Source organism: Pteronotus mesoamericanus, unplaced genomic scaffold, assembly GCF_021234165.1.
Source record: "Pteronotus mesoamericanus isolate MK-2021 breed Mesoamerican mustached bat unplaced genomic scaffold, CSHL_Meso_final scaffold_85, whole genome shotgun sequence".
Taxonomy (NCBI): Eukaryota; Metazoa; Chordata; class Mammalia; order Chiroptera; family Mormoopidae; genus Pteronotus; species Pteronotus mesoamericanus.
The window spans coordinates 41,391,134-41,463,222 of NW_026555329.1; the positions used below are offsets into that span (position 1 = coordinate 41,391,134).

Sequence of the window (72,089 nt, forward strand, 5' to 3'; positions counted from 1 at the left end):
CTGGCTTCAAGCCTGGCTACACATTACAATTACTGCAGGAGGCTGTTTAAAGTCTGATGCCTGACTTTGTGGAAGTCTGGGCTTCAGTGATTTTCAAAGGCTCCAAGAAGAGAGCCACTGATGCAATGGGTAAAACAGCAGAGTTTGTCAGATGGCCCTGGAGTCATGTGGACTCAACTCCTGGCACAACTCCGTGATTGGCCTTGGGCATATCTCTTGCCTCCCTGGTCTTCCCCTCAGTGAAAGGAGCGTGATCCCCGTACTGTGGTACAGTGAGAGCATTAGACACAGAGCATGCAGACTGCCGGGTGGAATTCCTGCTGCTCACTATGTGGCAGGCACTTGTTGTTACTCAAACAAAAAAAAGTAAACAAAAACAGCCTAAGAGAGCCTGACAGAGACCATGGTTTAAGCCAGGCTAGTTTTTATGGCTCTCGGAGTGTTGGGTTTCTAGCTATGTGGCTGAGTAGTGTCATGCTGGTATAGTATCCCTGGCTATCTTTTATTACTCAGAATTTCTAATTGGCAATTATATAGACCTTTGATTAACATAAAGGAAAAATTGAATATTACTTAACCGTAGCCTGCTTGATTGACAGTAAACCTTAAAAAAATCTATGAGTTTATGAAGAAAAGAATCCTGAAACAGTGGGGAGAATTCTTAATGGGAAAAAAGTTGAGAATAGTTTCCCTGAGGTTTGCCCTTTTTTATGATGGAGAAGTGTGTGGGGTACGCTAGCTCATAAAGACTAGAGACATGAGAGCTTTCCTGTGGAAATGTATAAATCTTTGCCCAGTTTCTTCATTGTGCACCTGTGGATGCAGCCTGTTTTCCTGATATTTCTTTTATCCAACCAAGTGGTATGTGCTTAAATGACAGGTGTCTGACTGGTGGGTGGGATATCAGAATATTAAAATCTTCCCAAGATTAAAAACTGTGTGCAGGTTTGTTAGAACACTCTAATTTTTCGAACAGGTAAGAGTAAGGAGAGGGAGGGTGGACAGGTGAAGAGGCAGTGCTTTTCATCAGCTCTTAGTCTAATAAGAAGGAAATTTTCCTATCTTACTTTAAACCTAAAGGAACCTGTTTCTACTTCAGTAGCAAGTAATGTAGAACTCAGGGGCAGAGCCTGTGGCCAGGCTGCTTGGGTTCAAATGCCAGCACTGCTTGTTATTAGCTAACTGTGCATATATTCTTTATCCCCTCTTGCCTCAGTTTCCCCATCTGTAGAACAGACATAATTGTACTAGTTTAATGGGGTTCTTGTGAGAAACAGGTTAATGCATACTTAGACCAGTACCAATAAGCACTGTGCAAGCATTTGTTATTTTTACTTTGTTAGGATGTTAATCATTGAATTTGTAAATTGTGCTAGAAATTTGAAATTATTTATAATTTGAACACTTTTTTCTAAATATGGGAAAATGTAGGCAATATGACATGGTCAAGAGCAAATGACACAGCCAGTTTGAGCCAGACCAAGTAACGGAGGCTCTAGGTATGGAGCATGAGATGAAAGTTCTGGTCAGTGTCCCTCCCACCTCACCACCACGTGGCAGTGCTGCTGTGATGGAAAAGTACTGGACCCAAAAGGAAGTACAGCTACCTCCTACCTCATAAATGCTCACGGACATACCAGAGGTTTCCACAAGGTGATTTCCCAGGACGTCTGGACCTGTTTAGTCTAAGGGAGAAGCTGGAATACCAGAGTGGTGCACGCAGTGGCACTGTCAAAGGCCTTGCGTTGCCTGAGAGTCTCAGTTCATTTCATTAACATTCTAAAGAGGAGCTGCAAATCTAGGACACACATAAAATAAGGCAGGATTTTCATACTGTTGATAATAAAGGGAGAAATTATGGTTGTGCCAGAGTATAGAGTTGAGGAGAAAACAGATATGCACCCATAAGTCCTTCAGAAAATTCTCACTGACTTTGGAGAAGAGGCGCTGCATGATTTTTTTCTTCCCTGCTAAAAAGTAGTGGAAGGGGAAGCCACATGATATTGGTAACAAAATACAGGTTCTGAGTTTAGAGAGACCTGGCTTCAAATTACTATTTCTTAAAAATGGCAACCATGAGGAGATAACATAATCTCTCTCATCTGTAAACTGTGGACTACACCTACCTCCAAGGGCTCAGAGAGGATGGATGGGACTGCTGGATGCTTAGCAGAAACTCACTGAGTCCCTATTCCAAGTACACCTAACCTGTCCACAGGGAAATATGATTAGAGATGATTGTCAGGGGGGGTGTGTGTGATCTATTGTTTCTAAAGTAGAGCCACTAACAGTAGTTGCTGAGGACTTGCACAAACCAAACATTATTTACTCACGTAATTCACACAACTCCAGGAGACCAGGCACTGTAACTTCATTTTATACATGAGAAAATTATGGCACATGGAGTTCAAATAGGTTCTCTGAGGTCACCCAGATACCAACAGTAGACCCAGGATACAAATCCAGGCCCTTCGGGTCAGAGGAGAGGGGCTCAGCCCTCACTACCCTGCCTCTCCAATGTCAGAGCAGTTCTCGTGGGTCATTGTGAGAATCAGGAAACCAGATGCATGTGAAACGCTGGCATAGATCTGAGCACACAGTGCCAATAATGGGAGATGTTACGCTGTCACCATTGGACTATCCCAAACCAAATGAGTATGAGTATGGTGACCTTTGAGAGGGAAGTAAGCTGGGCACCTTCACTGGGCTCTGGCCCCCTTGGAATCTGTGCCCCAAAGAAAGGATTGTAAGTACAGTCTCTGTAGTTACACAAAGAGATACAAAAAGAAAGAGACAGAAAGGTAGCACTGACCATGACGACAGTGCAGAATTTGAGAGCTCATTTGCCATGTTCCTCCATAGCTGGGACCTCAAATAGATGTATCAGATTAAAGTACATGGACAAAAGTAGATTTTTTATTTAAAAAAATTTATTGTGCCTATTATGAAAAACAAAACACAGAATACAAGTAGCCGAGATGGCAGCTTCCAAGTGCAAGACATGGAAGCTCTGAGGCGGTTGTCTGGATGAGGAGCACTGAGGAACGTGACTAGGAGCTGCATGCTGTCTGTACGCAGAAGGCGTGGTGATGTGGGTTGGCGAGAGGAGCTGATTGGGGTTATGGGAAGAGTGGTGACAAAGGGCACCCTTGGGCCCTGTGCCTGAGTAATGGCAGATTCTGTTATTGCTACAGAGAGAAGTTTCTTTTGCCCAGGGGTGTGAAAACCATTACACAATAATGACATAATAGAAAAATGCATGTGAACGGAAATAACCCAAACCCAGAAACAAAGTCCAGCTAGATTCTGAGCAGACACATCCAGGGAAAATAACTGGAGAAAAATTGATCCTTTTGTGCCGTCATCTGTTATGAACTCTTTCCATGGCCACAGATGGCTGTTCTCCTAAACAGACAGAAGGAAACGATGGCAAAGTAGACCAGGCTCTTGAGGAGGAGGAGGAGGTAGGTGTAGTAGGCGGAGGTATTGGTGAGCTGCAACTGCAATACATCTAGGAGAAGTCACTTAATTAGTTTCATCTGTTCTTTTGAAAGGATAGGAAATATTAATGGGAGGGGGTCATAATTATTTATGTTTATGATCTACATTGAAGTGACACTTCCACACCACCAACCCCAAGATAAACAAACATCTACCACCAGCAGCAGCAGCAGCAAGACAACTTAGAATGTAGCTTGCAGGTCAAGTCACTTAGAACACTCCAAAATATTAGAACTAACATTGTGTTTTAAACAAGAGGGTCTAATGAGAAGCAAGTGATTGTGGTAAATGACTTTTATCATGTCTTAATGCCATTCTGTCTCTAATTAATAATAAAAGTTAATATTCTTCTTTTACCACTAACCAAATCCCAAACACTCTGAGTGCTTTGTATTCGACACTTTTATATAATTTTTACAGTAACTTATGAGATTATTATTTTAGTTCCCATTTTACAAATAACATGAGGACAGGGAGAGAAGAGATTTGCCAGTTGTCATGCATTTAGTAAATCGCAGAAACCAAATTTCAGTCCCAGCAACATGACTTCCGAGAAAACATTTTTAATCACTCTGGAATTCTGTATCTCCAAGTGCAGTAAACAATACCCTGACATCAAAGGGTTAAGCATTAATAGAAAGTTGACCTGCTGATGTAGAAGCATCTGAGTCAGTGCGTGTGAATGCAATGTGATTCCTACTGAGGGTACAATCCTTGAAAATGTGGTATTCACAGCTGGTGGCTGCAGGTTTAAAAGAGGGCTTTATGTTAACTGGAAGAAAGTGGTTAATCCAAATTCTCTGAAACTTTAAGAGGTCATGGCTCTCTCACTTGTCTTTCCTGAATTTTCTTCATTGTGGCTCTGACACTATAATGTAATTGTACTTAATGTTCTTTAAGTTTTGCGAGAAATACGTGATGTCAAGGAACAATTGAAGGCAGTGATGGTGGGCCAGACTGCTGCTCAGTAAACCACAAGGCCAAGCCTTTTCCTGTGGAAATTTCCCTTTGACATGTTTTATCTCCATAGTGTCGGAACTCCAGAATGATTAGCCCTTCATGTGGAAAAGACCCTCAAGAGCCAATGTGCTCAGAAATCCTTTGGGTTGGTCAGGCAAGGTGTTAGCTGAGGTCCAGAGCCCCCTTGATACTGGGAATGGAGGGGAGCTCAGCAGGAGCAGAGCCAATGCTTCTAGGTGCTTCCTTTGTACATGTATAGGAAGGAAGGGCCAGGAACCTGTATTCTATGCCAGCTAAACAAGATACCCTATGCTGGACATTCCACATATGTGACCTTATCTCCTCAATAACTGGGTTAGGTCTAATTATTCCTGACTGGCAGGTGAGGAAAGTATTTCTCATGAAATGCAAGTACCAATATTCATGCCACTAATAATGAAAAGAACTGGGGTTGAAGTACCCATCTGTGGTACTGGGAAGCCAGAAACTGCCCCCACCCCCTGCTCCAGCCATGTATCCAGTGTGTGTAGAGTCTCGGCTTTGGGCTTTCTTGCTCAATGATTTGACTCTCAGAGGAAGAATAGAGAACTGAGTAAGTGTATGAAGTCTTGATTCTGATGGCCTGCGTTGAAACCCCAGATCTAGATGTTTGCCATGGTGTATGGGATTTCATTTTAGCTTATTGCTCTCATCTGTCAAATGGGAAAATATGTTGTATGCTCCGCAGGAGTATTATGAGAATTCAACATGTGAGTTCAGATTATTAACCACTAGCAAAGACTAAAGACAAAAATCTAGAAGCAACTTAATATCACTTCCCTACTCATTTGAAACAAAAGCCATACAAATGAATGAAGTCAGTATTGAAATAATCCTGAGCATATCATGGCACTATCTAATTTAGTCATCTTATACCAAAAGCCAGCATTTGCTATATTAAGATGACTGCTAAGAAAGGATGGACTGACTTAAAATATCACTTGATCTATTCTTCAATATCCAGCCATACTGATTATTCTGTCTTAAGCCAGACAAGTTCAAAGCTCATGTTGATCATTAGGAAATACTGTTATAGGATTACATAAAGACAAATATATGCAAAAACTTACCACTTTTATCTTTCAAGCAGTCTTCTATTGTAAGATTAATACCAGCAACTTCTAAAAGAAGTGAGAGTAACTATTAATGAGTTCTTTGTAACCATTATTTGACATTTGTGTCTGTGTGTGTGGATAGACAGACACATAGATTGATAACAGGTAGATAGAGAGAAAGAGAGAGAGAGAGAGAGAGAGAGAGAGAGAGAGAGAGAGAGAGAGAGAGGGAATCAGCCCACAGAGAGAAGAGAACCTTGAAAATATGAGCCCAACATCCAGGAATAGATACCCAGACTATGTAATTCAGTAGCTCTAATTTACATATTGTGTTTCTATACATGAACATGTTGAAATTCATGAAGGATAGATATATTTTTTAAATCATAACTGGAGGGTCCTACCCAAGACTCCCTGTTTTCCTCCTGCATTCGTCGCTCCTAGCACAGTACCCACGGCAAAGTAGCTCTTCAATATACATGACACTCGTTGATGGGAAAAAATAAACAGAAAAAGGAGCTGCTCTGCAGTCTTCAGCACACACTGCTGACATGAGCAGTTGCTACCAAAATAAATTTGTTTAATCATAGAATCCATTACAGAATCATACAGGTTTGAAGGAATCGGGTGTAGACAAATTTCCCATCTAAGCCATGCTTTTCCCATTCATTCATAAACCCTATGACTCCAGCTCACGTACATGATTTCCTGGAGTTGTGGTCTTTGTGGACATAACAACATATTAAAGAAACTAATGTCTATTGAGTGATTATTACTGTGTGGCATAGTGTATGTTAAATGCTTCAGATGCGTCATCTGATTTCATCTCCCAGTAACACTGAAGTGAGTTGTATTTTGGACTCCATGTTACAGGTGAGAAAGTGAGGTGCAGAGAGTACCAGTAACTTGCTGAGAGTCATACCAGTGAGCAACAGAGACAGCATTCAAAGGATCGCTGTGGGGGAGTAAATGGAAGGGAACAGGTGGAAGGTACTCTGTAAAAATAACCCATAGAATATTATTTTTTTAACATGACACATATTTATTCTGATATATTATAGTTCTGGAGGCCAGAAGTCCGAAATCAGTTTCACTGGGCTGGAGGCTCCAGAACAGAGTCTTTTTTTCTTACCTTTTTCAGTGACTAGAATTTTATCTTTTGCATCCGTTGGCTCATGGTGCTGCATTGTCACAGCTTCTGTCACATCTCCTAAAGAGAAACAACATCATTCCACCATAGTAGGCCCTGAGAACATCGCCTCTTCCCGATACCTTCATCATGCTTACCAAATGACCTTTACGTTACAGGAGCTCCGCATTTTAGTGCAATTCTTTCCAGAAAGAAAAGATAAACCAAGTCACGTTTATAGCTGCATTTATCTACAATGTTTTAAAAAGGCAAATATACATTCAAAGACAAAATTTCTTAAGGTTCATTGATGATCGGATGGAGGAAAACAGTGCAATGGTTGCTTTGGTTTATCCTTCTTCTGCTAGGATGTTCCTGACCATAAGGAGTGCAGTTTTATGCGCTCCATGAGATCTTTTTCTGGTGTGCACTAAAAATAAAGGTGTGAGGTATAGGCTTTGGGGTAAATCCCAAGACTGAAAATGTTAGTATAATTATGTTGAGATGTTGAAATATTCTCAAGGATTCTTATTACTGTGTCTTAAAAGTGTGTTTATTTTCCTTACAGTGACTTTATTTATTAAAAGATAAATAAAAATCGCTTATCACCATGTACTGAGGTAAAGGTGTCAACAATAAAGTAACAATTTTTCATAAAAAAATCTGTTTGTGTATCCTAATTTTTTCCTAATTTGATGGAAAAGTTGGACTAGATTAGTTTTTCCTCTCTTGAAATCACTCCTTTGTTTTCACGTTATATTTTTAGCTTTTAACAAAAATAAACAAAAAACAACAAACAAAAAACATCTAAGAAACAGCATTGGAAATTTGCCATACAATGACATTAACCAAATGCCCTCATTAGCTTTGTTGCCATGAGAAGCCCACAGGGTACATTTGTTACAGAAAATAAGTGACAAATAAACCATCTTGTACTAGACCTTTTCTCCTGTATGAGAGTCATCCCTGGTCTCTTGAAAAATGAAACCTAATAGAACGCTTAAGCCCAGTGATTATATTAAACTCGTGCTTTGTACATTTGCTTTCTTTCTGCTTTTTAGCTATAAAAACAGGAAAAAATTAGGGCTGTTTTGGCAACCTTACTTTAATTTTAGGAAATAATATAAACAAACATATGTATATTAATAAATACATCGATGTTATATTTACAAAAGCAAACATTTTCACTAACATTATTTTGTTTGTTCTTCATCATAGACATAGGAGAAAGCTAAGGCCAGGGTTCAAACCTGATTTGATCTTGGGGAAACCAGATCTGAGGAAAATAGTCTTACTCCAAAATTCAGACTGGTACACAGCAAAGGTCTTAGCACGTCTTGTTATAGGCTTGCTCCCCACTGTTTGAAAGGCTTTGTTTACCACCAGGTACAGTTCCAACTGATTCCTTCCTGTGGGCACTCTGGGGACTTTGGCCTGTTTATGTTGATACTCCGGACTTTAAGGTCTGAGTCTAGGGAGTTCCCAGACCTCTGCTGGGACTAGGGCACATTCAGGGCTCGGCCCTCACTCTCAAAACATGTACAAAATCTGAATCAAGGGCACTCCTTTGGGACATCATGCCTGAATCTCAAGTGGCCCTGAATGTTTAGGGAAAGAGGATATTCTCTTCACTGGGCGCATCCTCCTTGGGACGGCAAGTCATCCTGGTGTATTCATCCACGTCCTTCCAGGCCAGAAACATGCTACTGCTGCAGTACATGTGTGTTTCCAGTGGCAAAAAATATATGATCATTAAGTAGAATGAAAATGTGCTTATACACATCAGCCTCACCCAATCTTTAATTATAAAGTTTACCTACAGTGGCATATGAAATACAAACCTGAAAAACTAAGGACCATACAAAAACTGGAGGCCTAAATTATTCTTTTTTTGTTGAACCTTGATCCGACTCCCTCAGAAGGACACCACCTGTTGCCTCGCAACTCACTGATTACACTTTGAGTTTAGCAACACTGAAGTGACTGTGACTTTGCCTGATCAGTAGAAAATTCTTGAAAGATGTATAACTGTTTTTATTCTCTGGTCAAATAAGATCATCCAAAGTGGAATCTCTTTTTGAGCATTTATTGTGTGCTACGTTGCTAGGTGTTTTCATGTATGTTGTTTCATTTAAACCATACAGCAACCCTAAAACCATCATGTGACTTTAATATTTGGATGATAAAACTGAGGCTGAGAAGAGTAAAATTCTTTATTTCTTTATCTTTTAATGTTCCAAAGCCTACACTTTTTTTTAATTCTGTGGGAAAATAGCAGGACATTTATGCTACTATTAAATGTGGCAACATTTAAAGAAGATTTATATATATACCTTTTTATTAATACTTGACAGACACTTAAAGCATTCCCTTTGGGAAGAGAAGTGTTCTGGGAAGTTACATTTATATGCACATACCTTTATTTATTGAAGGAAAAAGAATCTCTTGATCAGCTCCTCTTCTATTATTCTCGTGTTTGACGATGCATTTGTGTTCTTTATCCATTGACTTCGCAGTCACGGTCAGCCAGCTGAATTTCATGTATGCGTCATTAGTCTTCATGGTATTTCCCTGCTGGGATGCCAGAATTGCATGGCCATCTTTTTCCTTCCAATAGACCCTAATGACATCAGGGAAAAATTTCTCAAGGAGACAAAGATATGTCCCAGCATTATGAAGGTTTATTTCAGCTGCTGAAGGAAGAAAAATTGTGGGCTTGGGGGCAATCTTTGATGCATCAAGGCTTCCGTCTGTGGGGAAAACAGAATAGTAATTAAGAATTAGAGAATAACTTTGTGTAGTTTGGAACAACCTGGTATATAGTAAAAGGAAGAAAAGCTGCCATTGAATTAGTGCATATAATGGCTTTTCATCCATGATATATTGTGATGTGTTTATTATTGTTCTTGTTTTCAGAAAGGAAAAGAGATTCAAGAGGTTACATAACTTGTCCAAGGTTGTAGCTATTAAATGGCACAACCTGAATGGAAACTTGGCCTTTGTTCCTTCTCCACAAGCTAAAATGGGGTATGACTTTTAACAGCTCTCACATTTGTGATCTTATTTGTTTGTTTTTAATCTCTTTCATCCTATCATAGGTGAAGTGTAGATGGCGGGGGTAGGGGGAAAAACCAGTAAGTACCTTAGACGACCTTCTTCAGATGAGAAAATTTAGTGGCTTATAAAATACTAAAACAAAACAAAAGAAAAAGAAGACATAGACAACAGTGTGACAATTGCCAGAGAAAAGGGAGTGGGAGGAGATAGAAGCGGGTAAGGAGAGGATGAACGGTGATGGGAGGAGCCTTGAGTTTGGGTGGTGAACATAGGATGCGATATGCAGAGGAAGTGTTATAGAATTGTACCCCTGAAACCTGTGTAATTTTATTAACCAATGTCACCCCAATGAGTTCAACAAAAATAAAAAAATAAAAAGTACTTTTTTCTCCCCATGAATATTGTAACTTAAACTCCCTTTGGCCACACACTCTCATGTTCTGTAACTCTGTGGAAACTAACTCTCCACATTTAACTGACTCTGGAAGGCAACAAATTACCTTTTTTAAATGTTTTCTAAACATACACAGTCACTTGTTTTGATAGGAACCTACTTCCACATGTACTTAATTTACCAAGGTATTCTTTTGGCTTCAAATATTACTTCAGTTTTCAAGTGATACAGTTCTGATAGTTGAATTCTAATTTTGTAGAACATCTTAATTCACATCTGAAACACTCCAGATTTTTTAGGGCACCTCCAAATTATTTATGATGCTTTGAATTTAGAAGCAAGAGGGCAGCATTCCCAGAGATTCTATTAAAATTTTTCTTGATTATTTTCAGAAACACATATTCATGTAGCAAGTAAATGCTCTTAACAGAATTTCATTTCACTTTAGAAAGGTTCACCTAAAACCCATTTTATTTTGGAAGTTCATTTGTAGTTTAAACATGAATATTATATTGTATTTTAAATATGTCATATTTTGGCCCTGAGTGTCTCCCTTAAGATTTCTATCTACCCTTTAAGGATGCTGAGCTATTTTAAAGCTCCATCATTTTCTTTGTTTTCATCTGCAGAATAAAATGTATGCATAACTGGAATCATGTTAAAAGCTATGGTATTAGAGTTTTTGCCAATGTAATGGCAAAATATGTAACAAAACATGATATATTTAAAAAGACATGTCACATGAATTCTGAAATGTTACATGATTATGCATTTATTAAAAAATCCAATGATTGAAATTTTAAATATTAACGCCCTTTCCTATTTGATTTTAAATTAAAATACAAATTTCTTGTCTATTCTTTTTGGGCTAGCTTGGAGTTAGTTTAGTAATTTAGTGGGCAATTTTATAAGCAAAAAATTTTATATCTCATTTAAGAATAAAGAAAAAAAATTCTTGAGTATTTCTGCCAGTGGAAGAAAGCTCCTGACTTTTATACTAAACCAAGAAGCAAACACTTTGAGGGTATTTTTTTTTTTGCATGTTGTCAACATAATTAAGTTATATTGTGATTATTTTAATTTTATACATCTTGCTTTTAGTGCCATAGTATTTTTTATTATCATAGTAAGACAATGTATATTTTGCTAATTGTATACTTTGCTTTTAATTTAAAAAGCATTTATATAAAGTAATATTATGGTAATTTTTCAATTGTACATTTACATAATATTAGTATCTAGCCAATATACTAAGGAATCTAAATTTTTTTAGAAACTTTTTTCATAACAATATTTCTGATTCATTATACTAAAGAAATCGAGAATCAAATAATAAACTTGAAATATTTATGTGGTAATGTACTATTTTTTCACCTGTCCCTTTTCTTGAACTAGATTCTTTAAGTGTCATTCTTTTCAAGATAAAATGAATTTTGAACTTCCATACCTTTCTCAATATAATAGTTAACTGAGTATTAAATAATGTACTTAATTATATATGGTTAGTGCCTACATATATTGGATAATTGTATTATATGTTATTTCTTTTAAACATTCTTTTTAAAACTTATTAACAGTGTTTTTTATGATCCAAATCTTTTTCATGATTCATATAATTGAAACCAGGTTAAAAAACCAATCAGCCTTCCAAAACACATATGTAAAGTTATTAGTATAATCAAATAATACATCTGAGTTAAATTGTTTGAGGTGTTTGTATTTACTCAGATGCAGCTGTATGAATCACATATAATTTTACCAAATTTTATATAAACCACAACTATGTTTTCAATAGGAAGTATGATATTTCAAAGCTACATATTGATATTGTGTTATCTATTTTTTTCTTGTCATTTTCCTTTTATCTAATAAGTAATTATAACTATTTTATTTTTATAGGTGAATTTCAAACTTATGACATTTCTAACTATATTTAATTTACTTTATATATGGACCATTTTCTGTATGAATTTAAGCTTTTTTACGAATATGAACATGAAGTTGAACCTTATTGACTATTAATTTTAGAGCCAATAAACATTGGTGTTAGAAATAATTTCAATTAAAATGAAGGATTAAGATTTAAAGCACACATGCCAGCAATAAAAATGATAAATGAACCCTTGTTAATTTCATTTTTCTTACCAGTGAGAGAAAAGTGGTGGTAAAACTAAACCAATACCTCCAGACTCATTTTTTAATGAGTAGTAGAGGTACAGATGAATTCTCTGGGGACTGTCTGCTCCTTCAATATTATTGGCAGCAAACAACTTTTCATACTGGATACAATTCTTCTTTACATTTGAATTGCGGGAACACCTATTCCGCATCTACTATATGTTAGACAATGTGCAAGTACTTCTTTCACACCATCTCACTCAATGCTCATACAACTCCTCTGGATGCATATTTAGCCCATTTTATGAATTAAGAGACTGAGGAAAGAGAATAGTTGCCCAAGACCCATACGCAGTAAGTGGTGGAACCAGAGCTCCATGTGATCCTGACTCCAAAACCCAGGCTTTTTCACAAGACGCTTACACCATCCGAAATGGAAATGCTTCAGCTCACAACGCTGACCTATAGTGATTACCTTTGTCCTAGGGCCAAACGCTTCCATGATGATTATATACATTGTACATGAGCATTGTGTACAAGTCCAGGTGTACACAAAAGCCGAAACCAGCTAAGTTAGCTGTACAATGTTGACCCTGCGTGTCTGTCAGGATTTGTTTTACAATCTTGCCTAATAGTTCTACATTTAATCCCCATCGCATTTCTGTTTTACCTAAATATTCTGTTATTCCAATTTAACTGTTTCTTGCCTTTCCTCTATTAGCTTAAAAAATTACATTCTTCTGATACCTACCTGTGATGACAAGTTTTGTTCCATCACCAAAGAGTTTTCTGCCATAGTTCCACAGTGATTCAACCAGCATCAAAAACTGTAGACTCATTTAGCTTCTCGGAGTTTTTCAAATTCTAGTGGAACTATGATGATCTGAAAATCAAGGGATCCGTGTTCTGCTTCTGGTTCATTTTGCTCATAACAAGTTCTGTGGCTGAGCCAATAAGGTAAGTTAGCTTTTCTGGTGCTTTAGTTGTCTGAAAACAATGATGTGAGTATAACAAATCAATTCAACATCACTACTAGTGAGACCAAAATGAAGCAAGATTTGAAAAGCAATTTGATTAAAGAGCTATGGAAATAAGAGATTATAATAATTATTAGCCATTTGACAGTATGACTTTCTGCTCCAACCTGACCTTTTAATCTCATGGGACCACACCTTGCCCTTACTAATAGGAATTCAGCACTTTGGGATTGTAGCTAAACCCCTGGCAATGCATTCCACTTTGCTCTAATATGTCTGGAATTCTCAAAGCCATCACCATGGGAAAGGTGACTTTCACACAGTTAATTAGCGCACCATCATTTGTCTTATCTATCTGCATTTCCAGTGTTCAGAAAATCAAAGGGAGCCTATAGCCATACCACAGGATCTTGCCTGATTTCCCAAGAAAGCCAAAGGGAACATTGGCTAAAGCCAAATGATATGCAGTCAGTATACACAGCTGCTTCCCTTGTGTTGTCCAAAACAAATAGCTCTTTCCCCAATCAACAAACAGCACAATCTATTTGCATTCCAAGCTTTCACCAGAAATTTCAGCCTCAAACTGACCTCTTTCCAGCTCACACTGAAAGTTCAGCTTGAAACTCCTGGCAATGGGCCTTCCAGCCACAATGACAAGAGAAATGGCGGGATGACTGTCCTCAAATCCCCTTATTGCCACGTTAGATGCTAAAGCAGTACCTGCCTGACCATATCTGCTGAGGGTCACCTCCATGAACGACATCAAATGCTATATGCTTGTGGCATTGATGCAGTGGTAGTGTAAGATGAGTTTGATTAAAGACCATTTCTTCACTTTTCTCCTAAAGGTTTCATGCATTGAAATTGTTCTCTAACTTTGTAGCAGGAAAAACATGTTTAAAAATTTGGAGTGCTTCATTTTACTAATTAATAAAAAGTATGTACTCCACTACAGTTTTTCCTACAAATTTTTCTTTTTTTCTAAATTCACTTTTCAAAAATTGAGATATAACTGACATAACTCTCCTTCCTTTATTTTACCCCCTGTTTTTTGCTGGATAATTACGGGCCTCTTTTCTTCTGCTTTCTGTAGTGCTTTTGATCTTTTTTCTTATTTCATGATCTGACTGCAACTTTGATTTAGGTCCTCTCAACTAAATTTGGAAATAGGCAGTTTAAGGACCTAACCAATAATTTGTGTATTATAGCTTGTTCTTTTTCTGCCTATGAGGCTGATAGTTTAATAAGGTGTACAAGAAAATGACACCTTTTTGAAAATGAAAATGACACCTTTTTGAAAATGAAAGCCGAGAGATGATGTTTGTAAATCCTAGCGCTGCGATATAGATGATAAATGTGTGGAATTCAAACAGACAGGGGGGAGATCTGGACAGGTACCTGCAAAAAAGAAAAAAGAAACTAGACCACCAATTAAACCATACACCAGAATAAAATCACGATGGATAAAAGACTTAAATATAAGTCATGACATCCTGAGAGTCCTAGAAGAAAACATAAACAGGAAAATTTCAAATGTTCCACACAGCACTATTATTGCTGATATACCCCTGAGAGCCAGGGATATAAAGGAAAGAATAAACAAATGGGGCTTCATCAAAGTAAAAACCTTCTGTACGGCTAAAGAAAACAACAGCAAAATGAAAAGGGAGCCAACTTCATGGGACAACATACTTGCCAATGATACCTCGGACAGGGTTTTGAGCTCCAAAGTATAAAAAGAACTCATCTGATTCATCACCAGGAAGAACAAATGATCCAATGAAAAAACGGGCAAAGTACCTCAATAGGCACTACTCCAAGGAGGACACACAGAAGACCCAGAGGCATATGAAAGGATGCTCAGCATCACTAGCCATCAGAGAGATGCAAATTAAAACCCCAATGTGATACCACTTCACACTGGTCAGAATGGCCATCATAGACAAATAAACAAACAACAAATGCTGGCTGGATGTGGAGAAGTGGGAACCCTAGCACACTGTTGGTGGAAATGCAGACTGGTGCAGCCACTGTGGAAAACAGTTTGGAAATTCCTCAAAAAACTAAAAATGGAACTGCCTTTTGATCCAGTTATTTCACTGCTCGGATTGTAGTCTAAGAATCCCAAAACAGCAATTCAAAAAAACCCTATGTACCCTAATGTTCATAGCAGCGTTATTTACAATAGCCAAGTGCTAGAAACAGCCTAAGTGCCCATCGGTAAGTAGGTGGATCAAAAAGAGTGGTATATTTACGCAATGGATATACTACATAGCAGAAAGAAAGAAGGAACTCCTACTCTTCCCTACAGCATGGACGGAACTGGAGAGCGTTATATTAAGTGAAATAAGACATGTGGTGAAAGACAAATACCATATGATCTCACCTATAAGTGGAACCTAGTGAACAAAACAAACAAACAACTAAAGTTGAACCAGAGACATAGGAACAAGGAACCGACTGACGGCGACCAGGGGGCAGGGGGAGGAGGATGACGGGGGTTGGGGGGGAAGAGACAAAGAGTGTAGTCAAGGAACATGTATAAAGGACCATGGACATGGACAACAGGGTGGGGACTGACTGAGGGAGAGATGGTAGGCACGGTAGGGGAGAGGAACAGGGGAAAACTGGGAAAGTGTAAGAGGACAACAATTAAAAAAAAAGAAAAACACTAGTAACAAACCTAGGGTTATTAAACTATAATTAAAGTTATTGTTGTAAAATCACTCTGTATTTATAGAAATAAATATAGATGTAAATGTGAAAAAATAATAAAAAGTTTTTGGGTAAAAGAAAAAAACAAACAGACCGAATGTAGCAATATATAAGGTGAGGCTCTGGTTCCCAAAATTACCCCTCAGAAAGCAAAGGCTGCCTTATATTTCAGTTCTTATGCAGCCTCTCATAGTATAAGATGCACTTCCTATACACTGCTTTGATCAAAAAATAATACACAAAATATCAAACTAAAATAAATTAATTTTTAGAATTTTATTTTAAAATCTCAGTTAGTAGTAACTTTAGAAATAGCACTGGTAAAAGACAATAAAGAAATTTAACATGAATTAATCCTAAAGTAACTTCTTTCTAGATTCCAATTCCCACTGATAGACCGATGACTTGTTACTGAGTCTAAATTCTTAATGATCGGCCCTTAAGCTATTTTCTGCTGAAAGACTGCTCCTTTGGATTTCTTGCCCTTACAGCTTCCGGGGCATTTGCTATCCTTGCTGTGCTGCTTATCAGAGGCCCCTGTTCCGTTTGGTATTTCTGCAGCTGTCGCATCACGAGTGGAAAGGCTGCACTGAGTTATGCAATTTAGTTAGTAATGCAGTTTGGTACAACTGATCTAGTTCTTTACCAGCTACAATATTTTCAGCAAATTTGATGTCAATATAGAAACAAAAGCGAGTCGAATGGTGTCAAAAAATGTCATTTTACAAGTGCCCTAAGAATCATATTTTAAGTATTTAATAAATGCACATTCAACATGACTTTATTGATCTTTTTGGGTGGAGAGAATGGTGGCATTTTTAGAAGCAGAAGCCTTGTTTTCACTCAAGAGTAGTAATTTAAAAATGAACTATTACTAGTTACGTAGTCAATTAAAGAGTGCATTTAAATGGTCAGACTATGGAAGAGTAAATATTCAGAAGAAAAAAATAACCTAATGTTTCCAATATCACATAATTGTCCAGATCATGCACTTAGGAATAGACAAGTCCCTATTGAACCCTAAACTTTGCCACAGTACCTTGTCATGTGACTTGAGGCAAATAACCAAACTACTCTAAGCCTCAGTTTTCCTATCTATGAAATGGGACTAAGAGGATCCCCTGCCCAGGGCTACTGAGGAATTAGATAAGGCAATAAAACTGTTTGATGTGGTGTCTGGCCCTCAGTAAATACTAGCTAATATTCTCTTTAATGGGATGATCTGGGCTAATTTATCAAATTCTTCCAAACGACAAAATGTATGTATTTTATAAGCAATAACTCTTAGGTAAATTAAGAGAAGAAACAACTCTCAAACCCAAGACCTTGTGCACCTGTGGCATCTGCAGGCAAAAGTACATGGGGTCCAATCAAGCCAGAATCTGATCTACTAGTTGACAAGCTTTTTGAATGTTGGGACTATGTTTTTTTCATTCTTTTATCTCCAGCATTCAGCACAGAAACTGTCTTCAATGAATGTTTGCTGAGACAGTGAACAAAAAAATAAGGATGTAAAACCATGCAGACTGTTTTTCTAGATTTTGGAGCTGAAATGACATATTAGGCTAATAATTCCATTAAACTGGTCCATCTCTATAGGCAGTATAACAAGACTAGTGATAGCATAAATTGTGATGTTCTTTACTCATTCAAAGTAAGAATTAAGTTTTGCATGTGTGTTAGGGATGAGATAAAAACCCATAATTTATCACATTATTGAGAGAACAAAGCACTATGTTTTATCTCAATATATCACTAATAAAAATGTCTTGCAATTAAAAGACCGTCTATAAGAAAAACATCTTAAACTCATAATTTATACCATGGTCTACAGACATGGTATTCAACATACTGTAATTTCTAGCATGAGCCTACCCTTTTTTGTGTATGTATATTCTAAGAATAGAATTTCAATCAGCTGGCAAGCAGAGAAGGAGAGAAACCATTTACAAAGTAGTTTTGTTTCCATATACAGTGAGCAATAGCTACAAAATTGCTGTTCATAAACTGAGGCTGAGAATGTGGCAGTCAAATTAGGGTGATTAGAAATTGTTTTTATCTAAATAGCATCTACCAGTTTTTCAAACATTGAAAAATGTTACTTACCAGGGAGAAAAATGTTACTTATAAGCTTTGTCCCTTCTGCAAATATCTTGATCCAGCCTGAGCAATCACACTGGTTACAACTCCTTCAAAAATCTGACCATTCTCCTAAGCTTCATGACCAGCATTGCAAGAAAAAAAAATGGCCATTTGATCTTCTGGGTTCCTGTGGAAGTCCTTAAACATAGGTTTTGTGGCATCTGATAGTTTATAAGTTTTCCTCAGATAAATTGACCCAAATGTCTGTTTTCTATTAAGGCAGTAATTATTGAAAAGGTCTGATAGAAATTGAAAAAAAAAGAAGAGCAGGAAAAAAAAAAAAAGAAGAGATCAAGCTGAACTGGTCAACCAACTCTTTTCCCAATTACCAGGAAACATACTCAGAGAATTAAGACTTTTTTACTTCCAACTGTTCAATTGTGTGAAACTTCTCAGAGGTTGCATCAAAAGGAAAGACCCATCCTTCTGTTCTCAGAAATACCAGGGCTGCTTCTCTAGTGGTTTGGGAATATTTATGAAAAGAGGAAACCCTGCAGTAACTGAAAATGCAAATCTGCCAACACAAATATATTTGATGAATGTGAACAAAATTCTACATTTTTAATAAAGGCACTTTTATCATTTGACAATGCGATTGACTACCAGACAAAGCAAAATGAGACAATTTCTTGATGACATTACTTTTCCTGGAATAAAAGTAGAGATTGATAGAATTCTCTCTCCCATAAAATAACAGATTCCTTAAATAAACTAAAATTTAAAAACAAAATCCAGTTCTACAATTTGTTGAAAGAAGAATCCTCTTGGAGGTTGTTCTGCAATCTTATGCCTCTTATCTTGGATCAGGGGAAGAGAAATTGTCAGAAGCAGCTGAGTGTCCCTCCGGGTACACGTGAGTTGCCCATCTGCCACGCCAGAGAGGACGTGCCCTGATGACCCCCATGTTAACATCAAATCCAGGTCTGAACCTGGTCCCATGAGCAAACTTTGCCTCTGCCCCTGAGAATGAAGCTGTGACGTGGTCATGGTGGGAAACTGTCCATTCACAGCAGCTGACAGCACCCAACACGATGGGAGAGGATGTGGGGGTTGGATGAAAATGAGCTTTTAAAGATTATTTTTTGTTCATTGAACATTTCACGTTATTATTGCTTAGAGCTCTCAAATATCTTTTGCACTTGTAGATGTAAATAGTACCCACTCAGCTCCTTTCTGATAGCTTGTCCCTTTTTTGTCCTTATCCCAAGACCATGAGCAGAATTACCTGCAGCTCTTAGAGTTGCTTATATTTCATGGTCCATGAAGATTTTAAGGAATAAAATGCAAGAGAGTAGGAGTTACAAAATCTTTTATTAAATTTACAAGAAAATATAAGAACTATATGAAGAAGAGTATTAGATTGTATAAATGCCATAAAATAAAACCTGAATAAATGATATATATATCATATTTATGAAGAAAAAAACTCAAATCATAAATATGCTAATCTTTCCTAAATTCATATGTATATAAATTAACTGTAATTCCAATCAGAATTATGACAACCTTCTTTTTTTCATGGTGTAGGATTGGGGGTGGGCAAGATAACAATTTTAAATGCTATTATAAAGAATAAATATGAGATAATTAAAAATAATTTTTAAAAGATTTTGTTTATTTATCTTTAGAGAGAGGGGAAGAGAGAGAGAAAGAGAGGGAGAGAAACATCAATATGTGCTTGCCTTTAGCGTGCCCCCACCCAGGGACCTGGCCCGCAATGAAGGCGTGTGGCCTATCTTGGAATCAAACCAGTGGCTCTTTGGTTCACAGGCTGGCACTCAATCCACTGAGCCACATCAGCCAGGGTAAAAAAATTTGTTTTTGAGAAATATTAGTGAATAGACATTTGACATGGTAGATCTTTTTTAAAATCTTTTTTATTGTTGTTCTATTACAGTTGTCCCCGTTTTCCCCCATTGCTCTCGCCTGCCCTGCCCACCTCCTGCTCCCACATTCAATCCTCCACTTGCCCTTGCCCTTGGGTCCTTCATGCATGTTCCTCGACTTGACTCTTCCCCTTGTTAATCCCATTACCCTTTCCCGCCCTCCCCTCTGGTCACTGTCAGTCTGTTCTTTATTTCCATGCTTCTGGTTCTGTTTTTCTCACTTGTTTGTTTTGTTGATTAGGTTCCACTCATAGGTGAGATCACATGGTATTTGGTCTCATGATATCAGACATGTTTCTACAAGGTTCAGTAGATCATTAGAAAGTACCGTGTTTGCTTGTTTATAAAAATGGCAGTGCTCTGCAGAGGCCAGGCCATTTCACATTCAAGCGGGTTCTTCTGTTTAGCAAATTTACCATCAATCTTCATTCTAAACTTCAATGAGCTTCTAGTTTCTTAAGGCTTCTTTGCACTTTGGGTACTTGATATGCTACTATGTGCAATTCAGATACTTAATTCATACGGCACCTACAGGAAAACATATTTGATGAAACATGGGTTGCTATTTTGCAAGCAAGATATGCTTTGTCTGTTCTGAATAGGCATGCATGAAAGACACGTTAGTGCGGACAAAATTGTTCTTTGAGAAGGAACACTGCACCTTAGCTCCAAATCTCCCTTCCCTTTGTTCCTCCTTGTGCTGACATGAGAAGACATGGTTCTGTGTTCTCTAGTAGTAAAAGAAAGGTAAATCCACACATGTGGGATCTTCTCTTAATTAAGCATACATATAAATTATCCAGCTTTACATATAAAATAGTTATTACTCTTAAAAGGCAGAGAGGGAACTGAAAGCTAGGATTTCAAACTGAGCAGGGACTTGATTCCAAGGTCACAAAATCCCAAACTTGTTCTTTCAAGTACTTGACCCTGTTTTGGTGGAGGTGGAAAGATGTGTGTTGTAGGAATGGTTTCCAGGCCTATTACAGGTCTATATAATTAGAGAATCTGTATCTCAAATGGTCAAATATAAGATATTGGGTGTTGCTTTCTGAGAATCATAGGAAGTATTATCCTGAATAAAAAGCAGGTGAAATGTTTGATTTGATTATCCTAAGAGACAATGGGCTGTCAGTGCAAGCAACTAGCAAAAGAGTTTGTGAAGGCCAGGCCTAAATTAGTGGGAATATCCAATTAAATTCTACAACTTAGCTTCTTTTCACTTGTCCTTTAGATACAGCAGAAGATTCAAGTATCCATGAGGAATTTGGGCCAAATAGTTCAAATTATACATATTATTTGGGTTAAGTGGTTATTTCTGTCATGAGCTTGCTGATTACCCTGTATATGTCAGCTAGAAACTAAATAGAGTTTCTAAACTTGTATGAATTTAGAGAGAAAAGTGTGGGGGTTCTCTGCACTGGATCTAAGTGTTTATGTTGGGGGCTCTGTCTGGAAAGCCAATTCTAGTCTTAGGTGGTACTGCTGGGGTTGGCTGGGTTTGTGGTTTACTTTCTGGCTGGTGAAACCACAGTTCCCAGGGTCTCCTGTCTCTTTTATCAGATTTCATATCGTTGGAAACACCTAAAGAATCCTCAGGTCTTCGCATCTCTATTTCTCTCATTACCAGAGAAAGCAAAAGATTTGGAAAATCAAGAGAACACCGTCTGCTTCAAAAGATATCCTTGCCATTTTGTCCAGTGATACAATACACTTTTGTCCTTTACTGAGACAGGAAAGTGTAGGGAGAAAAATTATGCAAATTGTGGGGATTGGAGTGAGGGAGTGAGATTCAAATCAATTGTGTTCTGGATACTTATTAGACATCCAAGAAGAGAGGATTTCAGCTGTAATATCATGGTGCAGATTTTTGTTATTACTGATGTTCTTGTTATTTTTAAGGTTTGGCTGCTACAACCTTGGACTTGAAAATGTCCTGAGTCACTCTAACAGGGCAGAAAGCAGGTCAGAACTATCAAATTTGGAACTAAGTGCATAACCATGCAGTTAGGGTACGTGTCAGGTCAGAGTGAAGAGCAGGGAATTTGAATTTCATTCAGCAGGTTGTTCTGTAACTGGCAAACATTTAGGAGTATATTCATGATAAACCAATCTCCACCTCCCACAGGCCCACCTATTTGATGTGTATGCCAGGAAACTTTCAATTACTGAGTATTTCAGAACTGATAGGAAACTACAGAAATGAAGGGGAGTAAGCAGCCAAGGGGAGACAACATGGAGATAGAAGGAGCTTGGACTCCATCCCCTGCTGACCTTTATCTCTTCTCAGCAGTGTGAAGTCGCATACTTTGCCTGCATATCAGACCTTAACACGTTCTGGAGATCGAACTTATGTAGACAAAGTGTAGTTAGTTGTTAAAGCTTCCTTTTGAAAGAATTACACTTTTGCTAAAGAAGTTCCACACTGACCATCAGGGAGACAGGAAAAGTCACTCAACTGAAAATCTGAAATGTAAGCAGGAGCCCTTCCTCTGTGGTTAACTAGCTTTGGACAAGTCACTTGCCATCTCTGAGCCGGCCCCAGCTTCCTCATTTCAAGGGTGGTCACTGTGCCGAATATGTCCTAACATGCCTCCCTCTCCCAACAGCTTATGAACGTATGATTAAGGGCATTGAAGAGTGTTGTGGTTGCTCCAGTGAGACAGGGGTTGAGGGTTAGTAACTGAGAAGGTTTTCTTCAGATCACTTGTATCTCTGTGACTTTGTGAGATCCCAGCAGGCACAGTGGTAGGTGGCTTCACCAGAATTGATGACATCATTGATTATCAGGGGAAAGATTCTGTCATCATTCCTGTATGTCTCCAAGTGGAGATTGAGCTGATCATCCTTGTTATTCTTAGTTGAGCCTAAGGGATTCGTCTCAGGGGCTCCCTTCTTTTTGTTGATACCAGTGCACAATGGCATTCTCTATGGAGCCCCAGAGAGCTTGCAGTTCACGTGCACTGTTCTGTTCGGTGTCCGGGTAAAGGAGAGTTGACCCTGAGGTATTTTCATTTTGGTGTCTTCATCTGGAAAGCCAGGGTTGTCAGTGGTTTCTTTTAATAGATTAGGGATTTCACTCCAATGTCACTTTGCTTGCTTGGCTCTGATGGAAGTGTGCTATATTTTCTTGATTCCTCTGCCTGCATTCAAGACTTCATCTTTAATTTCCTTTTTAATTTTTTTATTTTATTATCGTTTATGCTATTATAGGTGTCCAAATTTTTCACCCTTTGCCCCCCTCCACCCAGCCCACTCCCACACCCATAGTCAATCCCCACACCATTGCCCATGTCCATGAAGCCTTCATATATGTTTTGGATTAATCCCTTTACCCTCTTTGAAATCGTTCCCACCTCCCTCCTCTCCACTTAATGCTTTCAGTCTATTCCATGATTCTATCCTCTGCTTCTCTTTGTCCATTAGATTATTTTTTTCATTAGACCCCTATTATAACTGTGATCATATGATATTTGTTTATCACCAACTGGCTTATTTCACTTGGCATAATAGTCTCCAGTTCCATCCATACCATCAAAAAAGGTAGAAAACCCTTTTTTCTGCTGCATAGTATTCCATGGCGTAAATATGCCATGGTTTTTTTTTATTTCACTCATCTACTGATGAGCTCTTAAGGTGTTTCCAAAACTTGGTTATTGTAAATAGGGATGATTTCTGTCACTAATTCTAGAACATTCTCAACTAATACTTTTTCAAATATATTTTTCTCTATTTTTTCTTTCCTCTGCTTCTGTGATTCTAAATACAAATGTGTCTGAAAACTGGATATTGTCCATAGTTCTGTACTTCTAGGATGTGTGATTATCTGTTTTATCTCTCTCTCTACCTCATCTCCTTGCATAGTAGTGTGGAGAATTTCTAGTGGTCTATCCTCATGTTACCAAAGTCTTTCCTTGTCTTTACTTAGTCTAATGTTGAGCCCTTCCGAGGCATTCTGCATTTCTGTTACTGTGTTTTTTATTTCTTGCATTTCCTTGTTTTTATGATTTTCATTTCTATGCTGAAATTACTTATCTGATATTGCATGCTGTGTTATCTTTTCCATTAGAGCCATTATCATATTAATCATACTTATTTCAAATTCCCTGTCGGTTAGTTCCAACATCTATGTCATGTGTCAGCCTGACTCTAATGATTGTTCTGAGTCCTTAGACTGATTTTCCTCTTGCCTTTTGTATGCCTCTGAAATTGTTGGTTGAAAGGTGAACATGTATGGTACAATAGATGCTGAAGAAAATATATTTTATGCTTGGAAATGAGCCCACCTTTCCTTCTGCTAGGACTCTAGTGTGGGGATTTGTGGTATTCTAGTCAGGAATTATACTGAGTTTGAGGTTGGTTTGGTTATCAGGGTTGCAGCTTGTTGTATTTAGGGTGCAGAGATTTAAAATTTGTCTGGTCATATTTTGTTTTTGTTTTCTTACTTGTCTTTGCGTTTTCTCTTTGCTCTGCTTCCCAGACAAAATTTGTCTCTCGAAACACCCTTAGCTATATTCCACAGTTATTTTTATTTAACCTTTGTTATTATATTTGTGAGAAATAAGGAAAGTGGACATTTTCTGACTCAGTCATAAACAGGTGCAGTAAAACTGGCTCTTGACTGTGGCCTTCAAGAGCGTTCCTGCCCCTCTTCCAGAGGTAGCACATTTTGACCCCTGCTCTTTCCCCCCAACTGCAGGAGGTACCCACCCACTTCAGGCTATGGATTTGACGTCCATCCTTCTGCCGATGAAAACGTGTTACTGTGTGAAGTTGGGGAGATGGTTTGGTTCCAGGCAAAGTTTTGATGGTGGCGTCGTTTCTACACCCACCTCTGCAGTGGGATTCCACCTGTGCCTTCCCCTGCAGATCAGGTCTTTTTGCCTTTCCTCCAGCGGAGATGGAGTGGATGAGGTCTGGGTGGATTGCAGCTGTGTCCCCCACCTGCAGCCAGCACTATAGGGGGAGCTTTCAGTATATTCTTCCTGATGTTCTCTGTAAGAATCATGTGGGCTTCCTGGAGAAAAAGCTTAACATATACTGGAAAATACCCTATACCTGTGTTTCCCAAGTGTTCACACTTTCCTACTGGTCTATACTCAGCTCTTGCCATTTCATTAAAAATTTCTTTACTCTTCAACCAGCTTGATTGGAGATTGGCAACATCTGTGTGAGGTAAACAAATGCTCAGCTCCTGTATCTCCCTGCAGGTGACTGTCTGTCTCCAGTTTTTCAGATAATTACCCCCAATTCAGGCCCCACACATTCAAGCAAAGTCATTAATTTTCTATTTGTCCCTTTTCATATTGTTATAAGAGGGTACAAGGTCATTTCCCCCTCTCTATGTCTCTGAGCACATGCTGGTCTTCTTTCCATTTTTTAACTGCATTCTTTTTGTAACTGAGTTGTGAAAGCTCTTTATGTAGTTTGCACACCATTCTTGTTTTTTTTGTATGTGTTTGAGAATATTTTATTTTAATCCTTGGCTTCTATTTTCATGTTCCTTTCAGTCTTATAAAGAGTAGAAATGTTAATTTTGATAAATGCGCAAATTGTCCTAAGTTTTCTGTTTTTCCTATCTTTAGAAATATTTACCTAACCCATGATCACAATGAGTTTCTTCTCTACTTTCAGCTCAAAGTTTTATTGTTTTCAGTTTTATATTTAGTCCCATAATTCTTTTTTAGGTCATTATTGTTTATGGTGTCCATTGTGGATTGAGAGGGTTTTTTTTTTTTCCCAAATGCATGAACAATTGTTCCAATTCTCTTTGTTGAAAAATTTATTCATTGTTCATTTTTATATTTCCCCGGCACCTCCAATACAGATCAGTTAACCGTGTGTGTTGGGCCTATTTGGGTTTTCCTTTTCTTGCTGCTCTTACCTGTGTATCTATCCTTCCACCAATACCCTGCTGTCTTGATCATTGTAGTTTAAGAATATGATTAAGATTTCAATCTTTTCAAAATTTTGTGGCTATTCTATGCCTTGTCTTCCCATATATATTTTATAACCAGCATCTTGATTTCTATAAAATGTCTTCTTGAGATTTTAATTGTTATTATATGAAATCTACTTATCAAGTTGGGGAAAATTTGATGTCTTAACTAGGCTGAGCCTTCCAATCCATGACCATGGTATACCTGTCCATTTACTTATCTTTTCTTTGACTTCTGTCATCACAGTTTTGTAGTTTTCAGCATATAAATCCTTTACATTTTTGGTTACATTCATTTCTAAATATTTTATAGGTTGTTGTTGCTATCATAAATAGTATTATTTTTGCAATTTAAACTTCCAGTTGTTAAATGTCCATACAGTTTACCCATGAACAACACAGGTTTGAACTGCATGGGTCCACTTACACGCAGATTTTTTTTCCAATAAATACTATTGCTGCTCCATATCCATGGGTTTTGCATGCACGGAGTCAACCAATAGCTGGTCAAATAAAGCATACTCAGCCTGTAGTTTGGAGTCGGCAGATGCAGAGGGATGGCTGTATGCATTGTTCTATGCCATTTTATACAAGGAACTTATATGAAAGTTCCTTATTTTGAGGAGTCAGGAGTTACAGATTTTATTTTACTTTGTAGGGGTAAATGCTCCTAATTCTCATATTGTTCAATGGTCAACTGTGTATAGAATTAAAATTAATTTTGCATCTCTCATTCTACTTTACAGCTGTATATACTTCATTTTCTGTATATACCCATCTCTGCTCCTATAGCTCCAAAGCAGCCATAAGCACTATGTAAATGCGCAGGCCTAGCTGTGTTCCAGGAATGCTAGGGGCAGATATCATATTACAAAATGTCCTAAAGGAAAGGTTTCTTTTTCATTTATTTCTATAATCTCAAAAAATAATAAAATAATATGTTTTTGTATTATATTTTACTATTTTATATTTTGAAAGTCAAATCAACCTAGGAAGACAACACTTAGACTCAATTTAGCATAGCAATGTCTTTGTTTCAGTAATTATTTTGTGAATGAGAGTTTTTCCTCTTTCACTGTGGGAACTACAGACTAGATGCCATTTCTACTGCCTGTGTCTCAGAGGCAGGTAGTGTGCTGGTTGCAAGGACAGTCACTGAAGCCAGAAGCCCAGCCCTCCATTCCCACTCAGTATCTCAGTGACCACAGACAAAGTAAATAACATCTCTATGCCTCTGTTTCCTCACTTGTAAAGAGTGAATCATGGTAGTATGTCAAGAGATTGTCACAAATATACAATGTATAAGAATGGTGCCTGAGAAAGAGCAGCAGATCTGAGTGAATGAGCACTGTGATCCTCCCAGGATCCCTGCAGGAGCCTAGGGAAAGGGACCCTGATGAGTATCCACCCTGTCGTATGATCATCTCATGATCCCGGGGGATCTGAGGCCTGTGCAAATGGCAGTGTGCTGGTCGGGCTGTGACACATCCCTCAGTGTGGAATGACAGTTCCTCACCCAGAGGAGAGGGCAAGCACTCCATCCCACACCCACCCCAAAATATAGGGAGTAAATAAACACTGAACATCTTCAGGGTGGCCTGACAGTTGGAGCAGTGTGGAGTTTCAGGTTTGAAAGCAATTTTATCTCTGTAACCTCAAATTATTAAAAGTAAAGAGGAAAAAATGATCATTACATTACAAACATGTTGTGATGGTTACATAAAATGTAATATTACAGGCATGTTTCCTGGCACTTGATGATTTCCTCTTTGAACCTGACATATCATTTATGTCATGAGTAATCTCTGTAGTAAAAAAAATAGTACACGACTCAAGTTCTGTGGGGAGGGAGGCTCAGGCTGGGCGCCCAGCTGTGCAGCCTCTGCGGTCGCCCATATTGAGAAGGATGTGTGTGGGCACAGACTGAGGGTGGTTCTTGCACTGGTATCCTGGCAACTCCAACGTTGTGCGTGGTAGTCCAGCAGGCACAGAAGTACACGGCCTCATCTTGTTTCTCTAAGGAATTTATTTTCAAGGTGGAAGTGGAAGTGTGAAGATCTTTTCTTGCCTCAATTTTGTTGTTTTTCCTATAAGCAGGGGTTGTTGAGTAAACATATATTAAATGTTCTATACCCTTATCTGGTTTCTGCTGGTACCAGTGTATGTAGTCTGTGCTAAAGGTGTTAGAAGACACCTTACAAGATATATGGGCAGTCTTTCCTCTTGTCCTGGAAATTGACATTTCAGGTTGCTCCAACTTTAACTGTCCAAGGCCACCTGCAAGCAAAAAATAAAGAAATTAATTAATTCCCATGAACAAATGACACATAAAGACGTTAACGGTAAAGAATTTCTTCTGTCTTGTAGGAAATGATAAGGGGAACTCACAAGCCCAGAAGGAGAAGAAGAGGACAGCTTCCAGTAGCGACATCCCGTACACCAGGCTGGCTCCCCAGGGAGAAGGTAAGAAAGTGAGGTCCCTGTTAGCAGACCAGTGTCAGGAGGGCGGGGCTGGGTCTGGTTTATCAGAAGTGGTGGCTCAGACAGTTCCCTGGGGTTCTTCATGATCTGCTATAAACATGAGCAGTTCTGGGGCTTCCTGTGGCCCCAGAGTGCTGGGAAGACAGGGTAAGAGTATTTGTGATCTCGAAAGAAAATCCTGGGATAAATGTGTCCATCTTGGGGTGGAGCAGAGAGCTGTCACACCCAACTCGGCTATTCCCTGGGAAATACCATAGAAATATTACGTCGGAAATGTGAAGACATACCTGCTTGTTCAGCCCCTATATCTATCTTTCTGTGACTTGCTGCAGATTCAGGACTTGGGCATGAAACCTAAACTTTATTTTCTGTAATGCAACAAAACAAAATCAAACACTGGAATTCCTCATTGACATTATTGAAGACACCATATGCACAAGCACTGGAGAATTTTTTTTTTATTATTAATCAATGTGTCACCACACAGACTATGACTCAGGGCAACCAAACTTCTGGGTGCCTTTTAGAAGGGGTTGGACTGCAGTTGCTGGCAGGTAGAAGGGACAGAGCAATCTGGGAGACTCAGCTTCCCATTCTGGACCTCGGAACCCTCTCATGAACACTATGCCACATTCAGAAATATTTCCAAAGCCATGTTATATTTAGTATGTAATAATAAGCTTTCAAATTAATATAGCATGCCATGTCCATTGAGAAATTGTTATTTGTAAGGCAATATTCTAAATGTTTACTTATTTTATTAAATCCTGTCTACAACACTCCCGTGAGGTAGCTCTTACAAAGACCTCCATCTAGCATTGAGAACAGTGGCAAAGAGAAGTGACTCATTCAAAAACCCAGACCTGTGAAATATGAGAATTCAGAGAAGTAACTTTTCTTTAAAGAATATTTGAGTAAGATGAGATATAAAAAAATGACAGTAGGAGTTACCCACACTTTACTCTTGCTTTGAATTTTTCTCAACATATTTTTGAATAGAAATAGGATTTCTTGGTATTATATAAAAATAAACACTTTAAGTGAGACATGAATATTTGGACTTATATTCTCTTCTTTTGGTTAATGTATTATAGTGAGAAACTCTGAAGTCTATATGAGTGTTATTCAGTAACAAAATTCATAATTAAAACACATTTCTAGACCACTTAAGCCTGTCCAACTTCTGTTGTGTTACTTACACTTCTCGTGCCTCACTTTCCTCATATACATCTTGCCAACATATCTACATTTCAGAGGTATTAAGAGGCTTACATGATCACACTGTATGAGGATAATGCACAGAACACTCAAATATTAGTACCTGGCATATGATGAGTCTTCAATCATGTTACGAAGTTATTAATCATATTATTACCAAACAAGATAAAATTACCTTGCTAAATATTTTTACAATGCAACCTTAGTAGCTCATTTAGGAAAATAAGTAAGTTAAAGTACATATGAGAAATAAAGCCATCTATTTCCTCAAGAATAATCATTCTTTATGTTTTAGACACTTCTTCCCCCCATTTTATTATTCTATCAATACAAACAATATTATTGTCAAAAAGTTATTATATACTCATGAATTTTCTTTATATTAATTGCAAATATTTTTAAATTTTAGTAATAAATCCATAAAATATGTTTTTTTTGATGGTTGCATGATAGCCTAGTCTTTGAATGCATTGTAAACCAGGTGTCTATTCCCTGTAAATCACCATTTAGTCTGATATATCAAAGGCTTCTGGAGAATTTTCTCCTAAGTTCTGAACACAGGAGAGTGCTTTGCTGTCAACACCTCATTACTGCTCCATAGGCTCTTTTTGGTACTAAATGAAAAACCGTGTAAAAGGTAGGAGTGCTATGTTGACAAGCTTGTCTCTCTGTGCATTCCTGTCTGAAAAGGGCCTGTGTTCTCAGATTCTTTGGGATTCTCTCATGTCTTTCTCTCTCCCCTTGCTTTTATTAAAAGTTCAGATAATCAGTAAGGTCCTATACAGGTTCAGGAAATCAACTGTGTTCCACCCTGAGAGAATAAGATGGTCAGCATTTATACAGAGAGGATGTAATCAGAAAAGGTTGAGTGCATCAGAGGTAGGGGGAGAAAGGCTGACAGGCAGATCTACGCCAGCTTTTTTTGTGAGTCTCCTTTCTTTCTTCTCATGGCTTCCCTGAATCGAGAACTAGAACCAGGGCCCTTGGAAGAGGAAACGATGGGGATAAAAATGTTATCATAACCTTAGAAATTATCAAATTAGTAAAGGAGTGTGTATGGCACAGATGCAAGATGATGTGCGTATTCTTCATGTGGTACCAGCATGTACTGCATAAGAAGAATTTGTGAATTAAAGGATAGTTATTTGGAAAACAAATTGATAATTTATTGACATTTTACATATTCTGTGAAGACTCCTGATCACTCAAATTCTTCTCACATCATTCAGTACAAAATATTAAATTGTGACAGGGAATGTTTCACAAGTTTAGTTTTGTTTTCTCCATGCATAGCACTTTTTTATATCCTCTTATAGGGCTAGATTACATGGGTTTTATCCTACCTTGCTTTATATCAACCGTGCGACTTGGACAAGTTCTTGGGACACATAACATCTCACCTTATGAGTCAAGCCGGTTTATAGCCATAAGAGAAGAGACCTCATAGGTTACCATGATGGTTGAAGAAGTCCATACAGGCAAATCGAGAACACTAACAGACATCTGTCTCACACCGAACCTTAGCTGTTCCTTAGCTCGCCCATTCTCCCTTGTGTTTCTTAGGCAGAGCCAAGGGTCATTCACAATGTGGTGGGCTGATCTAATGACCCCAGGGGATCAGGACTGTTCTCAGATGATGTCCTGTTCTCACAGCCCTGAATGTGAAGTGAGGAACTATCTTCCTCCTCCCTCAGATAAAAGATACTGGTCCATCTCAAATTTACCTCAAATATTTTGTTTGTTATAGAATTGTGATGAATACATTTCTAGGGTAGCCTCATGGTCCAGTAAAAAACACATGGACTTCTTATCTTTGACAAATCACTTCAACTCTCAGAGCTTAATTTTTTATCTATAAAATGGACAAGTAATGGTTATGATGCTGTAGGTTTGTGATAATTATCGGTGGCAATGTGTATGTGCTCGGTCTAGGAGCACTGGTGCACAATGCTTCCCTCCCTCAGCCTGAGCCATTCCTGTTAGTGGAAGTATCTGCACGGCGATATGATTAATGGGGCCTGTGTCTACTCATTCCCAGGCAAGACTTAATGCATCAGGAAGTGGTGTCAAATGAAGATTTGGGAACACCATGGTCAGAAATGCTTGCTGCTCAAGGTGGGGCCTAATGTGTGAGCAAACACTAGTTGTCATTTGTTGGGGCATCTTGTCACCTCTACACTGTGGGTCCCATCAGCACACTAGTCACTGACCACGTTTTTCTATGAAGTGTATGGTAAGGACTGATGTAGACTTTGGAAAACTTTTTCTTGCCTCAGATTTGCTGTTTTTCTCACCTAAGTGAACTGGAGCTGGGATGTCTGTTGAGATGATAGATTTCAGGTGTGCCATAATTTGGTGTGGTGATTGATACCAGTGTATAACGGTATTTTCAAAGTCTTCAGTGGACATAATGCAAGATATGAACACTCTCTCGATTGCTCTGGGAGCTGACATCTTAGGAGGCTGCAACGGTAACTGCCCATGTCCCACTGCAAACGGAAAGTGGAAATTCCTGTGAACATCTGACATAGAAACAGAAACAATAAAAAATCTCTTTTATCTCTCATCCATGTTCAGATAAATTGAAGAGCAACTCACAAGCCACAAAGGAGAAAAATATGAATGTTCTGAGCAGTGACATCCCACTCTCTGCCAGACTGTGTCACCAGGGAGAAGGCAGGAAAGTGAGGACTCTGGTTGGAGTGTCCAGGGCAGGGGAAGGGGGTGTGAGAGGAGGAAGCGGTGGGGCAGGTGGCCCCATGGGGCCTGCGTGACCTGATGCAGCCTGAGCCATTTCAGGGGTCCTGATGACTCAGTCACGCTGAACTGACAGGGAATATGACATTGAAAAAATGCTGTGATCAGTCTTTCTGAGGATCTAGTGTTTCATTTGTTTGTTTTTGGGCAGAGCAGTACGACACAAAAAAGCTACAATTGTATTCCCATCCTTTACGTTATCGCCATTAACCAACAGATAGAGCATCCCGGCTGCGCCATCTTCCCAGAACCTCCATTTCACTAGGACACGTACCTGTGGTGCTGCCGCTTCTGTGTCTTCTGGTTGAGGTCTGTCACTGCCTACGACCTCTGTGGTTTCAGGATCAACCCCGGCCTCCTCTAAACTTGCTCTTTCCCCAGGAGGAGGAGCCGCCTCCTCTGTCTCTGCTTCCTCTGCCGGGGCCCCCTCCGCGGCCGACACCAGCGCTCCCACAGTCCCATCAGCTTCGGTTCCAGGTAGGATCTGCAAACAAGCACCAAGCGGGCCGCGTTTGTGTTTCCCGGACCTCAGTGGGAGTTAAGTTTAGCGCTTTCCTTCTCTCCCCTCTGCGGAGGCTCACTGGATTTCAAAGCTCCCTTTGCAAGGCACTGAGGCCCAGCCTCCTGGTACAGCAGGCTGCCATCGCTTGGTCAACTCTGACCCCTCCCTCTCCTGGGCGCCCACAAGGCTGCCTTCCTCAGCTTTCCGCGCAGTGAGGTGTAGCAAAGCGACACGTGCCATTCCTGAGACATGGCTTTCAAGTTGTGGGTGGTCCCCTCCCCAGCTAATTCCATTTTTGTTGCCTGAAAGCAGATGATACAAGGTCCTAGAGGACACCAGAGCCACAAAGTGGGTGGGGCCTGGCCTCAATACCGGGGTCATGGAACAGAGGTACATGAGACAAGCCTCCTCACCACACAACGCCAGGATTTAGAAAAACTGCGTTTCAGTATAAACCTTCAAATCTTCATGGGGAAGGTCCCAGAAGTTAAATTACATTCATGGAAAAAATTAGAGCATTTTCTCATGAGACCTCTTCTTAAGAATAAAGGACAACTCACTTAATTTTTTTTTTTTTTTTTTTTTTTTTTTTACTTATGTTTAGAAAGAGTGGAAGAAAGGGAGACAGAGAAGGAGAGAAACGTTGACGAGTGAAGGAAAACATAGATAAGTTACCTCTTGCAGGCACCCCAGCTGGGTACCTGGCCCACACCCAGGCATTAGTTTTGACCAAAATCAAACCAGTTAATTTTCGCTTTGCCATACAACGCTCAATTGACTAAGCCACATAGGTCAGGGTATAAAAATCATTTTTATTATAAAATATTCATTATAATCAAATTTCAGGTCAGATTTTTTTAGTCCATTCCTGGGAGTAGTAAAATAGGAAGAAAAAAAGAAAATTTTGTTTCTATGTAGTATTTAAAACTTGCACTAATGAAATAAAGTATAATTAAAAGTCTTATTTTGAACGAATTGGTTATGGAGCCCAAGTCTTTATCAAGACTCTAACTCCACCCTGGCAGACCTGATTTTAGAGGTTCCAATCAGAAAGATGAGGAAGAAGGAGCCAAGGACACATATTTCAAAAATCGGCCTTGCCATCTGATGTGATTAGAGTTAGACATTCCTTTCCTTTATCAAAAAGATTGTACCCCGTTTGTCCTGTGAAGTTAGGAAAGCCCTCGTGTTGTTGATAATAACCACAAAACCCAGAACGCGGAGAAGGGGATTTGAGAGAGCGTGCAGCGTGGGCGTCCGACACGGGCGACGGGAAACAACGGCCACAGCTGCAGCTCATGGCAAGGCATTAAAAAAATTTTTTTCTGATTCAAATGTACAGGTAATAGATTAAGTAAAAATAACCTGTTTCAGCTTACATTTTTCTACATTAGTTTACTTTGGGAATGAAAAAATATATGCCCAAGAATTACTAATATTCTTAGAAATTTACTTCCTTCTTTTACGAGATTCTCTTATTCTGAGGATTTGGCTGTGCAGAGCATGCAGCGATCCAAAAATGTCGTCACTAGCACAGAGGTAGCATTTATTTCCTTTTCTTGCCTTGTCATTAAAGTAGATAGATTCAAAATTGTATCATATTGTTTCAAAGTGAATTAGAAATGTTGATAACTGTTGAAGTGGGGTTACAGGTACATGGGGATTTATATTTTGGTGAACGACTGAAAATTTCCATAATAAAAGTTTATTTAAAAATTTAAGAGAATTGTACCTCTTGTTTTAAGTAAACATTGACTGTTTTATTGCTGTTATTTTCCTGCGGTCAAGAGAGTAACAATAAGAACGTAAACAAGGGAGTTATCATAATTCCCAGAAGAACACTGAACAATTCCTTGTAGGTTTACTGTTGGAGAAAGCAACAAGCTTTCTTCAGGACCCTACGGGCATCGCAAAGTTTCTTCCACATCAGAAGCCGAACATAAAGACAGTGCACACACAGTGGGCTTATGGGCTTAAATGCAGAAAGCAGGTTGTGGTGTCACAGTTCTATGTGATTCATGATTTCCAGTCTGTCTGGAAAAATCACACTACAGAGTGACCTTCCCACGGGTTCCCATAGCTCCATACCAGACGGACTCTAGAACATGCAGACAGTGTGAACAGACAGTGATACCACCACACGCACACATATACACCTATTGCTACAGGTAAAAAAAAACAGCCACCATGTTATTTGATAGGCTCTTCCCCCAAGTAACTATACATAAATTTTTCCATACATTTATATTCCAAGCACATACTACTAGCAATTGTATATCATCTCAGCTAAATTGATATGGTTACAGAAGAGAATATATTTCTGGGAAGCATTGATGGCATCCTTAAAGGTAAATTTTTAATCTCTCCATACAAATAAAATCTTAATAACGAGTTCATAGTTCATCCTTAGAGCTTTATATGCCTATCAACGTGATCGTATCAGATTTTACTATCGCAAGACATACATATTTTCATCTTTCTTTTGTTAAGTGTTTTAAACAGGTAACACTGGCTGAATCTGATTTAGACCTGACAGTGTGGCTGCTGTGATGCCAGCCACCAGCAGGTGGAGCCCAAGTGCACCACCTGCGCTCTGACTTTCCTTCCCTGGCAGGAGCAAGTTGCGGGGCAGCAATTTACCTGATCTCTGCCCCTCAGTCACACACACTGGCATGCACATGACATAAAACATGTGAAAAACTGTTGATAAGAATGATAATACCCAGACCGGGTGGCTCAGTTTTTGGTTGGAGCATGTCCTTATACCAGAAGGTTGTGGGTTTAATTCCTTGTCAGGGCACGTAGAGGAGGCAACTGATTGATGCTTCTCTCTCACACAATGTTTCTTTTTCACTTTCTCTTTTTCTCTCTCTCCCTCTCTCTCAAAACAACAAACATGTTTAATCCTCGGGTGAGGATTAAAAATAAAAAAGAATGATGCCAAATAAAAATCTACAAAATATTGACAGCAAATGCTAGTAGAGTTAGGGTGCCAAAGAAACTGCCACTTAGCCTATAGAGAGGAATTTGAGCGACTTGCTTAGAGCAGGGAAGAAATTAATGGTCCTCCATTCTTCTCTGAGACCATCAGTAATGAATTCCAATTTCTCTAGCCACAATCAACACTTTGATTTACAGAGCCCAAGGACACTGCAGAAAGAGAGGAGGATTGTCCACTGCCTAGATCCCCTCACATCTTTCTGCCTCTGGCATTGCTCTGGTCCTCTGGGGTCCCCCAGTTCTCCCTTTATGTCTGGGATCTGTGATGCATCTGCTGCTCTTACCAAGGTATTTCCACTGCATATTTACTAACAGCAATAATAGGACAACATAAAACTACAACAGAAAACAGGAATCTGTTTGCTCTGATTAGGTGTTAATTCTAAGGAAAATAGAGGGAAGAGTGAAAAGGTTTTCAGGGATAGCATTATTCCTTTTTTATTATTTTTATGCATTCTAATTTGTGAGCCATTAGTCCATATAGAAAAGGAAAACATTTTCTAGACTTTGCTTGCTACCATTGACCTTATACCTGCTAGGAAAAAACACAATGATGAATGACTGCTATTTTGTTAAGTATTATCTGGGAGAGCAGAGGACTGAAACTACTAAAGGTATTTCAAGACTTTGATATTCAAAATTATTAAATTTTCTCCTTCACCCCAAATGTTAAAGATTACACCATTATCTTCTGCCAAAACTATACTATCTGTTGACCAAATATATTTATGGTGGAAAACGTCTACTGCAAAAAGAGCATCTAAAAATTCCTCCCTGCCCTGTTATTTCATTGTGTACACAAGGTTCCTGACTATTGCCAGTTTGCACATCAATCACACAGAGATTACAAGGATCAGCCTGGGACCCATCTTTGAGACAGTGGGTGGTTCTCTATCACTTTTTCTTGCAGATCTTACTGGTTTTATATCTTTTGCTTCGACAATCTCTTTGGTGGAAAACAATATGGTTACAGCATTCATGTCAGAATCCTTGCAAACACCTGACTGCATTACAAAATTTTCTGGAAGTGGAATGAAATTAATGAAATGCAACAGTGGCCTCAGTATCCTGCAAAGGAGGGGAACACAACTGGGTGACAGAAGATAGTCAGTCCCCCCAGGAGATGGTGCCTGGAAAGCAAGTCAACAAGGACTGAGACCCCAGACGAGTAAGAGTAGTGAAGGGCTGCAGGAGAAATTTGTAATGTCTGGGCTTTGTGTAATTTATTGATCTCTTTTATTTAGTCATTGTTTTGCTTCCTTGGCAGTGTTATCTCTCAACAATGCCTGACAAGCAGCTTCTATTCATGTATCTTGTCTAGATGGCAACTGTAGAGAGTCTCTAGTAGGAAATTCCAAACTTATTAATAAAGCAGGTTATTTTAACTAAACAGGTCTTTCACTGATTAAAACATAATGGTTTTAAAAAAAGAGAGATAACTTATGGTAACATTTTGAGGTGTGTATTTTTATTCATTTCTATGCATACAGGGTTTTATTTGTCTATTTTACTCTTTGGTTTGCAGGCCAGCGCTCAATCCACTGAGCCACACCAGCCAGGGCTTAATTGTCTATTTTACAACACATGGATCATGTTCCTTAGGAAAATTCTATCAACGACCATATAATGCTTCACTTCCTTTTCAGTTTATTCACTTATTTAACAGTTTAACAGTTCTCCTATAATTGAACTAATCAGTTTTCAGTACTTAAAAATGTTATAAATACCATGAGAAAACTCTCAGTTTGTAACCATATTTACAACAACCATATAAGCAAGACATTTAAATAAATTAAATACAAAAACTGCTCTCTTTTTTATTTATGATATCTTACTTAGGGACTTTTTATGGGGGGGGTAACCAACAATTTTATTATGGAAAAAAACCAACACAGAGAGGAGTTAAAAGCATCATGTAGCGCACATCCAAGTGCCCAGCCAGCACCCAGGGTCTCCACTGACAGGCTGCTACGTTTGCTTTCACCATGCCTTCCCATCTGTCCACACTGATTTTGATTCACCTTTCAGTCAATCACAATATATCCACGAAAAATGGATTTCAGAAATTCTATGGGATGCTTTATACCTTATATATTTAGTAATAGGTTTCTGCTGCTTCCCTCTGACTGACTACTGCCTTGGGGTAAAATTGCTACAATGTGCGCTGTTTGGCATTTGAATCCCTTATGTCCTTCTAACAGCTTCTGACCTTTAGTATTGGTAAGGACAAGTCTGAGGCCTGCCTCACTATTATCCTTTTGTATGGCATTTCCCCTGTAATCTCGATGCTTGCAGAACTGTTATGCAGGATTCAATTTAACAAATTTTAAAGACTACATTTAGACGCTAGTGTCTTATTCATTCTGCCCTTTGTCAGTGATTTCTCAGGATCCGCATGCAGGAGCCCCTGCAGCCAGGGGCTCAGCTGGAGCACGCTTTCTTCTGTCACACTGGCTACTCTTGCTTCCACTGCATCCTTCACAGCTTTTTCCTAGGAATAGTAGCTATGCAGGTGTTGTGTCTTCAGTCTCGGCCTCCCCATCTGTCACCTCTGCTTGCGCTGCTCCTCTTTGTGTTGGGGAGAACCCCTCCCCTCCCCCAGTTTGTCCTCACATCACAATATCAGTTCTCTACACTGTTGCTCCTGGTCTTTACCACTCCTTTGCAAATTTTAATTCCAGTATTTAATTCTAGTATGTCTTCCCCTTAAAATCTTTTTTTCACATCACTGAGATTCTTCTTCATCTGTCTCATAAGGAAATCTCTTTATCTCAAAGTTGTTGCCTTATCTCATCTTTCATTTCTCCTTTCAAGTAATCAAGGTCCTCTTGAATTTTGCTGATAACCAAAGGAAGACAGACTTCAACTTTTTCCATCATACTTTTGGCAATTTCTTTTGTTCTCTAAAGAAAATTTTAACTCTGAATCTGCAATGTTTTCCTTCTGTTGTATTACTTTCTATATAGGCTCTGATTTTTTAACAATGTGTGTGAAATCTCTCTAAGCCTGATAATTCCATTAGACTTAGAATATATTTTTTGTTCCATCTTACTCTCCTTCTGGAGATTGATGACATCTTTTTCAGAATAGAAAGTGGGGAGGATTCATTAGGTGTCTACAGAAAACAACTAGTCCTTGATCCCCCAAACATGTGTCAAAGCATTTACTGGTGTGAGAATAGCAGCAGGCTCCAGGTGACCTGGATGCTTCAGGAAGGTGCTTTCACACGCATGGAATGTGTTTGGTGGGTGGGTGGGTAGGGCGTGTGGTGCTAGATGCCAGTTGTCCTCTATCAGGGTAGGGATGGGTGGTGAAAATCTCACAGACTTCTTGATTCCAGACTTAGTTATTATAGTTTAAGGTCTTTTTCATGCCTTGGTTTTTGGGAAATCTCTTGTGCTTTTCTAATATTTCTAGAATATAGTACTATTGAAACTTTGACTTTCTTTGAATGTTTAAGTGTAAAGAGCATTAAAATGAAAAAAAAAAACACTGGTAATAGTGAATCGATATAATTTTTGTGATTTATTTTTTAAATGTTTTCTGTTTTCTTGTACAGTGTTCAGTTATATGCTCCTGGGATGCATTTCATTTTCATTAAATTTCTTCTGGGGTATATGACAGAATTGATAAGTAAAGAATGTAAAAAACATATATATATATTATTTTTTAAAATTAATTGTTGTTCAGTCCCAGTTGTCCTCATTTTCCCCTATTTGTCTCCCCTGCACTCCCCTCCCCCATCTTCCAAATTCAATCATCCCACTCCTGTTGTCTTTGTCCATGTGTCCCTTACACATGGTCCTTGTCTCTTCCCCTTCTTTCCCCCATTTCCCCCCTCCCCCTCCTGTCTGGTCACTGTCAGTGTGTTATTTATTTCCATGTCTCTGTTTCTATTTTGCTCCCATATTTGTTTTGTTGATTAGGTTCCACTTATAGGGGAGATCATATGGTATCTATCTTTCACCACCTGGCTTATTTCACTTAGAATAATGCTCTCCAGTTTCATTTATGCTGTTGCAAATAGTAGGATTTCCTTCATTCTCTCTGCTGCATAGTATTCCATTGTGCAAATCATGATATCAAACTATATTACGAGGCCACTGTAATCAAAACAGTCTGGTACTGGCATAAGAACAGACACATAGATCAATAGAACAGAATAGAGAGCCCAGTAATAAGTCCTTGTCTTTATGGTTAATTAATATTCAACAAAAGGGGAAGGGACATAAAATGGAGTAAAAATAGCCTCTTCAACAAATGGTTTTACAAGATCTGGGCAGCTCCATGTAAATAAATGAAAATGGATCACCAACTTACACCATACACAGAAATAAACTCAAGATGGATAGAAGACTTAAATATAGTTGCAACATCATAAGAGTCCAAGAGGAGAACATAGGCTGGAAAATTTCAGATATTCCATGCCACTATATTTTCACTAGCATGTCTCCTGGCAAGAGATATAATAGAAAGAATAAACAAATGGGACTACATCAAATTATATTTTCAAATTATAGCTAAAACTGTGCTTCCATGGCTAAAGGACATAGAGTCAGAGAGATTTTTGTCTTCCTGACATTTGCTCTTGTCAGAGGTGATTGGCTGAAAGATCACTGAATTCTAGGCTTTCCAATTTATCCCAAACATGGAGTGTAGTAATTCTGACATGCTTCTGCTTGGCAGTTTCAATACATGCACATTCTGTAGCCTCTGAGGGAAACTTACTTTTACTGAGAATCTACAATTTTCCTGGCACTGGGCCAGGTGTTTGACATTTATGGCACATTCCTCACCCAGAAACCCTATTAGATATTTCTCCCATTTTCAAGACTAATCAAGTAATACTTAGAGTTGAAGAAACTCCTGTTGTCTGTAAACCAGAATTGGAAATGTCTAACTTAATTCTGTGATATTTTTTCTCAACAACCTGCATCCATGAAAATGACACATATTTCTTTTCAAATCAGAGAGTTCCACAGTGATCCTGAGACCTGGAGCGCCTCCACAGACCCATTGCTCCCCACTGACAACTCCCACAAGGGAGATTTGATGAGGAACGTGGACATGTTCCTATAAACAGCCAGTACATTCACTCACACTTTTGGAATGCTATCTTTTAAAATGAGATTTATAGATAAAAAATAAAATTTGTCTTTATGCATATATATATGCAGTATGTGGGCATCTAAGCAAACATGTAATAAAATTCCTCTTAATTAATAGCAAATTATATGATAAAAAACTATCAAGAGGAGACTGGTAGGATAGAATTTCACTACCATTATTTTTGCTGTTAGTCACATAATTTTCCTTGTTTAGAAAGACATGTACAGACTGGGAAAGTGGAAAGGAAGTTCACCCGATCTGTTCCTGGCTTTACCCCCTGTGCTGCAGAGTTACAACGGAGAACACTTAGAAACTGGGCACCTGGACACACACAGCGATGTTTGCAAGTTACAGACGCCTATGATCCCAACCGAGGCAGGCAGGTCCCCGGGGCTCGCCTCACCCGAGGCTGGCATTTTACAAGTGGGGAAACACGAGAGAGTGGCAGTAGCACAGGAGACAGAGCTGGAGATCTGAGCTTTAGTTTGTTCCTCCCCTGCTTAGCACTGGAGCTGGAGTGACCCGAGTCCCAAAGTGAACTAGCAGAGAAAGGTCAATGTCACAGCAGGAATCTTAGTTGCAGGCCACCCTGGTCTTTCCCCGCCCGTCCAATGTTCTGGATCCAACTTGAGTTCTGAACATGTCTGAAAACCCTGGCATTCCTATAAAGCTACAAAATTTTCTTCAGGATCCATTTTAAAGAAAAGCCCAAGAGGCAAGTAGGGTCATTATGACCTCAGAGGAGATTCCTGATTTACACATCAGCCTGGTGGCTAGGACTCCTCCTCACAGGACACACTGTGTGTTTAACACACTGAAGGTCGTAATCTTCCTTCAGCATGGCTGTAGGGGAGTCTCCCATGAACACTGGGCCTCCACTGGTGTCCCCTCAAAGAGACTACAGGATTACAAACTTCAACTGATACATTCATGCGCTCCCTTTCCAATAAGAAATTTTGTGGATTTTCTCCCCTAGACCTATGTCTCAATCATCTTTTTCAATCGACTATCTTGGTATTGTCTAAAGTCCCATCATAAACCTTCAGCTACCAGGTCCCAACACAACTCCGCTGCTGGCAGCAGTGTTGTCATGGCAACCAACATCTTTCTGAATTAGCTCCATATTTTTTAAAACAATTAATATCTGCAGAAATGCCACAGTTAATGAATTTTTGGTTAATTTGGCCTTTAAGGTTATGGCTGAAAAATAACAACAAAACATACTAAAACATTATAATTAGAGTTTTATTTGCAAAATACATGGGAAAAGAGGACAGGAAAAGGAGATTTATCTCTTGAAGCAAAGGCAAGTATTGCGCGCTGCACACTCAGGGAGGTGGGGACATGAGCACGTGCTCGCTTCGGGAGCAGCCATGAAGGGCAGCCTCAGTGGGGGTCGCAGGCAGGTTGTGAAAGAGGTTGTTTAAGGAAAATGCCTTTGCAGCTCAGCCACCCTTTTCCTGGCCTGACTAAATTCTCCCCTGCAGGGTCTGAAGCATTTGCTGTCACTGCTCACATGCCTTGTGAAGGGACCCCAGTTCGGGCTGGCAGAAGGCAGGGGCGGGGCTGCCGGGTCCCACCAGCAACCCGCCCCACACTGGTGACCTGCAAATCCCCTGAGTGTCATCAGGCTCTGTGGGCAAAACGCCCACCCCTGACCCTGCCAAGAACCACAGACACCTCCCTGGGCAGCCTGCGACCTGGCCTGAGCCTTGAGGCTGACAGTCACTCCTGGAAAGATGGTCCGCCTGCCAGATCTCTGACTTCACAGGCTTTGAGTCGCCCGTGGCCTTGGTAAGTCAACCTGCTCCATCGTGGTTTGTCACTCAACTATCAGCAAATAGAATTTGGAAAAAAGCCATAAACAAAGGGTGCTCTCATGACTACAAATGATTTGGAAATTCTTAATTTTTTAATATGTAGTTTTTGAGAGCAGGAAGACAAGACAGAGTTTATCAGGTACAACCCTCCCTCTTAAAGGAGAGCCGAGGAAACTGGCAGAGAAGGGGGAATGAAGGTGGGGAAATATCCTGTCGGTGGACCCAGTGTGAAAGTCAGTTGAAGAGAGAAGGTCTTCTTAAAGGCCAAAGAATTCCGATGGGACACAGCTTCTCTAGAGATCAGTAGGAAATTTTTGCCGATGGGGGCCTAAATGAGACAGTCCCTTACCATTTTGGATGTGAGGTAAAATCGAAAAGTGAAGTTGCCTTGCACATCTGCTGCCTTCTCCTACTCACAACACAGATTTCGCCAACTTCGGCTTATCTTGGGGAAACCACTTTCATGATGATGATAACAATAGCGATGCCACCAAACTGTCATTGACTGAAGAACCTCTATGTGCCAGGTGCTGAACTAGTGACCTGCATTATTTCCAAGGCCTCACAGGAAACTTGGAAGGAAGTTATTATTACATTGGAGACATTGGGGTCAGGTGTCACAGGGCTCCCACGCAACCTAATGAGCAAGCTGGCACTGCTCTGGATCACAAGAAGCAGCTCACTTTTCCCAAGTAGGAAAGAAAACTCAATTATCTGAATGGAAACAAAGAGAAAGAGAACAACTCACCAAAAAAAAAATTATATTTTAAGAAATGTGGCTGCAGTCTCATGCTGGACCCCTGCATCATAGTGCCAATCAGTCAACAAAGGTAAGACTCAGAATTTACTTGGCATGTGTTCTACACTCTCCTTTGTTCTGGGCACCATGAGACAAAAAGAAACAGTGTCATTTGCTTGGTCCAGGGGCACTGAAAATGTGATTAGTTGCTAATAGCAATGTAGCCTAACTCAGAGAAAATAACCATTTCTGTGATTTTTGTTTCAGAGAAAGATGAAAAGTTACATCCATCTCCAAGGCCTCTCTCTCTATATGCATATGCAATGCAAACACACAATGTAACTTAAACATGCGTTAGTGTGAGCACTAGAGTTTGGAGGTAATTCTATGATAAGGAAGGGCAGCCAAGGATTCAAGCTCCTCTGGCATATGGGAGCTCACACGAGAGGCACACTGAAAGCCCGAGTTCTCACTTAACAAGGAAGGAGAAACCTCAAAGGCTGGTCCCCACCAGCGTGACCGACACAGGAGGATGCCCGACCGTGGTGTAAGGTCAGCCTCCTGCAGCACCAGTCTGTGCAAACTCGGCAGCAAGAGCCACATCTGCTTACTGCTTTACTGGATCCCTCAGATCCAGAGCAGAGCCTGACGTCTAGATAGGACTCAAACATATTTGTCCACTGAGTGAGGGGGAACAAACACATACATTCTCTTCAAGCAGATAAAAATAGTCCCAGCAAGATAAAGTGGATATATTATAGTCTAATACATATAATTAAATATTAATATTATTTTAATAACTTATCAACATATTAATATCAATGTAGTATTATATATTAATTATATATTATATATTATATTATTTATTATAGTGCAATATATAATATTAAATAATGACATACTAATTAATATTATATAGTAATTACTATTAAAATATTATATATTAACTAGCATTAATTAATATATAATGAATAATAATATAATAAATATAATTATACATTATATTAATAATTATATATAATACAATAATATAGTAACATAGTAACTGTATTATATTATATTATATATTGATTTATATTAACTACCATATAATATATAGTGTAGAATATATTAATATATTTATATATCATATAATAAATTAATATTATATTAATATGATAACATGTTAATATGACATGTGATATAATATTAATACACAATATATAATATTATATAATATTAAAATGTTTAATATTAAAATATTAATATGTGATTAAAATATGATAATTAAATATATAATATTTATATATTTATTTAATTTAAATATTTGTATATATAAATTAAAATATAATATGTTATAAAATATTAATGTTTAATAATATTAAAATAATATATTTTAATATATAATGAAATATATTATATTTTAATAACTACTTTAAATATAATAAATCTAACACCTATCAGTGTACCATGCATCTGAGGGAATAGGTGCCTGCCCTTCCTGGAAGGGGCTAGCTTCCATTTCTTCCAGAGGGACAGGGGCAGTAGATTTTTCAACTACATAGGTAACGGTGCCAAACATTTCCTGCATCTTGGTCTGTAGGGGGCTAGTTGGCTAGTTATCTGCAATTCCTTTGTTGCAGATAAGCCCCCCAGTTAGCCTACTTGGGCATCTGAGCCATCCTGCTCTGAGGCTTGACCATCCAGTCTCAGACACACCCTGCAATGAGGTATGTGGTCTTTACTCTCATGAGGGGAGTTCCTGTTATAGTCTCCATGGCTAAAAGGACAGCATATATTGCGGCCAGCTGCTTTTCAATCAAGGGGGACAGTACCTCTGCCCCATTCCATAACTGGGACCAGTAACCCAAGGGTTGACATAGCCATTCTAATCAATGCCACAAACTCATCCAAACCATTCTTGGTTCACATGCACATCGAGCTCACAAGGTCTAGCAGGATCCAGACCATGGAAGGCCTGAGCACGCTTACTGATGTGCTTTGCTCCTTGGAACACTTGTTCTGAGGTCAGGGTCCCGTCCCAGTTCACTCCCTTTTTCACTAAAGAATATAAGGGATGAATGACCTGAGCAAGATGGGGCACAAATGCTTCCCGTTACCCTAGCAAGGCCCCAAAATGCCTGGAGCTGCTTCACAGTGGTAGGGGTAGGGTATGCTTGAATTTTATCTATCACTTCATGAGGGATGACTTGTGCCTTACCCAACCAGAAAACTCCCCAAAATTTGGCAGATAATCCAGGCCCTTGCAGCTTGGTTTTGTTGATGCCCAGCCCCATGACTTCAGGTGGGACAGCACGTGCGGCACTGCTTTCTCTAATTCTGCAAGAGAATCACTGGTTAGCAAAATGTCATTAAAGTAGTGGAACAGGCATATCTCTGCAGGCTGTGGCCACTTAGCCAGGTCCTCTGCCACAAGTCCATGATAGATAGTCAGGCTGGGCAAACACCCTTGCGGGAGCACTGTGAAGAAGGTCTACTGCTGGCCCTCCCACATGAAGGCAAACTGATATTGACTTCCCAGAGCAATGTCAATGGAGAAAGGCATTTGCTAGATCAGCTACAAAGTGGTAAGTTCCCCGGTCATTAGTTACCTGGTCCATCAAGTCCCTCACAGAAGGGACCACTGCATGTATTGGAAGAATGACCTTACTGAGCTCCTGGTAATCAATATCATTCTTCATGTATCATCTTATTTTGTCACTGGCCACACAGGGGAGTTAATAGGTCTGTGGATGGCCCTAATTATCCCCACCTTTTCCAACTCTCCTGTAGTTGCTGTAATTTCCTGATGTTCTTTGGGCAACCAGTACTGCTTCACTGCTGTTACCCATCGTGAGGATGCCAGCTGCACAGGGGGATGGTCAGCATGTTTCCACAGAATGGCCTTTACCACTCTCATCTGCAGGGTAAACTTCTCTGGTAGTGTGTAGGCACAATCCTTGGACCACATCAATGCCCAGGATATATTCAGGAACGGGAGATACGTAAAGTGTATTCACGTGGCGGCAAACGTCCAACACCCAAAGAGAGCTGTAGAGCCTTTATCCTCACACTTTGGCCCCCATAACCATCAATAGAGACCTCAGACCCCAGAAACTTCTTAGGGTTTCCATGTAAGAGGATACTTTCGGCTCCTGTATCCACAGAGATCCAAAACCCGCTGGACATTTTCAGAGGACCAATGAATAGCCAATTTGACCTACAGACCCGTTCCCTGCAGACAGGTTCCTTGGCCTGCTCACTATTCAGATGCCCAAAGGCCAGTCAGTCATCTTCCAGCCAGACTAGAAGTGCCTTTGGGTTCACATCCCCAGGCTGCTTCTGAGCCTTCTTCTTCTTCTTGGGCCACAGGAAGCATTGGTCAGCTCGCAGCTGCTTCCAGAGTTCTAAGAGGCAAGCGTTCAGCTTCCTGTCAATCTTAGTGTGATCAACTACGGGCCCTACTAGACCTCACCATGTCTGTGTTCTGGTCACCTGCATGGGGGCACTGTTCAGCATGGAAACAGAGGAACTTTGAGTTTCCACCCAAGCCATTTTTTGTTGGCAGAGAGCCTCTGTCTCTTCCAGACTGACCACCATTGCTGTGATGTCATTCATGCAACGTCCAACATGGAGCACCAAAATGGCCATTAGTAACCCAAAGGAGGTGGGGAGAGTATGCTGGAGCACAAAATCCTGCATTCCAGCTATAAAACATTCATCAACAGGGCTTGGGTTTTGGGATTGAACATAGCCTGGTGCATGCCCAACTCCTGCAGGATTTGCACTAAGTCCGTGAAGGACTGCCATCTGCTCCCTGTGTCTGGTACATCTGCATTTGCCCAGGCCATATAGACAGCTGCCATTACTGACTCCAAAAGTGAGTGCAAGCCCTGCCCCTTTTCATGCCACCAGCTGTTCTGCAGCTGTTGGTGTAGAGAAGGGTGAGTCATGACGGAAGCTAACTTTTCAATCTCATTACCAGTGCAAATGATGCCATCCACCGCTAAATCCCACAGGCATAAAAACCATGCTGCTAAGGGCTCCCCAGGTCACTTGTGAAACCGATTCATGAGATCGACCAGTTTGGCCTGCATATAGGGACAATAGGTGGTATATTCCACCATCTGGGTGGGACCTGCAGAGTCTCCCCAGGGCACCAAAGGTTATTGGGATTTCACTTTCTGTAACACCACAGGGTGGACCTTCGGGGTACTCAGTTCCACCTCTTCATCCTCCTCCCCTTCTGCTTCCGACGCATCTGCTATGGCCAGAGAAGAGGATTGTTGTTGTTCTGCCATTCACAGCTCTTCCTCTAGGGCACTGATTCTGGCTTCCAGGGCCTCCTCTCCTCCTTGGAGTTTGTGTAGTTTCACTGAGTCATGAAGCATGGTCTCTGTCTCAGCTCATAAAGCTGAAGGAAACACCCAACCTAGGGCGCCGGCAGCCATATGGGTACTGGGATGCTCTGGGGCCTCCCCAAACACCTGCACTGACTTCACTCCCCAAACACAGGTGCGACACTGACTTCCAGCTACTCGCTGGATGGGGCCAATGATGACAGGACTGTCACCACTGGGTGCCACATCCTGGTATCACACCACCCATCCAGATATGCCATCGAGATCCCAGGGGTTCCTTTGTTTCTGTACTGTGCAAATCTTTCCAACTATTCCAATTGTCTTGCAGCTTGTCTAGGCCAGTCAGGTTCACTTGAGACTTGGGCAAATGGAAGAAAAGTCATGGAGCCCTGGGAATGCTTGACCTGCCTTATTAAAGGGTGGGCAAATCTACGCATGCTGCAAGCTGTGTATGCTAGCAGGGAGCCCCTGCTCACTAAAACACTGGAAACAGACAAAGCTGGCAGGGAGCCAACAGGTTGTGTAACATGGTGAGATTCTGCACATGTAAGTCTACTCAATGGTATGGGAACAGTTTATGGGACCCAGACTCAAGGCTATTGGAACACTTACTGGGCCCAGTTTCAAGGCTATGAGAACACTGCTTATCTTAGTTCCCCAGACACCTGGGTGAGGAGGCCAGATTGCCTCTGTTCACCCTGCAGTCACTTAACAAGTATTAAGAACACTGAACTGCTGTAAAAGGCCTTCTCTTAGTATTATTTTTCAGTTCTCATGAAGATGGAGAAACATATAATTTTTCCTTGGAGAGGGTGGCTCACATGGTAAGCTCTGTATCTGCTGCTTTTACATGATCTCTAGGTCTGAGAAAGTGCCTGAATCCTTCAAAAGACTCTCCAAATTGTCTTGTATTCACATGGAATCTAAAATGTTTATTCTTTCTGAAGTTTGCTTTTAAGCTTTAGGAGGAAGATTTTTTTTAAATAATGAAAAATCTTAACAAATATCTTCTTACCTAATATTAGAGAAGCTGGTTTTAGAGATGGTTGATGTGTATTTCTTGTTTTCTTCTACAGGACTTGGTTCAACTCTATATCTGTAAGTGGAACGTAAAATCATTTTTATTGCATCATTATTAATTTGTATTTTCTATGACTGTGTTGCCCTATTATCTATTTTTCTACTATATTAATAAACTATAGTTTTGACAGGTGACTTACTTTTTTCCCAGTCCAATAACCTAGGGAACAAACAGTAAAAAACATAACTTTTATTTCTCTAGTTATCTTAGGCATTGTCATTTTGGGAAAGAAGGAGATTGGTTTTCTTTTTTGTACAGGTTCTATAAAGGCTGTAATAAATGGTACCTTGATTGAAATTCTTGGGAAACATTTTAACTGCATTTCATAAATAAGCTTTTCACCCTTTACTCTTATTTTGAATTAAATTTTCCTTGGTCTCTGCTTTCATGAATGTCTCGCAACCCAATTCCACATGGTGCACATAGAGCCCATCCCAGTTTGTGATGAGGTGTAACCATCTAAATTCTAAAAAGAAAAACTCATTCTACTTAAATCCATTATGAAGCTCCCAATGTGAGACCCAGGAGCTGGGATAATTATGCACCATTTCTATGGAAAACTGGTGGGCTGCACTTAGCACTTGTACACTAATCCTTAAAGCTCTAAAAGTGCTCTCTAGTGTATCAGTGACAAGCTCACAGGTGGCATCACACAGAGTCTGCTGCCACAGTTTTCCCATGATACCGGCGACATCCATCTTGTAGGGTTTCCTCCAACACCAAGAGTCACACGGCTTTCTACTCACTATCTAGCTAATCTTTTCTCTCATCTCTTCTCTCATCAAAGTAGGAGTCGCACCTCTAATATGCATTCTTTTCTATGCAGCTCACAAAAAGAAGGGAGGAGGGAAAAAAGGAGGTAACTTCAGGTTTAAAAAACAAACAAAAAAAGATCTATTTTGAAACATGAATTCTTGAGGTAATTTCACTTTCAATCTTATATCTTAAGGTATATTCACATGGAAACATCCATATCCTTGATGGATTTATGGTGTTCTAAGAGGCCTATAATTAGGACATTTAGGTTTTGCTGTGATCACTGTGTCCTTATCAATAGAATCACCCACAGAGGGGGCTGCAGGAACCACATTCTAGATATTCAAGCTCTAGATAACCTATTTCATCACCCTGAGAACAATCAGTAGTAACTATCAACTTCCCAAAAGCACAAACTAAAGTCAGCTTACCAAGATACAGGTCATATGCTGGTCTGCCTGCATCATGAATAATGAAGTATCCTGAGGCTGAAAATTGGGGAGAAAAAGGGGATTAAAAGTATTAAGTTTTCAACTAATTTGCTAAAATTCAACAACAAAAATATCATTTAAATTAGCTCTGATCAACTGTGTCAATACACACACTATACAGTTTTTTAAGTCTTTGTATTATAATCAGAAAGGCTTGAAGTTCCAGCCACGATGGAGGTGCAGGTAGAAATGCTTTGCTTCCTCACACAACCAAAAGATGGATGGCAACCAATTTAAGACAAAAAAACCCAACCAGAACTGCAAGAAAATCAAACTGCATGGAAGTCTGACAACTAGGGAGTTAAATAAACATTCATCCAGACTGGTAGGAGGAGTGGGGATAGGCAGTCAGGGCAGAGAGAATGGGCGGCAAGGCTGCAGACAGTGAAGGTGAGGCAGGGGCTGGCAGACAGGGTGGTCCCACATTCATACACAGATAAGCCAGGAGAAACAACTGGGGGCAACACAGATCATGAAACCCAAAGTTTCAGTGTGGGAAACTAAAGACTCAAAACCTCTGGCTATAAAAACTGTGGGGGTTGTGGAAGAGAGAGAAAACTCTCCGTCTCATAGGAGAGTCTGCTGTAGGGGCCCATGGGGTCCTAGAATGTACACAAACTCACCCACTTGGGAATCAGCACCAGAAGGTCCCAATTTTCTTGAGGGTAGTGGGGGAAGTGACTGAAAATGTGGTGAAAGTCATGCAAATGAGCAAGTGGCAGTGTTCTCTCTCTGACACCTCCCTCACAGGCAATGCCACAACACAGCAAAGTGGGTTGCCCTGCCCTGACAAATACCTAAGGTTCTGCCCCTTACAATGTAACAGGTGTGCTGAGACAAGGAAATATGGCCCAAATGACAGATCAACACTTCAGGAAAAGGAACTAAGCAACAAGGAGATGAACAACCTATCAGGTGCAAAGTACTAAACACTGGTAATCAGGATGCTCACAGAATTGATTGAGTATGGACACAAAATAGAGGAAGAAGTGAAGGCTATGCAGAGTGAAATAAAGAAAAACATTTAAGGAACCAACAGTGAAGGGGAGGAAACTGGGACATGAATCAACAATTTGGAGAAAGGAAGAAACACATTCAACTGGAACAGAATGAGGAAACAAGAATTCAAAAAAATGAGGAGAAGCTTAGGAACCTCTGGGACAATTTTAAACATTCCAACATCTGAATCATATGGGTGCCAGAAGGAGAAGAGAAAGAGCAAGAAATTGAAAACGTATTTGAAAAAATAGTGAAGGAAAACTTCCCCAATCTGGCCAAGGAAATAGGCTTCCAGGAAGTCTCGGCGGTTCAGAGAGACCCAAAGAAACTGGATACAAGACAAAACACACCAAGACACATCCTAACTAAGTTACTCCAGATTAATGATAAGGAGAGAATCTTAAAAGCAGCAAGAGAAAAGGAGACAGTTACAAAGGAGTTACCACAAGGCTCTCAGCTGATTTCTCAAAAGAAACCTACAGATAAGAAGGGGCTGGAAAGAAGTATTTGAAGTCATGAAAAGCAAGGACCTACAACCCAGATTACTCTATCCAGCAAAGCTATCATTTAGAAAGGAAGGGCAGATAAAGTGCCTCCCAGATGACGTCAAGCGAAAGGAGTTCATCATCACCAAGCCCTTATTATATGAAATGTTAAAGAGACTTACCTAAAAAAAAGATCACAAACTATGAACAGTAAAATGACAACAAACTAATAACGATCAACTGAACCTAAAAAACAAAAACAAAAACTAAGCAAACAGCTAGAACTGGAACAGAATGACAGAAATGGAGATCACATGGAAGGTTATCAGAGGGGAGGGGGGAAGGATGGGGAAAAAAGGTACAGGATAAGAAGCATAATTGGTAGGAGGAGGTTAAGAATAGTTTAGGAAATGGAGAAGTCAAAAACCTTATATCTATAACCCCTGGACAGGAACTAAGGGGGCAATGCAGGAGGGTAGAGAGTGCAGGGCAGAAGGGCATAAAGGGGAGAAAAAAATTGGGACAAGTGTAATAACATAATCAATAAACTATACTTAAAAAAAGAATTTGGTGGCTCTAAACTAGTGGTTTTAAATACTGGAAACTTGATGTTATTATTTTACCTAAGTGTGATTTCTACAGGTTAATTATGAGCCATAACTTATCAATTTTATAAAATATAGCCATCAATTAAAAAATCAAGATGCAGGAATCTAAGAGAACAGTGATCTCTAAAATAATATTAATCTCTCATTATATTGATAGCTAGGCTTATATCCTCCAGACAGGAAACCATCAGAGTCTTACCTTGAAAATCTGACCAGTTCAAGAAAGAAAAACACCTACAAAAAATTTGCCATAGCCCTGGCCAGTGTGGCTCAGTTGCTTGGAGCTTTGTCTAGTAAACTGAAAGGTTGCAGGTTCTAGTCCCAATCAGGATACATACCTAGGAAGGGAGTCTGATCCTGGGTCCTGGTGCATATGATCCCAGGTCCCGGAGCATGTGGGAAGCAACCAATCTCAAATTGATGTTTCTTCTCTCCCCTCCTTTCTTCCTTCCTCCCCCTCTAAAAACCAATGGAAACATGTCCTCAGGTGAGGATAAAAAAAGAAAAAATATTGATTTCAAGAGTGAGCCAGTGACATTTGGTTAAAGATGGTGGATTGAACATAGGCGCCTACCTCGGTTACCTCCAGAATTCAAACTAAACAACAATAAAGGGAACTTCATAAAGCAGACATTTTAAAGGCATGAACCCACAAGTGTAAAAAGAATGGGGATAAAACTAAGATCAATAAAATTTTGAAATCCAAAATCAGAAAAATGAGCAAGAAGTTAACTTGGGGGACCCCACAAGATTGGTATCATTTTGGAAGGTGATGTAAGAAATACCAAAAAGAAGTGCAATTTTTTACTCAGAATTCACAATGGATACAAAATTAGAAATATGGAAACCCTGGGAAATGGAAGTCACGGTGGTGCTAAAGACAGGAGAAATGGTTGAAAGTCTATTAAAAAGTAATTAGACTCGAAGATACTCTCATGTATGTGAAAACCAAGCAATATCCTTTGCTTGCACGAGGCTCGAGATTATTTCCATAGAGACCGAAACAAAGGGTCTCTGGACTGTGGGAAACACAGGCATATTAGGAAATTAGCAGGATTCAGTGAGCATTCATATAATGAATATTGACACCATGGGACCCACCTCCCCAACTTGTTCCTATTCACCATCCATTACACTGGCAGCAAAACTTGTACACTTCACCCATGAGAACAGAAGAGTCTTCCCAGAGAAATTTCAAGGAAAAAATCTAAAGAATCTGACATATGGGGCTCCTCAACAGAAAAAAAATGAGAAAAAAAATCATAGACTATAGAAAAATGCCCATAGTCCATGATCTGTACCTACTTGTACAAGTTTCCTGTCAGTGTTTTAGTGCCCATTCTTAAATGTGAGTGGGAAGCCATGATCGCCACCCATTTAAGATGAGTCTCTTTATTAAAAGGAGAGACAAAATTGTAAAAACAAAGAAACAAAACATGAAGACTTTGCAGGGGGAAAACACCTTTAAAATTATTATTATTAATTACCTTACAGATATAACGGAAGATGTCGTATCCATTACATAGGAAGAGAATACTATTAAAAACAAATATTCAGTCAACAGAAAGAGTTCTTGAAAATTAAATATATGTACATGAAAAATCTGTAGAAGAGTTTGAAGGTAGAGAAAGATGACACAGAAGAGGAAATAGCAAATAAAAATCATTAGAAAACTAGCACAGGAAGCCAACACAAGAAAAAGAGAAGTGTTATAGGATGAGAAGACAAAACAGAAATCATAAGTGAAATAAAAAAATTCCCCAAGTAAAAGACTCACATTTTTAAATTAAAGGGCCTAAGACAATGTATGGAAATAGACTCAAACCACCATTCATCACTGTATAATTTCAAAAACACTAGAAAAAAGAAGTTTACAAACTTCTGGAGAGAAAGAGAGAAAAAGGGAGTGTGAGTGGTGTATAAGCAGTGGGGGGGGGGTAATTTTCTCACAAAATATCAAAAAATCAGAATGATAGTTTTTTATTAGCAACATTGGGAGGCAGAATTGAGTGGAATAAGGGCTTCAAAATTCTAAGAGAAACGATTGACAACTTGTAACAAAACATCCAAAGTGACAGACCATTATGTATACAAAGACATTTTCAGATGCATAATATCACAGACAATTACCTCTGATGCACACTTTTCTCAGGAAGCTACTGGACCATGTGTTTTAATATGGGGTGAGGAGGTGCTTTAATCTGTGGAATTAAACCATAAATGAGGAAGCCTTACACCCAGCAAAGGGCATGCTGACACAAGAGAGAAGCGAGGGGGACCCCCAGGACACACCTAATGGGAGAGCCTATGGTTCCAGCTGTGCCGCAGCCACTGAGTCCCCACTTTACACTGGAGCAGCCCAGAAAAAGAGTCAAGTTCTTCAAGAAGATGACACTGATTGAATATTTAATGTTGCCCAATAAAATAAGGGATGATTTATGTAACTGCCAAGCATGGGCTTGAACTGCTCTCCAGATACTGATAAGTACCTGGAAAATGAAGAAAACCAACCAACAAACAAATAGCACCCTACAATTATTTCTTCAAAGGAAATGAAAAGTTGGCCTAAAAGGAAATGTAAACTTCATGACCCGGGCACAAAGAGCATTTGTGTCATTGTTACATATCACCACGGATTGTCTGGGTGGCTACAGCGGAACTATAGTGAGGAAGGCAAGCAGGAGAGAGGGGTCAACTGTGCAGGCAGGAGGCTGAGAGAGGTTTAGGTCCTCACCTTCCAGAGAGGTGAGTCAGTAGATAATGATTAATCAAAAAGCAGCCTTATAACAAAGTCACACACACACACGAGGGTAGAAACAGAATCTGCTAAAAGAAGTAAGCACCTCTAAACAACAGGAAATGGGGGAGGGATATGACAGTCTGATCTTTTTAAATTAAAAAAAAAAAACAACCCTTATAAAACTGTGCTCTTTAAATTATGTGCATTCATAAGTAGTAAAAATATAGATTTTAAAAATGAGAAATGAATAACAAGTCTTATAATCTGAGTACTCAAGAATTTATGCAGAGCGAAGAGGAACGCTCTCATCTTTCTTTGCGTCTCTATCTATTTAGGTGTGGGTAAGTGAGTGGGCATTATCTTTTTATATGTAACAGGTGGGAAGTAACCAATCTTTTGAATCAAGAATTTCTAAATGTTAATATTTGAAATTGTTCATGTCTAATATTGTGAGACAAAGCACTCACCACAGACAAGCTTCTGTTTGAAGTCTTCCTTCAAGAGGGTTTCAGAACTTATCTCTTGAGCTTGATAGCCACACAGTCTGCCTTTTAAGTGACTTACCGATGTCCATCTGCTAGGACACATACCGTGAATGGGACAGTCCATCTTATGGCTCCTCTTCCTCAGATCTGGAAGGAAAATAGTGCCTCCTTGGCCAGAGCAGACCTATGATTTCTATTCTTCCAATGGCTCCTTTCAATGGAGAACCATGGAAGAGGGAAGGTTCTGTGTAGTATGTCCTTTAGATGAATCTTTACAAAAAGGCTTCTAAAACTTGTATTTTCTAAAGACCAATTTCATTAGTTCAAAATAATCCCATCTCCTCTTTTCAAACAGCTGAATCTAGTGGATCTCTCAGCTCAGGACAACTCCTAATTTCAAGTAGAGGAATCAGTGCATGGCAGAAGCCCATGGTGTAGCTATTAATGTTAACAATAGCTACCTATAGTCACGGAGGACCCAGTGTGTGCTAGGCTGCTGGGCATACCTCATTAATAGCCACAACAACCCTACGGTGTTGATGCTACTGCTGTTTCCATTACTGCATTTGTAAGTAATGGAGTGAAGTTGGGTGCTGCCACACTTAGTCATTACACCATACCAGACACAGAGGTCCTTAGTTTAAAAATTTGCCTCATTATCAACAGATGCATTTTGGCAGCAAGTTGATTTCTTACCTGCATGAGTCCATTAAATGAACCGTCAGAAGCCTACATAGAAATGGAAATCATATTCCATTATTTTCCATCAATTTTTTAGGGTCAGTGAGTGTCTGTTAGACAAGTTAGAAAGTAAAGACCACCACAAATTTTAAAATAATGGAAAAGGTGAGAGTGCACAGGAAATGCAAAAGCCCATACTGTATTATTTTAAATAGGCTGACAAAAAAAAAAAAAGATTACTTTTACAATTACTTCTGGTGTGTGGCTCAGGGGTAACCAAAACTCTCTTTCTCAATAATGAGATGGTCCAGAAGAAAAATCACAAGGGGTCGAATAGCTCTCTCTTTTTTTTAGGCCACTGATACACTCTAGACACATTTCTGTTATTTCTCTAACACAGCATTTTGTAGATATTTTTAATGACACCTATTATGAGATTCTACAGATTTAGTAGGCCTGGGAAGAAACATTTCATATATTATTGTGTTAAATACTCAGAAAAGTAAATTACTATGTTCTACATATTTTTAATACTTGAACAGTAAAAATAAAAGTAAAAAAAAATACAAAGACAACAAATGAATTGTAAAATAGACTCATTAATTCCAACATAATGGTCCTCTTTTTTTTTTTGTCATCCTATTTGTGTTTGGTTTGCACAGATTTCAAGAGGTAGACAAATGACAGCCTGTCAAAGATATGAGATAAGACTCAGAGAAGACAGTCATGGATCTTGATGTAGGTGGGAAACATTAGGATGAGTAGAACCTCTATTATATACTGGGGTAAGTATCTCTTCTTTATCAGCCTCCGTTCCTTGGTACACCAATCCATATCTCTGGTTAGCAATTTCACCTTTAGATAAATATGAGTTGTGTTGCCATTGTCTTGGGGACTGGTGGAATTCTGGGAGGTTCTGAGAACCAACATTCTATCTTTCTCTTGGCTTTGTTCACAGCATCAATCTGTGAGATGTATGTGAGGTTTGTGAACAAGCCTCACATACATCTGTCACTAAGTCCAACTCCAGCCGTCTTTCGCTCTCAAGTCTATCTAACTGTCCCCAGCAATTATCTAAGCCTCCCACAACGCTGACAGGCCAGGAATTAATAGACCTACACCAAGTGGCAAATACACTTTCTTGGTCACCTGGTACACCAGAAAATTCCAATATATCCATATTATTCGTTCATACTTGGCTGCAAGACTTGACCTGGATCAGTGTTCCAAGAGCCTGGTTTTGCAATTCTTGGCACAGCAGTTAATTGTATGACTACAGTTCCCAGTCACTGTACTTTCAGATCCTCCTATTAATGGATCTTCTGCCTTCCACAAACACCAGTCTCTTCTGTTTGCATTAGTCTCCAGAGAATAATTACCATCTGTCCTAGACTGAGCTGTCAGTTCATGTTTCCTTGAGGGGAAAAAAAAACAAACCAGCCAGATTGTCATCCCTGTCACCTACAGGTGCATTTAACACACCTTCACACTGAATTTTCAGCATCTCTACTCCCCTGTGCTAAGTGACATATTATATCATGATCAGGAGGGCCTACTATCTTTTCTTTATATTTTTATAGCTAAATCCCTTCCCTCAGGACTGGCATCTTCAAAACTAGGTACAGAGTCAATCTGGAGCAGTTTCAAATATCAGCGTAATTGCCAGGTTTATCTCCAGAGCCCTCTACAATCTCACAATTATTTACAATTACTCCAATTCCCTCATCTAGCCTTTCTCTCTGTCATTAAATTGATCTCCCATGTTTTTTTCTAATGTCAGTTTTCTCAAAATATTTTTCATTAGTCTTTACAATTTCCTTATAGCCAACTCTTAGACCTTTTCTAGTTTCCTCTTCACTGCCTTTAGAGTCTCCTGGTCTTGCTTTCCCATTGTCTTAAGAATACTTACCACCTTGTTTCTGGTACTTTCACATGCTTTCTCATCAAATTTCTCTGCACCTTCTAGTGTCTTGATATCAATAGTTCCAGTGTCTACCCTTTCAGATGTCTCCACACCTGCCCACAAAGAATCTTCTGTCTTCTGTTTCTCTTCCTCTTCTTCTGACTTTTTAACATCTTCTGGACTTTCTTTTTTGAGGACACCAGTTTCCAGAGCTGGCATTTCTGAGTCAGAAGAGTTGTAAGAGTCAAGTTTTATACTATTTACTACACTGTTTGCTCCATTTCTATATAAGCAGCAATGGCAAATTCAGCCACAGGCCCAGGCTTTGGGGACAGTTGTTCATCTCCACATGGAGGGTCTGGCCCAGGGAAACGCTCACCCTGTCCAGCTACAGTGTGCCAGTGAGTAGAAGGAAACTTTCCACGGATAATCCCATGTCTTGCTCTGCTTCAGAGAGATGTGCAGAGGCTTCCTGGGACCCATCGTGGGTAGTTTCCTGGGTGGCACGGTCTATACCAGCATCAGGGCCCCAAATAAATGCACCTGGATCAATTTGAGATCTTTGAATTTCTTCAGCCAACCCACCATGTGGAGTTTCCTCCATGAACAGGTTACACAGGGAATGAATTTTTGAAGAGTCAGTCTTTAAATTATGCAGAACAGCAAAGGAAAATAAAACAAACGATGAGATAGATCTTGGTAAGAGTTGATGAGAAACACAAAGCTCTCCAGTAGGGTGGCACCAGTTAAATAAAACTGGAGAGTAGTTAAACCAGATAAATGGCTTATAAAGCTGTGACCAGCAATGCCATGAGAAAGAAAAATATCTCATTTTAGATAATATACTATGTATGTAATGCATATTAGAGTCCAGAATTTTCTGGATATAAACCTCTGGCTATACCAATTCAGTGTTCATCTGTTGAGTAAAATAATTAAATAATAATAAGTATCAGAAGGCAAAAGAAAAAATTGCCTGCACACAAAAACTCATGTTGTCTATAGTCTGCATTCTGTTACAGGTTGTGATTTTCATTAGTTTGAAATTAAATAACTTATTTTGTGATAGGAATGATCTCTGTCTTAATACTATTAAAACTCTACCAATGAAATATAAAGAAAACCTGTTATTTTCAGTATCAAGTCCACTGTTTTCTGCCTATTACAAGATGGTTGTTTTAGCAGACTCTGGAATGCAAAGTTTCCAATAAATAAGCAAGCCTGAGAGCATGAGAAGAGCTTTAGACACTAGCATGTACAAAAGTGCCCAGCACCATCTGCTCTGACACAATATAAGAGCAAACTCTACAAATACAAATATTATCTCACTTAACGCTCACATAACCCTCTGCAGTAAGTATTGTTACCCTTGTTTTACGAATGAGAGAAACTGAGGCTGAAAGACTTTTAGAAATTGTTTAAAGTCATATTGTTCTTACAAGTAGAGTCTGGCCTCAAATGCAGGGCTATCTGGCTCTAAAGCTCAAATTCTAATTGATTAAGCTTCAGTGAAAATACTTCCCTGTACAGAGTAGCCATTCCCTTAGATTTTCTCATTTATATTTTTCTTAAATTCTATAAGCAGTAACAAATGTGCACACCCTTCCCTACAAAAGTTTTCAAGCCACCAATAATCCCGGGAAGAAGATAAAGGGGCACATCCAATTCTTATTCATCCCGGAGTCTGGCACATGGACACTCTTTTGCCCATAGTCATTGATAAGTGCTGGTAATGTCTGGAACCATCAGGGAGCTGATGCTTATACTAGGGGATACATTGTTATTAAGTGTGTTTGGGCCTTCTTCCCATCACAGGTAGGAAAAATATAGCAAGTTTTCTAAATTTCTAAGGATTCTGATACATTGAAATACAGTTCTTAGTAATCTTACCATCTATAGGTGCCAGGGCAATGTCTGAAAGCAGACAGGCCAACAAAAATACTGTTAGTATACAAATAACAAGCATGTAAACATTACTGAGATGAAAAAAGTTCTTGAAATAAAATAATAAGCATTTTGAAATATGTAGTACAGTGTTGTTCAACAGAACTTCCTTTGGTGATAAAACATTCCCTATCTGTGCTGTCTGATACAGTAGTCTCTAGTCACATGTGGCTATTGAGAACTTGAAATGTGCTAATGGAACCTAATTTTTCATTTTACCCAATTTTACTTTATTTAAATTTGAATAGCTAATTTTGGCTAGTGTTACCATATTGGATAGCACTGTTCTAATCAATATGTGTTGCTATATAAGCGGAAACTATGTCTGAGCATGATGAATGGGTTTACTTCAATACATACACATATGCAAATAAACATGTCCAGATATGAGTCTCATGTTTGAGGAAATGTGCAGATCCTACTCATCAGCACGCTCATTTCCTCTCTCCCTCGTACAAAATTGAAGAGGGTGCATTATGACCAGTAGTGGTAAATGAACTCCAGAAAAATAATTCTTTAATTGGTTGAATTAGAGAATACATAGCTCAATTAATTTTTAATCATGAAAATTAGTAGGGACCCCAAAAACATATAGATGAAATATGCCTACTATTGGGATTTTAATGATAAAACTCATGGTCCTGGGTATTGACGCCACATGGTTCAAAAATGACTTGCCCTGTGTGTGGGGAAAGTCAGGGAAACCCTCTTTTTCTTACGTCCTCCATGTTTGAGAACTACTGCTAAGCCTCATCATTTTTGCCCGTGTCTGTGTGACCAGAATTAGCCCACATTTATGTACTTGTTTTGACTGAGTAAATGTGAACAGCAAGTTAGGGAATCTGGCACTCCCATCTCAAGACTCTGACAGTTTCCAGATGTGACTACAGATGTCTCATCTGGATTCTGTACCCCAGACCCTGGGCCCCAGGGTTCTGACCGAGCCCCGCCGCTTGCTCTGGGCCTGCTCTCACTGCGCCGCCCACACACCCTGCATCCCTGCGCAGCCTGCTCGGTCTCGGGGGTTAGCATCTACTTCTAGGATGACTAAGACAGAGAGTAGAGCAGCTCCACTGAAAACCGCGGGTATTGGGACATGGACTCCTATCATTTAATAGGCAGTTTCTGATCACCCAGATGATTTCTGTTTTCTTGCTTCCTAGGACCTTAAGAACCACAGCTCCTAAAAGCTGCTACACATGCCTGTGCAATGCAGACAGCAGCAGTGCTTTCTCCCAGGTAAGGCAGCAATTGAACCATCATGTTTATCAGGTCTCGGGATCATGAAAGCTCCTGCGCACACAGCAGAGATCACCAGGTGCGGTGTTCTGCTGGCAGCAAGGACATCAGCCTAAAACATGGGATCAGGTGATGGGTTAAAGGGACCACTTTGACTGAAGGGGAGAGAAGGCCAGTAGAATCTAATGGCTCTGTTTTTTATGTTGTGTCAGGCTAAGGCTTCTTGTAGAAAAAGAAAAATGTTACTAGACCTGAATCTCAGGCCACTTTCGCTGTTCAATGACTCAATCATGGCTGCTGGGAAGCTAGAGCGGTTTATTACTTGGCCACCCAAAATTCAGAGGCACATGCAAATTTCCCAACTGCAATAATAGTTTTTCTTTAGAACCAAGACTTTTAAAGACTTAAACAACATGCTTTTAAAAAGCATTCTGAAAGAATCTTAGTCCGAAAGCCACACAAACTTCCACGATTTATGGACTAATTTACTCATGAATTGGTATAAAAGAAATTTCTCTCTTGATTCAAACTTGCAGACAGAAATGCTGTGGTATCTCACTCATGGGTCAGCACAGCATCCACTGCTGAGCTTTTCCTTCCCACACTAAAGTAATGAATGGTGGAAAGTAAGGCTGAGGGAATCCGTAACTTCTGCTGGCTACCTGCGCTATGAGAACTCTGGGAAGCATGTATCCTGAATGACATGTACCCACTCTTCTGCTTTACTTGGCCACCAAGGCAGAACTGTCAAACATACAGACAATTACCAAGTTAGCACTTCCAAAAATATGTTTTAGAGAACATTCCAATGAATGTTAAGAAAATTTCACTAAAATGACTTTTGTGGAAAAATATATTTTAGAAATTCTAAGTTAACAAATCTAAACAGGTGTTTCTTTTAATTATTACAAAACTTCTTGGAAACTTTAATATTCTCATACATATCATGATTCTTAAAGAAGAAAGTTAACAGAAATTTCTGAAACATTAAGAGGCCTATTTTGCAAAATACCTTTAAATCTAGTGTCTGATCCACTTAACTTCCTTCTTTATTGACATGACAGATATATTTATTGTTCCCATATTGCAACAAGAAGGCCCTTAGAAACCCTATTTTCTAGAACAAAGCATGGATTAAAAAGAAGCTTTATTTACTGAGGTTGATGTTGAGCAGTCTGTTCCCCAGTGATGTGTTTACTGTAAGGTGTAAAGAGGCCTTCAAGGCCAGAAATTTGAGCTGGATCTCAATTCCTTAGTTTTACAATAAATCATCATTAATTAATTTAAAGTATATTCTAGCATACATAGACTTTCCCAAATTAAAATGTGAGACTGGGACCTTACCAAAAATACTGATATAAACAATTTCTGTTTAACCATAGTCTGAGTTAACTCCTTTTATGAACATAGACAATTATAAAGTAACTGTATTCCTAGAAACCACCCACAGATTATAACAGCCCTCACCACCAGCGTCCCTCTGATGGAGATGTTAGCACTGGGACTATTGAAATGTGGAAAATCCTGAGAGTGAGGAACTATGAGCAAGGATGGGTTTGGATAAAAAGGCCAACTATGCATCAGGACATAATCAAATCCCACAAGGAAATGTCTGCAATGTGGAGAATAGCATCAGCAAGTTCAAAACTTTGAGACTGGGAAACAACTCTCTTGGGTCATAATCTCATGGTTATTTCAAATATGCCTTAATTAGCAAAGTATGAGGAAAGAAAGTAGAGAAAACAGTAATAAGGTTAAACTCAAAACCAAAAGCAAGGACTTTATTTAGGGAAGCCATAAACTATATCATCCAAACCTGGATACCTTTGAGTGCAAAAAGGAAGTACTCTTAACAATTACTCTAAGAGAGATGATTTCCTAGGCAAACTGAAATGCATAATTATTCCAGCTATAAATAAAGAATATTAATGGTAAGGGGAGATCTGGAATCATTGATATTGATAAGGTTCTCTTTTTACCCTTCCTTCCCATTGGGAAATATTTGTCAACTGAAAAGAAAAGTAGGTAGTCATTTGAAAGGAGGAAGGGTCACTGAAATGCATCTGTGCTTTCAAGGAACATCATCACAATGATTCAATACCTGAGACATGGGAGACTGGGTCACTCCAGCAGAACCTGCAGAGGCTACCTCAGGCTTGAAAGGACAAAGTCCAGATCCAGCAAAATCTCCTCTTTCTTCACCTCAGGGACTTCATTCAGTTTAAATGAAACAAAACAGAACAAAAACAAAACAAAACAAAACACATGTACAGCTTGAGTCTGATAACAGATCATCATATTATCCATATAATCCTCTAATATCAGTCAATATCCCAAAAGCAAGCTTTGGTAGTTTAACATTTTGGTAGATCATCCATGTGCTCCCAGAATCACCAGCTAAATGTGATTAGAAGGGAAATAACCAACTCTGGCCAAGCATAACCTCAGATGCCCAAGAACGAGGCCCAAGTTTCAAAGCCTATCTGATCCAATTCCAAGTGAGCCAACAAAGAGAATGTCTGAGAGATCTATCCTAATGCCACCAAGGTCTACAGAATCTCCTCTTCTACTAGTTTGGAAATCTCAGATCAAGAATTACAGATGACCAGATGGATAACATGGGCTGAGGCATCAACTCATCACAGGTATTGTCCACTGTGACCACAGCCCACCTTCCTCATCCCCCCACAGGCACCCTGGCCCTGGAGTTGCTTCTCATATTATCCATTCCTCGTCCACAATATTATTTTTCTCACCTTGTGTGTATGAGGGATGGACAGTGAAAGGGAGATAGGGAGGAAGGGAGCAATGCTCCATGACATTCACTGCAAAATGAGCTCCCACCCCAGTAATATTTCTGGATTAGAAAGAGGGTGAGTCCAATATGAAACAGAATAGCCAAAAACTTATAATACTAAGCATTAACTTTTGTTCATTTAATATGGTCATGATATAGGAAAAATAATGTGGGCTTGAACTTGGCCTAACCAGGCTCAGGTTACACAGCAAGAGGCAGAGCTGAAATAAATTCCATAAACTCTACCACGATGAGGAGAACTGGAGTCAGTTTCCACAATTTATGTTATGTGTGCTTGATATTTAATATAAGCTTTAGATTTTACCATTAGCTCTCTAAAATCCAAAAGGTCAACCAATGGATAGAGTATTATATAAAAACACAAATGTTTAGAGAAAAACTTTAAGGAACAGGGGATGTTTTAATTTATACTGGTAATAAACATTAAGAACACTTTAACCTAGAAGTTTATGGGAACTTTGGGAGCATAAGAAATAATTTTTTTTTCATTTTGTTTTGTTTTTTACATTTTCATTCTTATTTCTTTAGTTTATAAATCATGTTTATTCTATTACAGTTGTCTCAATTTTTACCCCTTTATCCCCCTCCACCCATCCCACCCCCACCCCCCACTCCCACAGGCAGTTCCCACTCTGTTGTCCATGTCCATGGGTCATTCATACATGTTCTTTGCCTAGCCCCTTCCCCTTCTTTCCACCATTGTCCTCTTTCCCCATCCCCTCTGGTCACTTTCACTCTGCTCCATGTTTCCGTGCCTGTGGTGTATTTTGTTCCTTAGTTAATTTTGTTGAATAGAGTCCACTTATAGGTGAGATCATATGGTATTTGTCTTTCAGCAGCTGGCTTATTTCATTTAGCTCAACGTTCTCCAGTTCCATCCATGTTGTTGCAAAAAGTAGGAGTTCCATCTCTCTCTTACTTTTTTCTTTCATTTGTTCTTTATTAAATGCAGATCGATTTTTACTTATTTTTTTAAATGTCAAAGTTAATTATAAAATATTAAAAAATTTAAAACCATTATAAAGTCTCAGCAATTAAACCAACATTACGCTAGCACAGAAATAATCAATCAGATCAATGAAATATAATGAGCATTCTAGAGACAAATGTATATATCTAACAATATAATATATGATTAAGTTGATATTTCAAATCAATGGGGAAAATTAGACTTATTCAACAAATAAGGTGCATAGACAACTATTACTTGAAATAAGACAAATATAGAGCTCTATTTCACACATTATGCAAGAAATATTCAGATGAGATAAAAATCAATAGGTAGAATCTAAGGAGTTTAAGAAGAAAATAGAACTAATATTTTTCATGACATGAAGTAAAATATTCAACCACAGAAGCTATAAAGTAAATATTGAAAATATGACTATATTAAACATTTAAGACTATATAGTAATATACATATAAAAAAAGTTAAAGGATAAGGAATAGAAAAGGAAAGTGTTTGCAACACATCTAAAATATGGTTAATAGGTTTTTTTTGGCAGGGGGGAAGTTCTACAAACCTTTAATCAATAAATGGAAAAAGAATACCAAAAAGTCATTTAAACTTTAAAAAAAATAATAGAAATAGGCAATAAATATACAAAAACAGATTTAGTTTCAACAAACAATAAAAGAATAATTAAAATAACATCATTTCACAATCAGATTAATGAGTATTAAAAATATTGGTAATATCAAGTATTGACAACTCTGAAAGGAACTAGTTATTCATAGAAACTTTTTCTTCATCTTAAAGCAGTCCCTTTAGCATATTTTGCAGTGCTGGTTTGGTGGAGATGTATTCTGTTAGCCTTCTTTTGTCTGGGAAACTCCTTATTTCACCTTCCATTTTAATTGAGAGCCTTGCTGGGTAGAGCAGTCTTGGTTGCAGATATGTACTTTTCATGACTTGGAATATTTCTTGCCATTCCCTTCTGGCTTGCAGTGTTTCTGTTGAGAAGTCAGCTGCTAGCCGTATTGGGGCTCCCTTTTATGTTACTACCTCTTTCTCCCTTGCTTGCCTTAGGATTCTCTGTTTGACTTAGATATTTGCCATTTTAATGATGATGTGTCTTGAAGTGGGCCTCATTGGGTTCCTCTTGAATGGGACCTTCTGTGCTTCCTGGACTTGCATGACTTTTTCTCTCCTCAAATAAGGGAAATTTTCCATCATGACTTTTTCAAACAGGTTCTCTATCCCTTCCTCATCCTCTTTTTATTGTGGTATCCTTATTATATGGATATTATTACATTTCAGGCTGTCCTGCATTTCCCTTAATGTCTCTTCACTTTTTTTTTTAGTCTTTTTTCATTTCCTTGCTCTTTCTGGGAGCTTTTTTCTACCTTGTCCTCCAGCTTGCTTATTTGGTCCTCAACTTCATCTAGCCTGCTTTAGATTCCTTCTACTGTGTTCTTCAATTCAGAAATGATATTCTTCATTTCCTCTTGTGTCTTATCGATAGTTTCTATGTCTTTTTTCATGCTGATATAGTTTGCAGTAAATTCCTCATAGTTTCCCTGTAGTTTTTGTAATTCTCTCTAAGTTCACTGAGCTCATTGAGCATCTTTAGAACCATTGTTTGCAACTCAATATCTGATAGTTTACTTGCCTCTATTTCATTTAGTTCTCTTTGTGGTGATTCCTCCTTTCTCTTTGAGTGGGGTGTATCTCTTTGTCTTCCCATTATTTGTGATACTCTTCTCTTTTGCTTCTGATTCTTAAGTTGATCTGTCTTGATTTCCTGACTTCATGGTGTGAATCTATGCTTGGATACCGCTGTTTTTACTTTCTGGATCTGCCTCTGATGCCATAAGATGTCATCCCTGTCTGATCTCAGGCAGTCTTTTTGAGACTTCCAGTAATCTACTGTTTGTGGCTGTCTCCTTCAGCTGTTAATCTATTCACTCTGCACTCAGCAGGCCACCTCAGACAGCTCAGGGCAGGGCGGAGTCTCTCCTGAGCATGGGGTTATTGATCCTCTCACGCTGCTGCCCTGTGGGGGAGGAGTCCGCACTGGGATCCTGCCAGCTAATCTCAATTCTCTCCCCAAAGCCTCTATCCCCAGTCTCTCCTCAAGTGTCTCCAGACCTCTCTGCACCACCTTTAGCCAGAGATCTACTCTCTGTGGCTGCCACTCTGCACTCAGCAGGCAGCTTAGACAGCAAGGGGCGGAGTGGAATCCCACCTGGGGTCCTTTGATGCTGGTGCCATTCAAGGGGAGTGGTGTCTGCCTGAGCAAGATGGCTACTGCCACATGGGGGATGAGTCAGCACCAAGATGCCACCGGCTACTCTCAGTTCTCTCCCCAAAGCCTCCTTCCCCAGTCTCTACTCAGGGTCTTTAGCCTGCTCTGCCCCAACCTTTGCTGGAGACCACAGTCAGTGGCTGCAAATAAAAATTTATGCGATGGTCCTTTAAATAGTTCTTTGCATCTCCAGCCGCCTGTCTCTGGCAGAGAGCAATTCTGCCGCTTTTCATAGCTCGCTGTTTTCTGTGTACTTGTTGGGTTCTGGTGTTTTGGGCTAGAAATTTCTGCTTTTGGTTTAGACCCCACTCTTCTCAGAAGGATCCAGCTGGCCATCCAATATCCTTCTGTGCTGCCACCCGTGGGTGCCCTGCCCGCCTTCTGGAGTCTCTAACACACTCCTTGCCAGTTAGATTGTGCTAAAGCCGATTCTTCTGTCTTCGAGGTTACAAGGCTCCTCTCTTGCTATTGTTGAGTTGTTTGTTCCAAGTGATTTCTTCACAGTTTAGTTGTAATTCCAGGTTGGTCCTGGGAGGAGGTCAGTGTGACTTCCACTTACTCCTCTGCCATCTTTAAACTGAGATAATATCATTTTTAGTATATCTATACTTACTATAGTATGAAACTTGCTTATATCATGATGTTGATTTTGAGTTATCCGTTTTGCACCATGATTACACATCAGATATATTTTTTAAAGTTCACAAGGATATGTTCTTCTGAGATCCCTCTTTCTTTAAAAGTTATAATCACAAAATCTTCAACTGAATCCTTTGGGCCACAATTCAAAGTCTGCATGAGTTTTGTTCATCAACCTTTATACTGATACAAATTCCTTTTAAATTTTGAAAACACATACCACACTTAGAATGTCCTAGGCACTGTTCAAATAGCTTCATGCATTTGAACATTAACTCCTGCTAAAGCAATTTGCTGCAGTCTAATAATAACCACAGAATATGGCCTTTAAAGATTACTGTACCCCCACACTGTGATTCTGTAGCTTGTCTACTCCTTACCAAAAATCGAGGTGCAGATGTCATCATATTTCCCTTTGTTTGATAAGGAGCCTGGGATGAAAGAGGTTATCTACTGCCTTGGGTCCTCCAGCTGCAGGCAGCTGAGGCGGGGCAGCACTCAGATGCGGGTGACTCCCGTGCTCTTCCAGGCTGCGGCCAGGATCCGGTCCCACATCTCTCAAACAGAGACCCTCACAAGCTGCAGAGGAATTCTCAATGTTCTTCGAGTCCTCCATAAAAATTGAGGTGGCAGCAATATGTCCCGTATTCCCTTGTGAGCCTAAAGGGTCCCCTTAAGGAAGCTCAAATGGGAATTTAGGGATCATGGAAGAAAAGAGGCATTTGACTCTAATGATTGTGTTGAGCCTTTGACTGAGATACATCTGGGTGTGCAGCCCATTTGGCCACTTTCCAGTTTTCTCTCTCTGGGCCATTAATTCAACATCACTGAGCTTCCATTTCTTCATGCATAAAATGAGATTAATAATATCTAGTGAGATAACTAAGAGTAATAAAGATAACAAATACATTGTACATAATACATAGGATACACTCAAAATGGAAATGGAAGCTAATGTAGTTAATTACCATTAGTAATTATGTAAAAGTATTGTCATTAAATATCCATAATATCAGTTTGGTGGCCATTAAAATGTGTAGCTGATTCTTTAGGCTCAATGTCCATTTGTTTTTGTTCTCTGACTCTTGAGAGTTACACCTCTAAGCACTGAGTTGAAGCTTAAGAGTTATACCTTTAGTCATTCATATTGAGGAGTAATTTGACAGAATTACACAAAAAGCAAATGAGGGTTGCTTGTTTATGTAGTGTTCCTTTATAAAAGAGCAAAAGAGCAGCCACAACGTTGTCCTTTCTTGTTCAAATGCAGTGATATGTAACTTTCCTTAACAAAAGAAAATAATTTTTTCTTATTCCTTATACCTGCATCACAATTAAAATAGATCTGATGTGGTCCCAGCATTCTTAAGCTTTTTCAGATCTTGATCTTAAGTGCTGTTTCCCATCACAAGTTAGACGAAGTGACCTGGGATGTGATCCTGAATAGGAGACATGATATGGAAACCACAGTGGGGAAATACCCACTGGGAAATATTAGCAATTACAATAATCTCTGTGCTACCGTTCACTAGGTGTCTTCTGCTAGGAACATATACATTTAAAAATAAGGTATGGACTCCTTCCAGTCCAGGACTATAACTGGTTTGTAATCCTTATGCCTCATCATGGACTAATAATGGATAGAGGTGTTTTCCTTATCTATTGACTTGGGGGTTGACCACGTGTCATTCGTTGGCCAATAGATGTTAGCAAATGCAATGCAAGCCAAAGCTTAAAATCTGCTTGCATTGCTGACTTGCTTTGTCTAATATTTCTGCCATCCACCATGAAAAGTACAAGCTTTGGGTTGCCACTGGCCAAGGAGAAACGGAGACATATGGAACACACTTGGACCCATCATAACTAAATTTCTCAAAACAACTGTTAAAGAGAAATTTTTAAAAGTGGCCATAGAAAGAGACGTGCCACTTACAGATAAGAAGCATAAAAATAACAACAAATTTATCATGAGAAATAAAACAAGTAAAAAGATGGTGGAGCAATATCTTTGAGTACTGACTGAGAGTAAGAAACTGTCAACCTGGAATTTTATGCCTTTTGAAAATATTTTTAAAGAACAAAAATGTTTTGATATGGAATGTTTTTTCAGGCATAAAAAGCAGACATAATTCATTACCATTAAATCCACACTACAAATAATGTAGAAGGACTTTTTTTTTTCAGGCAGAAGAAATGATCCAGAAGATAACATAGATGTACACAAAGGAATGAAGAGCACCCAAATAATAGTGACTAGTAAGCATGTATGACTTTTCATATTACTTAAATCCCCTTAAAAGATAATGACTGTTTAACCAAAAATAACAACAAAGTAATGTGAAGTTTATAATGCAAGTAAAAGTGAAATCTATGACAAGATTAGCACAAAAACTTAAAAGAAATATTGAACTTCACTAAAGTAAAAAAAAAAACCCAAACTACTCTTCAAAGAGCACTAAGAGCTCAAGACTAAAAGCACAAGACAGGACACACAATGGGAAAAAATATTGCAACTTACATATATGATCAAAGACTTATATCCATAATATATTAAGAACTCTAAAGATTCAAATAAATGAATAAATAAATAAGTAGGCAAAAGTTTTTTTAAACAGATATCAATAAAGATATATTAGTGTCATAATGTGAATGAACAGTGGCAGATTTACTTCAAAAGACTGAATAATATTCTATTAACTTCATGGTTAGAAGCTTATGATAAGACCACTACAGATAGAACAGGTAGTTAGATGAATAATGATAAAGTGTGTTGATAAAATTTAAGAACTTTACATTTGCAGTCTCAGAATGGGGCATCTTTTCATCATTTAAAATAATATTTTCAAGTGTTTGATTCACAACTTTTATTATATAGACCCATCAGTTGTTATCTTGTTGCTATATTTGCTTTATGTGTCTACCTACATTTAAACAATCCTGCAATGCCCTAATGCAATGACAATAAATTACATTTTCTAGGGAAGTATTTCCTTAGGTATTTTTGTTCTTTAATTTTTTTCCTTACTAGAACAAGTCAGTAGATTGCAAAGTCACTCTTAGTGTAGCATGTCATGGGTTTTGCTCATTGCCCTTACATACACTATGACTAGGAGAGGAAAAGTTGACAGTAATGAGAACAGAGACAACAGGGAAGATGGACCGGGCTCATCCTTACAATGAGCTTCTGTTATGACTAGTGAATGAACAGATGGACAACATGGTCAGGTGAAGACCATTCATCATGTTATTTACCAAGAATATCAGTGACATGTAACAACCTGGAGAAGTTCTACAGAACATGATCGAGAACATACATTCTCTATATTAAAGATAAAAATAGTTAAAAATACATTTGTTCATTTACTGGAAGTCTAGTACTTGCTATGGCTCTGGTGATTAAAATGCTGTCACACATCATCCCAGTGTTCTTGGAATCTGTCCCTACAACATAGCTTCATATTTTATTACTAAAACTTATATGTTGGTTGAAAGAATTCTAAAGTACCTCCTTTTAATGGATAATTCACTTGTTAAAAATGAATTATTAACATCATTCTGTTGTGGTTAACCTTGCGCAGAAGACACCAGAACACTGACATCATTCCCAGCATCTGAATTTCATCCCTTCCAGGGCTCCTGATAGGTCAGAGTGCTGCAGAGAGGGTGGCGCCTATGCCTGGTGGTCCTTCTGGTAGTCGGTTCTGTTCTCTCCTGAATCTGAAGCAGGTGAGAGCATTTCATTATCATTTGTGTTTTAGGGCCATTATTAAAGAGCTTAGCACACCATCTCTCTCCTGCTCTTCCTCTATTTCTCAAAACAGCAAACACCTAATATATCAGGCATTTTAGATATGAGAATAACTGTGAAATGGTCTTGATATGTGGTCAGTGGTGATAGAGATGTAAAAATAAATGTAATAGAGTGCCAGAGACCTTTGTCTTATGATCTGCATCTCAGAAGGCAGGCAGGCAAGGACAAGGGTCTTGATGCTCTTTCCTGTCACCCCTTAACCTGACCCTCCCTCAGGTTCTCTCACATATAAGAATTTCCCAAGTCAGAACCCAGAGCCTCGTTGAGAGTCCACTCATTTCTTGGCT

The 72,089-nt window shown here is 39.1% G+C and overlaps 1 gene segment (V, D, J or C); it reads right to left on the reverse strand.

The window, feature by feature from the left end:
* Positions 1 to 3,232: 3,232 nt before the first annotated feature.
* Positions 3,233 to 28,345, reverse strand: LOC129062818 (T-cell receptor gamma chain C region C10.5-like). The segment is given in 7 exon segments: positions 3,233 to 3,511; positions 5,571 to 5,618; positions 9,102 to 9,434; positions 13,005 to 13,042; positions 17,443 to 17,471; positions 27,899 to 28,188; positions 28,300 to 28,345. Coding segments are annotated over 7 exon segments (924 nt in total).
* Between the last annotated feature and the right edge of the window lie 43,744 nt (positions 28,346 to 72,089).